This window comes from Ammospiza nelsoni, chromosome 8 (assembly GCF_027579445.1).
Source record: "Ammospiza nelsoni isolate bAmmNel1 chromosome 8, bAmmNel1.pri, whole genome shotgun sequence".
NCBI lineage: Eukaryota > Metazoa > Chordata > Aves > Passeriformes > Passerellidae > Ammospiza > Ammospiza nelsoni.
This window is the reverse complement of record NC_080640.1, coordinates 26124664-26196441: the sequence shown is the minus strand read 5'-3', so window position 1 is coordinate 26196441 and position 71778 is coordinate 26124664. Positions and strand designations below refer to the sequence as shown.

General features: G+C 43.5%; 3 protein-coding genes across 3 annotated transcripts in view; 2 read left to right on the top strand and 1 right to left on the bottom strand.

Annotated features, from left to right (window-relative positions):
* The window catches only part of LRIT1 (leucine rich repeat, Ig-like and transmembrane domains 1), a 9967-nt gene extending 9936 nt beyond the window's left edge, over nt 1–31 (top strand). The window contains exon 4 of the mRNA XM_059477479.1: nt 1–31. This exon is cut by the window's left edge and continues 955 nt beyond it. Coding sequence (XP_059333462.1) covers nt 1–31 — 31 coding nt within the window.
* A 6548-nt stretch (nt 32–6579) lies between these two features.
* On the top strand, nt 6580–10162 carry LRIT2 (leucine rich repeat, Ig-like and transmembrane domains 2). Its single transcript, XM_059477583.1, has 3 exons — nt 6580–6689; nt 7087–7868; nt 9357–10162. The coding sequence occupies exons 1-3, from the start codon at nt 6580–6582 to the stop codon at nt 10160–10162; spliced, it is 1698 nt and encodes a 565-aa protein (XP_059333566.1).
* A 4145-nt stretch (nt 10163–14307) lies between these two features.
* CDHR1 (cadherin related family member 1) lies at nt 14308–57171 on the bottom strand. Its single transcript, XM_059477402.1, has 17 exons — nt 56991–57171; nt 56125–56220; nt 47923–48068; nt 47052–47102; nt 46147–46236; nt 45576–45662; nt 43752–43868; nt 42065–42208; nt 39676–39754; nt 36744–36844; nt 34805–35008; nt 31648–31800; nt 27466–27630; nt 25357–25424; nt 22610–22838; nt 21470–21724; nt 14308–14859 (listed from the first exon to the last, which is right to left on the bottom strand). Exons 1-17 carry the CDS (start codon nt 57049–57051, stop codon nt 14308–14310), a joined length of 2598 nt encoding a protein of 865 aa, XP_059333385.1. The 5' UTR covers nt 57052–57171.
* Nucleotides 57172–71778: the final 14607 nt, after the last annotated feature.

Genomic DNA, 71778 nt, shown 5'->3' with positions numbered 1-71778 from the left:
AGAGGGACAGCCCAATGAGTACTTCTGCTGACAGTACCTAGGCTGGCTGTCAGCTCACCCAGGGGGAAGTGGGTGGCTGTTCTGTGACTCTGCTCCAGCACTGCACGCCACCCTGTCCATGCTTCTGTCTCTGACACGTTCTGGAAGAGGATGCAAGAAGACAGACAGTGCCCAAGCTTTACAGAAACATGTTGCTCACACCACTTGGGGTTGGCTGCTTTGTACACAGTCAAAAGCTTCTCTGAGAATGGCCTCATTGTCCTGGACCACCTTTTTTTAGTTTTTTTTTTCTTTTTCCTGTCAAATGAAGTGTGCACACTAAGTGTAAGGACATTAAGAAACATTTCTGAGTGTGCTGTGCTTGGTATTGTTTAGGACCTGCTCTGCAGTATGCTACGTATTTTATTCTCAGCTCTTTTGATGTTCTTTTCGTTGACAAGCCAAGGGAGTATTTAGTAATTTTAATAAAAACTTAAGAAGGTGAAGATTGAGAGTCTCACCTTTTACATCCCCCATGTTTGCATGAAACATGCAGCTTGATGCTTAATAGATCACTAAATAGAGATGTACAGCAACCCTTTCTAATATGTCCAAGATAATTACAACTCTATGCTCTGAATTCAGAGAAATGTGCAAAGGAGATAGAAATGAAGAGACAAAACCCAATCCACTCCAAAAACTGCATAATAGAGAGCATTTGCTGATTGCATTTTGGGCCTAAACTCTGTTCTAAAGATATGGAACAATAGCAAAGGTCTTTCAGTATCAGTCCTAGCTGGCATTTTATGTCTGTATTGTAATTAGTAGAATATGTTTTATACCAGGTGTGCTAGATTACAATCATACAGCAGCCTACTTTGCACATTGTGTGTGGTGGTGTAATGCTTTGCAATCATACTGGAAAACCTACATTAGACAGTATTGCAAAAATCTCCAGCTCTGTCACTGCTGCCTGTGCTCCTGGCAAAACTGATGGTGAAGGCCCACATGATCAGCCAGGTAATTTTGACCTGGTCATGGAAAGAAGTTGCTCTGTGCAGAGCAGGAGAAAGTGATGTGGTGTGGGACCACTGGCCATGCACACATCAGCCATTCCTGACTATGCTCTCAGTGGTAGCAGAGGCTCAGTGCAGTCTTTTTGGGTTTCAAACATTTTACAAATTCAAGAACCCTGAAAAAAACCTGTCTAATACCAATCTAAATGCGCTTTCATAGTCAGGGTGAACTGATCAGTCATTTAAGTTCTGCAGCTTCATTGGAATTTGAATCTGAGTGCTTATCACAAACTAATTCCCAGATGTGTAATTTTCCACTCAAGTCCCTTATGTAGTAATACTGTATGTAACATTTTTCTCTTTGTAATAAATATTATTCATGAAGAAAATTATGTACGTTCTGCCAAATGCTGAATGGGAAAGATCCAGCCAAGTTGAAATGCTAAGGGATAAATCTTGCTGAATTGTTCTGAAATGTGTTTGTAAATTTATTGGAAGGACTTCCACTCACATTCTGGATGTGTATGTACAGCATGGCTTAACAAAATTCACTGGCTGGAATGGAGCCCTGGATGGATTTTGCTAGTCCTCCTTGTACAGAACGGTTTCACTTATGTTAGTTAGATTACTTGGCCTGATGGAAAAAGCAAGTCATTTGATCTCAACATAAATACAAGCAGCAGGGATACACCACAGGAGTTTCTGATGGGACTCCCTGTATTCCTTGCATTAATGATAAGGAACTTCTCTTGTATTGGGAGAATTTGTCAATCCCTGTATAAAATAACTCATGCTACTTCTATCACTGGACTGTGCAGATTTTTAGGTTTACAAGTAAAGTTTTGTAAAATTATATATTTTAATGCAACAAATTAACTGATGAAAGATGGTACGTAATAGATATATTCCCTATTTATAACATTTAATAAAAAGTTTTTAAGTTTTGTCTCAGCCTGATTATATTAGTGAGGAAAAAAATGTAGCAGTTTTTGTGCTGAGTTGCAAAGATTGCTGTGTGTAAGCCTGGGTCCTGCCCACATATGCAGCAGGAGCACTGGGCTGTGCAGAACTCTCCCTACCATGGCCCTGGATGGGTAAGCTCCTGAAGAACCAAGGCTGTCCTGATGTTTCCCTGTGTTGAACAGAGTGCATCTACTGCCCAAGGGCTTTGCTGTAAGTCAGGAGCTGACTGGGAACCAGAAGAATTCACTTTTCAGCTGACTGGAGACATGAGCTGGGCCATTTGCTGCACCAGCCCTGGCGAGGAGCAGCCCTCCCCTGCTGGAGCCTTGGTCTGTGGGCTGGCTGTGCAGGAGGCACCAGCTGGGCCAGCACGGCCCTCTCTGCTTGTGATCCATCGAGGAATCATCCTGGGACATTCCCTGTGGATGTGCTCAGTTTTACAGACTCTACTGGATATTTTTTGTACTTTCAATAAATAGTGATCCCCAATAGAATAAATGTGATGTGCCTCATTCCTGTGCCTTCTCTCACTGTCTCATAGCTGAGGCATTGCAGTTTATCATCTCAGCTGCTGCTGGTCAAGACAAGCCTTTCTCTACTGCACTGGTGGTTTATTCACAATAGGCAATAGGTACAAACTTGCACATGCTCTGTCTTGTCTGGCATTGGTCAGAGGAGAAACCCTGTACTTGCTAAATTATGAGGGAAATGTCAAACCATGAAGGAAGCTGATGTGATTTTAATGCTCTGAGTCAGTTTTTCTGAGGTATCAGACATGTAAAGATGTACGTCACTGGATTTTCTGTGTGTCATGGCACGGCTGTTAGGCACCTACTTTCATCCTTACCTCCAGGTAAGGAGGAAAGCATTTCTTTCTTGATTGAAGTAAATTCTCAAGATGTGCTGTAAGAATCAAAGCAAACATCTGCTACTGCACTCCCTCTTAACAAGCTTGGACACGATATTGCCATGCCACTAAACCGTATTACATCAACACATTTTAAACACTTTGATGCATCCACTGTCTGAAACACCCAACTGTAGCCTTCAATACTTATGTCCTGCCCAGCAGTGATTTCTGACACTGAAAGCTCTGGCAGAGGGACTAATTGAAAAGCATCAGCCCAGATGATTTCCTACAAGAAGTAATGTCATTTCAGGATGGAGTTTGACTCCCTGGCCATAGCTGGCAGCACACAGTGGGTCATCTCTTGGCATTTGCTTTGGCAATCAGCGCAGTCTCCTAAACTCCATTTCCCACAGACACTGCCTCTGTGGAGATTTATTTTGACAGCTTGAGTTTTAGACAGCTTGTTCTGCATTTTGGCTTCAGCTAGGATGCCACATGATGTTAAAGAGCAGCTGAACTGAGTGGACATCTGCTGTCACAACAGTGACCATTACATTTACAAGCAGGCATAAACTGGGCTGAATTAAAAAGGCAGCAAAATCCCAGTCCAGTAGGGAACATAAGCATGACTGTGGCTAACACTGGGGGATTTATTTCCCTCCCCCTCTTCTCCTTCCCTTTCTCTCTACCCTAATTCTTCCAACTTTGCTAAGTGATTCACCACTGGACCCTCAGGTTAATACTGAACCTGCTGAGTACACTTGGGGTTGGGATATATTTAGATAAATGGCCTCTCAAGCAGCAAATAAATATCAGCCTGAACACAGCCAGAGCATTGGCCCATGGTACTGAATAACTCTCTTTGAAAGGCCATTTTCCAGCCCTCTAGAAGATAGGCTGGACAGGCAGGAATTCTCATGGGGGAAAAGGAAAACAACTGCAATTCTTTTTTGTTGTTTTTTTTCTGTTAAGTAATTCATTTATTTAAAATAAGGTATTTCTAACAGAGAACCCTGGATATCATTTTGCTTCCTGCATCCCAGGACACTGGGCACTGTGCACCTTCTGTGCCTGAAGATGTACATTTATTTACAGGTTTATAAACTCCAGTAGTTTATAAACCTGTAAATAAATAACACTTCACTTTTCATGAAAGATTTTTTGAAGACATGACTTAGCTGCCACATTCTGTAAGACCCTCCCCATGGGCCATGGAGGAGGGGTGGGAAGGTGGCAAGGAGGGGCTCTTCCTTTCAAGCAAAGGAAGTTTTGGGCCTTAAAAGTGGTGAATCCCTTGGCATGATTTGCTTCTGCCTCTGCTGAAAGCTTTCTGTTCCCAGGCCCTGCAGCTCACACATGGGCAAACTCCAGGATGTGCTCCTGACACCCAGGAGTTTTCTGACTAACTACATCATAAAGAGTTTGTTACTGTTTTAACCTGTTGTAAAGGGTAAAATAATATAATTCATTATAATAAAATTATATAATTATGGCATCATTATATATTATATGATATATTATATTTTGATTATAATATGGTATATGATATATAATACATAATATATGATATGATATGATATGGTATGATATTATATGATATGATATGATATAATATAATATAATATAATATAATATAATATAATATAATATAATATAATATAATATAATATAATATAATATAATATAATATAATATAATGTAAAACATAACAGGAGGGGGAGATGTTGGAATGCAACAGGCATTCCTCTGGCACAGGCCCAGAGGGAAATCCAGGCACAGGGACTGAACTGAAACCCTTGTAGAAACTGAGATATATGAAGCCACAAAGTGAAACAGAAATACAGATTTAGAGTACAGATTTTAGCTTTTATTAGAAACTTATACTAAGTGCCTTGAGTATATAAAAATACTACATATTTATATATAAAATATATACAAAAATTAATATAATATAATATAATATAATATAATATAATATAATATAATATAATATAATATAATATAATATAATATAATATAATATAATATAATATAATATAATATAAAAATTATGTACTGTTTTATTATTGTGAAATTGTATTTATTATTACTATTGTAAAGTGTAAACATATAAAACTATTATTATAATAGAAATTATAATTGTTTTATTAGGGAATATTTTCATGGCAGAGCAGAGAAAGAGAACAAAGGCACCGGTGACTGTGGCATTGCTGGGTGGTGGGGAAGGACACTCCCTCCCATGCAGCCTCAGCCCTGCTGATGGGCATCCCCTCTCTGTGGTTACATGGGATGTGCACAAGGAGTGTGTGCCTCGGTGACAGGGCTGCAGTGCTGCCACCCCCACTGCAACAGCAGCAGCTTCACCAAGGAACTCCTCAGCAGCCACCACCCTTCCCCCAGAGGGGGATTTTCAGCTGCTGCGCTACAGACCAGCAGCCTTTCCCCTTCCCAGCTCACTGACAGGTCTGAACACAGGGCAGTTGTTGAAAAATCAAATACTGCACCATGGACAAATAAGGAACATTTCAGCTAAAAAACCCAAACCATAAAAATAAATCCCCTATGCTTGTGGTTAGATGGGAGGCACTGCCAGCAATAGCAACCCCACTGGCCCATTCCTTGTGGCCTGTTCCCTGTACGCGGGGGACAGAAACAGAGTATCAGTCCCCTGAAGTTTCCCCACCAGTTCATTTTGCTGATTTGCCATGAAATAAAAGCTCCTGTTGATTTAAACACTGCAGAATCAAGCCTGTGTTTTCTTTAGGCTGAAAGCAGCACAACCCTGAGAGCCACATATAGCTCTAAGCTGCCACACTTTAAATACTTTTCTATCCTGGTCCCATAGGTTAGAGGTTAAGCAGGTTCAGGCTAATCTTGCTTTGTGCCCCAGCGTCACACACAAGGGCAGGGAGGTGCAGCCCTTTTCCTAGGCTGTAGTGAAGCCCATCCACACTAGATGGCCCCAGGAGAACGCAGAACTCCTTGGAAAGAACAACTGAAACCTGCTATTTTGGCTTAAAAGAGATCAATACATTTGGTTACTCAAAATCCCTTCTCAGAACGGCATGGTAATTCAAAATGACTGAAAGGCAGTCAGTACCTGTCTTACGAGGCAAGCCAGAGAACAGCACTGAACATTTGTATTTATACAAAAGAAATTGACTTCCTAGAGACTCTTGTCAGGGAAACCCCCCCATGGACTGGCCACAGCTACATTTCAGAGGAAAAAGGTGCCATGTTTATGCTTCCATGCTGTCAGATCCTAGTTTGGGGAGCAGGCTTCATGCTCACCATGAGCAGAACCCACCAGACAGGGTTTGGGGGAGGATGCACTGTGCAATGGGGCACTGTGGAAATTACAGCTGAAGTCTGGCCCTTACCATGGCTTTCTGCCTTGATAAAACCCATTAAAATATAGGAGACAGAGACACACCCTGTGAAACTAAAAAAAAAGAAAAAAAATGGCCTGGTTAATTACTTGCAAGGCCTTGGCAAAAGAAGTGGTTTTGGCTCCATCTTCATATTCCCAACCCAATAAATATATCTGCCAGAATCCCCTCAGCTGGAGGAGAAGTGCCAGGAGTGATCCTGGGGGTGGTTTTTAGCACTTGGACACAGACTGAGAACCACACTACCTGTCTTCCTTAGGGTTGGGTCCCCAGCAGGATTTATTTCTGCGTCAAGGAAGATTACAGCTAATAGGATTTGCTTCTTGGAGGCTGTTGGCGTGTTTGGTGCAAACCCCTGCACAGCGCTTTCTTAAAGGAGAATATGGACCCTGTCTGTCATATTTTTCTTCTTCTTCTGGCCTTCCACAAGATAAACCCATCTGTTTCATCTTGCATCACAGGATGCTCTTGTTCTCAGGACAGCTTTGGAAGGTAAGAACACTGTTACCCTGTTGTAGCACCAGTGAAGGGGCTCAGACAGCCCCAGTAGGAACTTGCTGATGATGTGAGCACCAAAACCAAGCAGATTGATGTATGGCGTGCCACCTCTAATACTTGAGTTGTGCTGTCTTGAGCGTAGAATGAGATTTCTCTTATTTCCCTGAGATATGTAGCTACAAACATAGCCATTTTTATGATTTAATTGCATCCTTTATAGCAAAATTGGTATAAACCCCAGGGATGGATGGACGGCTGGATGGATGGCTTATGCATGCCCTATACACAATACCTTATAATTATTCAAGTGCTTGTAGACCTGCATAGGAAGCTGGTTTATTGGTCTCAAATGCGGTCTGTGACCTGGAAATTTTTCTGGTTTCCTCCCTAGGAGTTTGCTCTGCATGTCTGCACTGCTGAGGCAGATCCCTGCAAACATCCCTCAGGACATCCGGAAAATTAGAATAGAAAATTCTCACCTAACAGAACTGCCCCGTGGGTCTTTTGAGAATGTCAGTGCCTTGGAGTATCTGTGGCTCAATTTTAACAACATCACAGTGATGCACATCAAGAGCTTGGAGTATCTGCCAGCTCTGAAGGAGCTGCGCTTGCAAGGGAACAAATTAAGTTCGGTGCCATGGACAGCATTTCAGGACACCCCGACTCTGAAGATCCTGGATCTGAAGCACAACCGGCTGGACGTCCTTCCAGAACACGCGCTGCGCTATCTGCCCAACCTGACCTACTTAGACCTATCCTCCAATCAGCTTACCATCATATCCAGGGATGTCTTCTACAACTGGCCCGTGTACCAGAGAAGCCAGAGCACGGAGGGGCCGCTGGAAGCGATTTCCAACGCTGTGCTGGCCCTCCATGACAACCCCTGGATCTGCGACTGCCGCCTGCGCGGGTTCGTCCAGTTCATCAAGTCTGTGGGCCCACCTATTATCCTGATGAACTCCTATTTAACTTGCTCAGGCCCAAAATTCAGGACAGGGAAGTTTTTTCATGAAGTGGAGCTTAACAGCTGCACAAAGCCCCTGACCTCAGCCCTCGACACCAACCTGACAGTCCCAGCAGGGTTAAACATCACCCTGACCTGCTTTGTGCAAGCCAGCCCTTCCCCGGCTGTCTGGTGGACCTATGCACTCAAACTTTTAAGGGCATTTAATGGTAAGCAAAGCTTTTCCTTCTTCTTAGTTTTTTTTTTTTTTTTTAATTAAAAATTTATGCTGTACTATTCTACTTACATAGGTCTGCAGGCCATCACAGTCACCACAGCAACCCAGCCCCTTTGGAGCACCACAGTTATTGTGGTGGCTGTAATCCAAAGGATCTCAATCATCCTGTGCATCTAGGCACATCTGACCAGCATAAGAAGAGTTGCTTCATGCAGGATATCAGTCAAAGATAAAAGGAGCATGGCCTCATTTTTATACAATTATCATACTTGTGGATTTTAGAAGCAGCTCTTTCTTCATGGTACATGATTGTAGGAGCTACCAATCTTATATTAATTGTACATATTTAATAAAAATGTAGCTTTCTAAATATGCATGTACATTTACTAAAGATTATTTGCATGTATATTTACTAAATATTATATGCTACATAATTTACTATGTCATATACTACAAATATATATGCACACATTCCGTATATGTGTATGTGCATGTAGATGTGTTTGCATGAGCCCACACCCATGTACACAGACTTGTATGTTCCTACATTATTCCCATGTATTCCCTCAAGAAATACTACACAAACCACAAAACTGTGCAGCCCTGTTTCCTCTCAGTGTTCATTCATGTTCTGAATGAACTGAAACAGAGGTTGTTGTTTACTTGAAGTCTCGCTTATTCACATTCTTTAGCAAAGGTGTTGTAATATGAGACCTTTTCCTCCCAATCCATCCTCCCTCATGTTTATTTTTACAAAGAGCCTTCAATAGGACAAGTTGCTATTTTCATCAGGTGAAGAAAGACATACAGGCAGCCAGCACACAGGTTCTGTGTCCCTAATAAGCCAGCTAACTAAATAGGATAGCATTAGCCCTTAATCCTGGGCTGATATTTGCTTCAATTGCAGTGCTGCAGCAGCACTTGTGTGTCTTTCCACAAGCACATGCTGATTAATTACATACAGTTTCTTCTCAACCACAGCCACACACCTCTGTTTGGGTAGATGACAGGGTTTCACACTGTTCTTAAAACAGCATTTCACTTCCAGCCCAACACTTTCTACCTTCATACACCTATTTTGGTCTGAGCCTCTTGAGACTGACAATTTAATCCTAACAGAGGACGGAGCATGTGTCCAAAATGTAGGTGTGCCCCCTCAGTGCTCTCCTGGTTTGCCCTAAGAACGCCGGTGGCAATCGGCAGCTCGGCCTCTGCCCACAGCAGCTTTTCTCTGCCCACGGCAGCTCCTCCAGCCGCTTGCACTGGGCCAGGCGTCGGGCACACCCCATCTCTCCCACACCTGGGTGTCCCAATGCGTTTATTGCCTTTCAGACAGACAACACACTTTGCTGTCACCTCTGTGGGGTTTGGCACATTCCTGTGCCCCTCTCTGTCCCTGGGCGGGCGGGTCCCGTCCCACACAGCCTTAGGGCCCAAGGGCACGGTGGCTCGCTGCTGACCCACTCACCTCTGCCCGCAGTGTCCACGGAGCCCATCAGCGAGGACACCGTCCGCTCGGAGCTGCTGATCCCGGCCGCACGGCCAGCAGACGCCGGCAATTACACCTGCACAGCCGCAAATTTCCTGGGCAACGCCTCGGTGGCCATCAACCTCCGCGTGGTGGCCCCGTGGGCGAGCACCACGCCCCGCGGCTGGGCGCCCGCGGCCCCCGCGGAGCCGGGCGCTCATGTGGAGGTGCGCATCGCCAAGCAGACGGTCTACGGCATCACCCTGGAGTGGTTCGCGGCGGCGGCGGCGGCCGCGGAGCCGGGGGAGACCTGGTACACCCTCCTTGTGGGCCGCTACGACGCCGCCCAGAAGGACACCATCTACATCGGGCCCGGGGTCAACACGTACTCGGTGACCGACCTGCTGCCCGCCACCAAGTACGAGGTGTGCGTGGCCGTGCGCAACCAGGCTCCCCGCAAGGGCCAGTGCGTGGTCTTCGTCACGGGCAGCGACGTCAGCCAGATGGAGCAGCGCGAGAAGCTCATCCACATCGTGGTCATCGTGTGCGCCATGGTGCTGGCCGTGCCGGCCGGCATGTACGCCTGCACGGCCGAGGCGCTGCCCGGCTGCCTGGCCCGCTGCCCCAGTGCCTGCCCGCGCCGCCGCCGCGGGGGCCCGGCGCAGGCCGCGGGCAGCAAGGAGAGCACGCTGGACAGCCTGCCCGCCGGCAGCGAGGACGGGCTCTGCCGCCCCGACGGCGGCGCACGGCGGCCTGCGGACCGCCCGGAGCCCGGCAAGGCCCGGCCGCCCCACAGGAACAGCGCCGACCTCTACTAGCCGGGCCCTGCCGCGCTGCGGCGCCTCCACACGCCCGCAGGCGGTGCTGGGTTTCTCCAAGGACAGCGCCGGGCCGGCTCCGTGCTGCGGGGCTCGGGCACGGCGGGCGCACCGCCGGTGCTTGCGGCAGGCTCGGGGTGCCACTGGGGTGGGGGGAACTGCGCCTCCGTAGCCTGTCCCTGCAGCACTGTCATGGAGCAACGCACACTGACACGCCAAGAGAACCAACACTAACAAAAAGAACCCCCGAAGCAATAGTAGTGCTTGTGGCCAAAGGCCAGAAGTGTCCCCTCACTCACCCACACAGGTGTGTCTTTATTTCTGTGTGCCCGCAGCTCTGTCCGGTGCCCGGTGCCAGCCTCTCCCGTGTGCCAGCTCCTGGGAACGCACAGGGGAGCTGGGCACGCCTGCCATCACAGCCCAGCAACAACTGACAGTGGGGAGGATTGGGTCAACATGAGGAAGAGATTTTATTTTAGTTGAAGAAAAAAAATATTTTGACCAGAGGTGTTGGTTTTGGGGTGGGTTTTTTTTTCTTACTCCTCCTTAAGGTTTACGCAGCCCTCAGAGATTCACAGCTTTGGTTGTACCACAAACAGGAAAAGTGCAAGTGCTTGAACCAGGCTAGTGGGACAAGTTGACAGAGGCAGAGAACAGAGTGGAGGATGGGGTTGGGAGCTGAAGATGCAAGCTAGGCACATTCCCTAAATGCAGACAGGTGCCTGCCTATCCTGCTGCTTTGAAACCAAAGCTCGCCTCTTTGCTAGAGGCAAAAAAGCCCAAAGATGCATGTAAAAGCAACTGCCTCCTGCTTGTGAAGCAGCTCACTGCTGTGATTCTCAGAGGCCTGAGGACATGTGACTTATTGTTTTTCTTTTTTTGACCTCTTGCTTTCCAGCAAACCAAAGCATGTGGCCCATAGACCCATAGCACTTGTAATATGTGTTATAGATCGTCTCAAAAAGAAGAATCTAGAGTAGACACCCCAGCTGTTGTGAGCTTCATGCTGTGGTAGCTTGGCTTTCTAATTGTATTTTGGTGTTTGGTGTGTGTTTTCCATGCTGTCTCTCCTCCCAGCACCTCCTCCTGCTGTACTGTACTGCACAGCTTTGAACAGAGCTCTGTTTTGTCATTGCTGACTCTCGTTGTCAATCTTCACAGGACTTCCTAATCTTGTCAGTCTTTTAGTGTCAAAGCAATAAACACGACCGGTTTTCAGAATACACAGAGGTCCTCTGCTTCTTCTCTGGCCTTTTACACTTACAAATTGCAAAGAAACCTGGATTCCAAGGAGCTCTGGGGTTTTGCTGCAGGGCTGGAGGAGGCCTGGCAGCTGCAGTACAAGTCACAGGGCCCTGGATTGGTGAGGAAGGGGCAGCAGCAGCTGGCCAAGCAGGAAAACCTTGTCCTGGGAAAGCCAGCCACAGACACAGCTAGTACAGAGTGAGCCATGAGCTGATGCTGGTTGGAGACCAGTGTGGGGCTGTGGGTGAGGGGGAGTAAATAACAAAGGGCTGTCAGTAATGTCACCTTCTTCCACCCCAGTCAGCAGGGAGGGACAAGAGCGCACTGTAGAGACTGGAGAGAGCTGCTGAATCACTGAGGAAACAGCCAAGGAAGGACAAAACATCCCCTGACCTGTGGATTTGTTCATAACAAATTGCAGACCCTGGGCACTGGCACAGGCTGACCCTGCTGCCCCCCTGCCCCTGGGGCCAGCTGCAGTGCTCTGTACCACAGGAGCTCGGCCAGGGCTCTCTGTGACCCTGCCCATGGCCTGTGCCAATGGCATCCTGCTTCTCACCTCCCCTCCTTCCAGCCTGCTGGTGTCCAAAACCACACAGCCCCTCTCCTGACTCACAGCCTGCAGAAGGGTCCATTTGGTCACCATAAAAGTGGCCTGGCTGCCTGTGGCTGGCTGGTAATGTAACAGGTGAGCACAAGGCATTGTTGCCAGCAGAAGCACACCAAGCACAGAAGCACCTTTTGCAGATTTAAATTTTTTTTTTATTAAAAAAAAGTTGAAATACAGAGTAACTGGGAAAGAGTCTCACAACATAGTAATAAAACATCTTTATTGCCTCTTAAATATAATCTCTAAGACTATAAGCCTGTAATTCCTGTTAAATCTAACTTAATTGAATGGTCTTTATAGGCTTTCCTCATTAGAGAATGAACACTGAATACTGGCAATAACACAAAACTGGGAAGACAGTGGAATGGGGAATAAATCAGGGGGGAACATTGCAGAACCTGCAGACACCCAGCCAGCAGAAGGCAGGTGCTTGCACAGGGCAGCAGCAGTGGGGTCAGGGGCTGCATGTCCCCTCCCTCTGGCCAGCTTATGGCCAGGGAACAAGGACGAGGTGATTGGACAGGTGAGAACTTGGCCTCACATCACAGTGCCCCAGGAGGAGGGATGAGCAAGAAAACAGTAGAGAAAAGGAGAGATGTGACAGGAGAGGCTCTGGGAGCAGCGCTCCTGCCTTGGCCCCCAGCTGGGACTCTCCTGGATCTCTTGGCTACAGCTGCTGGCTCAGCTCACGGGTGACGTGAGCCACGAGCACTATGGCCTCTAGGCAGATTGAACTGAAGTTAAAAAAATACAAGATTTTCCTTGTAAGTGCATAATTTCATATTCAACCAGCTATCTCCTAAACTGATGAAGTCCTGGTGCAAAAAGGGGAATTATTTCAGCTGCTGGAGTAAGAGGAGATCCTGAGGGCCAGGTCTGCTGGTTAACTGAAATGACAGCTGGAGAACTCTCATGAACCCCTTGAATTAACACGGAGTGCTCCCCACCTTGATGTTCCTGGTACCATGACAGCACAGCTTCTCTGCAGGGCTGGCTCTCAGAGACACAGTGCAGGGTGCTGCTCCACAGCCAGCTCGGTGAGTCCGTGCTGCCTTCTCCCCAGGGGATGGGAAACAGCCAGGCCCAGCTGAAAAAGATCTCCTCAGAAACAAACCTGAGAAGGGTCTGTGGGATAGATCCAGTGAAAAAAGTGCTCTGCTCTTGCTGCCTTTCTACTGTCACGTAACAGGAAAAGAAAAACCTGTCAGCTGCCCTGCCAGTCCCTTTCCATTAAATGTTTTTTAATTCACTCAGAAATACTGATAAGAAAAGCCTGAATATTTTATGGAAACCTCCTTTTGCACACACCAGTCCCAGCAACAAGTCAGGAGAGGTGATGAAATATATTTCTTGACACCTTCTGCTAGCAGTGTACAACACCACATGGTCTTTCCAGACACTTCCCTGACCAACATATGCAACTTTACAGCACTTGTCTCTGTCTTCCACTTATCATTTGCTTCTCAGTTTTACCTTGTCTTCCCAGTGTTTTTATTCATGTCCTTCTCCTGCTGCGCTCCTGCTCTTTTGGAGCACAGTGTCAGAAGGAGGCAGTGCCGAGTGAGGGCTGCTATTGAACTTCCATGCTCAAATCTTGCCCCTGCTGGTCCAGGGAAGGCTGAGGTGCCCCTCCAATCTCTCCCCAGCAGGCAAGTCCAGGGCAGAAGCAAAGCACAGCATCATGTCAATGTGCTCTGGCAAAACCCAGAGTAACTGCAGGAAAAGGAAGAACTTCTCCAAGCCTGCCTGCTTACCTTCTGGGAATGAAGGTACTGAGGCCAGGAGCACATCACTCCGCCAGCTGCTGCAAAGCACACTGTGCACAGCACACAGCAGTGCCACTGCTGTAGGAGACCTGCAACTGACTCCGTGCTGCTGCCACATCTTCAAAAATGGGTCTGGGATTTGAAGTGATGGGTTTTCAGACACCTCAAACCCACCTGCCAGACCAGGTCAGAAGAAGCATCCACCAGGGTCTTGGCTGCAGAGCCTCTTGTTTGAAAACCCAAGCTCTGGGTAGAGACCTCCAAACCAGGGGCAGCCTGAGTCCCTGTTCACCTGGGGAGACTGTGGCTGGCACACTCAGCACCGTGGGCAGACTCAGCTGCAGGAGGGCCCATGGGACATGGCCAAGGGAACAGCAGTCATGATGGTGCTTGCAGAAGGTGAGGGGTGGCTATCACAGCGAGAAGCTGCTCTGGTTCACAGGGTGCTGACAGACACAGGGAAGAGACAGCAAGTAAAAACATTCCCAGCCACCGTCTGCAGTCTCTGGGGCTGCTGAGAGCACCTAGATGTGGGGCTCCCCGAAAGCTGCGTTCCTCTTCTCAAACCTCATTTTGAGCTCTGACACAAGGGCGTTGTGGGTGCTGCTGTGACCTTTCTTCTTCGGTGGCTTGATGATGTGCTTGGGAGTGAGGGAGCCGGACACGGTTGGCACCCGCCACCCTGGGCCATCGCCTCGGGGAGCCAGGGCAGGGGGTGGCGGGGGCACGGGGGCTGCCGGCGGCACAGGGACAACCTGCACGTTATTGTTGCTGTTCTCATTGTGCAGGCTCTTCACATCCTCCTCAACCACAAACTTCTCTGCAGCGTTGCTGGGCCTCTTGAACTTCAGCCACTCCATCCTGACCGTCCGGGATGGCGGCACCTGTCTCTTTTTTATGATCCTCCTCACCGGCATGACTTTGTTGGACCGCTTGTTGCGCCAGAACATGGCAGTAGAGATCATGATAGTTATCAGCACCATTATGCCCATGACACCAGCTAGCACTCCTAAGGCTTTCATGGGGTTATCTTTAGTTTGCATCAAAAAGGCGGCCATAGGCCCTTTGTGAAGAGTCTGTAAAGGAGTACAAAGAAAACACATGACTTACTCCAGGGGACAGACAGTGACCCAGAAATTTCATTTGTCCAAAATATGTTACAAGTAGAGCTGATTGACGGAAGTTGTCTATAAAAAATTATGAGAGTCACACAGCCAGTCCAGTCCAGGGGTGGAGAATTTAGATGGGGCTGGAGACTGGGTAAACATTATAGTACTGTGAGGTAGATGACTTGAACACAAAAGCTTACAGAAGTACTGCCACCAAATTAGGGCAGATTCCTGCATGTCACCATAGTGTTTAACTTGCAAGAATGGAGCAAGAAAATAATTGGCTCAATTACTGAGCATGGCATTGAAAAGGATTAGGAGAAAGCTTCTGCTTATAAAACGTCAGTGAGTAGTTAGCAGATATGTGCTGCATTCTGTTTTCAAGTACTCTTTTACAGACATAACAAAACTCTTTGAGGTAGGGGACATAAGTGGAGCTAAAGAGCTTTGTTTATAGAAAGAGAAGAAATCAGCAATGACATAAGCTACATATGGCATATTAAGGACAAATGAATGGCCAGTTCACTTTCCAGCTCAGCACACTGTGCGTCTTGGAGGTCCCCGTATAATTTTGCGGATTTTGCCCTGCGGGTGGAGCTTGGATCTTTTCACACTTTTCCAGTACATGATGGTGGAGATCACCATTGTAACAGAAATGGTGGAAAGGACGCCACTCATGCATATTCCATATATTGTCCATGGACGCTTCTTGAGGCCTAAAATATAGGATTTTACCCTGGACTTGATCTGGAAATATCAAAAATAAGAGAAATGGTCAACCCTCACATGGTTATATTTGAAAGAGGCCAGTATCTATTATAAATACAGCTGGGGAACTAGGCTGAAATGTGCACAGGATAGAGAGCCTATAAAATAAAGGGAGCTAAGTGTTGAACTTAGGCACAGGAGAGGAGGCGGTTGCAATGATGTTGAACTGAATCCAGAAACAGTACCAGAAGTTAGGAAGCACATATAAACACCTGGCTGATTGGGGAATAAAGCCTAGAGGCATGGCACATAGATCACCCTTATTCAGGGTGTGGTAGCCTATCCTTGGACTGCATTTCCAAGAGAAGTTCATTGTGAATACAGGTGGTGTCTGAACAGACATAGTGCTGTGTAAGGCCAGGAGAGCCTTCAGAAATGGCACATTCACACTCAGGTGTGGTTACTGAGAGCTGGTCATAGAGTGATGTGTGGCTGCAGAAAGACAGGGCTGTCCACTGTGCCCTAGTCCCCTGTCTTTGACTACAGGAGGGAATCCACCCAAACTTTGCATGTCCAGTGAGCTGTGTTTTAGTTAGAGGTCTAAGCTCCCAGCTCTTTGTCAATGGGGAGAAAAGGACCCCTCTGGAGCAGTAGTTACCATATGCTAAAATAGGTTTCAAAGACAGTGTGTATAAGGAAAACCTTGTCAGTAGCTTGGACTTGAACCTCTGACTTGTAGATCAGATGGATTTCCCTGTGTGACTCTAATCTAGGATGCCCATCTCTTTGCCCTCCCCAGTCTGTGGGAGAAGATGACTAAGAGTATCCCAGAGTGTGCTTCAGAGTACCTCTTGTCATTAATATCACATCCATAAACTAGGGGCATGTAAATTAGCTAATAAACACCTCCTTGCCTTAATTTGTTTTTTTTTTCACAACATATCTCAAACACTTTATCAAGCCCACTCTTCTCCTACCCTGAATGTGTCCCATTGCCAACAAGAAAGTAGCAAAGAAATGCTAGTGGAACTCACAGACCATGTCACTGGGCTGGTAGGGACAAATTTTCATCATTTTGTTGTACAGAGAGTTCTTCCAGTACTTAATTAGGAGTGGACCTGAACTAGAAACTTAAAGCAAAGCAGCCCATGACTTTGGTGGAGCTTAGACTCACATCAGCTTTGCTGTTCTGCATTACATGGATTTTTTTGTACTTAAATCCCATCAGATGATAGAAATTCTACCCTGGCTTACTTAACTTCATGTGAAAGTCAGATAAATTAAGTGTCAGATAAACCCTGCTAAGTAGTATGTGACCTGAGTCCACCTGTTACGAGTTTTGTCAAGATCTATTTTATAGGAAGGCACTGATGGCTGAAGAGTATTTGACTAGGTATTTGAAAACCTTGAATAAATGAGATTAGACAGAAATACATGTTGCCCATGTACTACAGCTGCAGAGGTAAGAACAGATAAAAAATTGTATGGAGAGTTTTGACATTTGGCATTCATTCAGTTGCTTGGCCTCAGAAAATCTGGCATCTGTTCAGAGCTTCCAGTGATGAAGAGATGATTAATACCAAAACTAAACCCATTAACAGCTAGCTGGTTCAGCCTCTATTTTAGTTACTTGACCTCTACTATACAAAGCTTTGCCTGGAATTAGCCTTGGACAACAACTGTTCTGCATAAAAACATCAGACATTTTGTAAGCACACAGTGGGAGAGGTTGTTTGTCATGGCCATGACACTGGCAGGATAAATAGAAGGAATAACTTGCAATACAGGCCAGGAATGTCATAATCTGCAGGCTGCAGAGAGACTTACAGGAAGTGCACATTTAAAACATCAAGTCCTTGTGTTGATTACCAGCAGTGTGATGTAGCCAGCTCAACAAATAGTGCCACTATTTGTTGAATTGCTGAAGCTGTTGTTTTTTCCTAAAAGGCTTGCTGCATTTTGAAGGGTACTGGTTTTTCTGGTACACATAAAATAAGAGCAGATACATGATTAAATGAAAGCTGTCACATCTCTGTGAGTTGGGACATGGAAGAAACACTCCTTAACAGTCATCAAGGGAGTTAAAATACCAAAATACCACTGCTCACAGAAGATAATGCTCTGCTGTTTTTTGGGGATTTTTTGGCTGTGGCAGCTTCTCAAGAGCCTTTCCTAATGCATGGATTGCAGTGAGCAGAGCACGTGGGCCAAGTATCCAGAAGCTGGACCCAGAAGGAATGTGGTTGAGCTCTTCAATCACAAGAGCAGCTAAGGCTCACCAGCTATATTTAGGAGTCTAAGTAAGTAGGCAAACCTGTTAAGAGCCCAAGCTATTGCAGATTATTTGTAGATGTGGCACTTAAGGGACATGGTTTTGTGATGGACTTGGCAGTGCTGGAGTTGGACTCCTTCGTAACTGTTTGGTTCAATGATTGTGTTACAGGCAACTTGGGCTCTGTTGGCTTGAGCAAGTGGATCTGTACAATCTGTGCAATGAACCAGCTGCTTCTGAGGAGCCCACTTCCACACATTCAGTGTTTCTGGGGTTTTGTTCTAGCCTGGTTGCAGGGAGGGGCTGCCTGTTGGTGCCCTGGCACACTAGGTGTGCTTCCAAAACGCATTTTCCTCTGAAAGAATCCACTTTGTGTGCTTGGAGCTATGTGAGGCGCAGGCCATCCCACAGCATGTGGGGATGATCAGGAGATTTGCTTCAGAAGTGACTCCTGATCCGAGGTAGAACACCAGCTGCCCCTGCAGTGCTTATCCCAAAGCTCAGTGCTGTCACTGTATATGAAGGCTGTGTTTGCAGCACTTTGCAATACAAACACCAGCACGAAGCAAGACTTCTCAAATCAAACCAATATTCATTTCAAGTCCATGAAACTGTGGAAAGAAGAGGCTAACTGCTCTGCAAATGTGGCAAGGGCTGTTCAGTGCCAGCAGCCACAGCTCCTATGATTGCCATTAGCATGAAACAGAAGATCTCCATGTTACTTCAGAGATTTTTGTTGAACCTTTCAGTTAAGAGAATCTAAAACTGAGACTCACCAGCTATATTTAGAAGTCTAAATGAGTGGTCAAAGCTATTAAGAACTACAGAGTATGCCATCTAAATATGGACTTCAGGCTCTGCCTGTGAGGAGGTGTAAATAAACGCCCCCTCTACATTTGCAGAACCTCAGTGGAGTCATCAAGAGGCCAAGGGATGCCCCCATCAGGCCAACTTTCAGGAACAGGAGTGGGAATCAGCCTTCTCTGAAAATATCAGGGAGGAATCAATTTATGAGTGAGACATATGGATGGAAAAAGACTGGCTTTTCCAGCATATGTTTTTTCATTCTGTGAAAGAGCATTTTTCATTTATTGTGAAAGGACAGGATATTAAGAGATGCCCCTCAATGCCAATTTCCATAAAATCAGACTCAGTTAAATTAAAAGGCCTTTGGATTCTTTTAGCACTCTATTATTCCAAGAGAAGGTCCTTTTGATGTGCAATACTGCTGAACTTAGCCACAAGGCATCCATCTCGAAGGGCACAGACTTCTGCTAATTGCAATGGTAAACGTTAATCAGAAAATATGCCTGTTTAATTACTTACTGCGATTAACACTGCAGGAATCCTCTAGAGGATGCATTCAAAAATATCCTCCTTATCCAAAATCAGTAATACATAAATGCCCACCAAACAGTGAAATAAGAGCCTTTATACAGCTGGATGAAATGCACATTTGTAACAGCTTCAGAGAAAGAGAGAGAGAGAGTGTGTGTTTGCAACATGCCTACACCAAGAGATTGTTTTCTTCACAAAATGTTAGCAGTGACTGTCTGTCCCTGGGACACAGGTGGTGACCAGGGCTTTTGGACACTGGCACTGCATCTCATGTACCTGCAAACTGAAATCTGTTTCTGCAAAAAAGATGGGATGCTATGGGATAAAAAATCCCCCAATCCAACCAACCCAAATCATTACAAGCCATGGAAGAAGTAATAGAGACATGTACAAAAGGTCATGGAGGATGTGACACTAGATTAGTAGCCCAGATCCTGCTGAAGAAACCTACTCAAAGAAAGAAGATGCTGTTGCTATCTCAGACTCTCTGTTGGGACTTGGCATCAAGAAGAGCATGGGAAAAAGGAAAAGAACTGTATGTGAGTAAATCTATGTCATCACATGCTCTCTGCTTCCCCTTCAGACTTTATGAGGAGGGCTCTCCCTCACCTTGTGCCAAATATATACCCCTGGAGGGGGAGAAAAGGGAGCAGACAGGGGACTTCATACAGGACACCATCTTCCATCAGATACTGCTATTGCTTCAAGCACTAGAAGAAAATTCAGGAAACTCCTTATCCCAAAGTATCAGCTACTTTTGTTTTCCTTCTAGGTGTCCTTCTTAAACTGGTTCAGGGACATGATGTCCTCCAGCAGGGAGGTGTGGGACACCCTCCCTCCACTCACACCCACCAGCCCACATGCTGACAGAGAGGTTTCCAGCTCACCCGGGAGGGAGGGGAGGCTGGTGGCCACCAGCAGGGACATGTCTGAGGCCTGGGCCTGGGTCCACCTGCTGCCATGCACTCCTGAAACATGCAGCATGTGAGGAGCCTGGAAGCAAGGCAGGGAGGGCAACTACTCCCACTCTTGGCTGTGGGCAGCAGTTCTTGTTTGTTGCATAAAACCCACCAAAACTTCATTTCCATGAGAAATCCAAGTGTTACGCAGGGCATTTCCTTTGTATCTGTAAGAACAGCTAAATCTCTAGACTCACCACAGACACCCTGGAGTCCCCCAGCTCCACATGGCAGAGCCTTGCAGCAGCAAGCCCAGCTCACACTCACAGGGCTGGCTGGCCCCAAAGGCAGCCCCATGTAGGCACTGCCCTGCTGGGGCACACTCAAGTCCCCTGGCAGTCCAGCAGGCTCTGAACTGTGTACAAAAACTATCATATGAATGTGCCTCAGAGTACCAGGGGAATGAGAGGAGATGGAGTAAACAGAGAAAGATTATAACAGACCTAAAAGCAGTGGGAGCATTGTGACCAAACAAAGAGAAGGCCAGCTGCTCTCTGCAAGATGAGATTTGCATCTTTGCCCTGTTTATGTGTGTGGTCCAGAGACTGTCAGGTTAATGATGTGTTTCTCATCTGCTTTAAAGCCCATTTCCTCCCTGCTGGCACCTACTTAAAGGCATGGCAAGGCAGTTACAATAAATAAGAATTGTGCAAGCGTGTGCTGCACACCATAAATCGCTGCTTGTTCTTCAGCTGACTTAAAAGCTGGACTAAGGAAAATCTCAACCTACATGTGCAAGACTGTTTTAGAGTCTTGTTTCATCTGCTAATAATATTGCAATTATTGAACTCCCATCCAAAGTTCTATGTACTTTAAAGCATTTCTGTAAAGTTTTTTCTCACTTTTCCTATGTCACTTAAGTTGATTTCTCTGATTTAGTTCACTCTGCCCCCAGCTTTTTTCCACTCATTTTTTGTAAAGGAAAAAGGGTTTTTTCCTTCTCCTGGATGAAAATAAAAAAGCAGAACTTTGGCAGTTGGGATTTACCTTTACTCTCAGAAGTCTATAGACCTTAATTCATATCTAACAATCTCTAACATAAAACTCATCTCCCAGTTATATTATGCTCCTACCTTTGTACCTTTGCAAGGTACAAAGGTAGGAGCATAATATAAATTACATGATATCAAAATATCTTTCACAATTGTGGCTGTAGAATCCAACGTCACCACAAGGCTATAGAAACACTCTGCAAAACAGAGCTGGCAAGCAAGTCTCAGAAATGGAGCAAGCAATGTCTACCCTTTGGTGCCTTTCAGGGATTGTCTCCCAGAAGGATTTTTCTGAAACATTTGCTTACCTCTTCTGTGATATCAATCTTCAGAACTGCTGTGGTACTGAAGGATGGGGAGCCTCTGTCTTTGGCCTGGACCACCAATGACCATATGCAGTCTTTATTGTTTGTGATGTTGTGGATGATGTCCAGAGATCGGATATAGGACTTCAGCTTGATCTCCCCGGTGCTTTGGTCTATGTCAAACACATTGGCTGGATCTGCTTGCATGATGGAATAATCCACAATGTTGTTGGGTTCTTCTGCATCTTGGTCTATGGCCTGATAGGGGAAGTGTGAAAAACAAAGGTGTTATTGTTTGTATCTTTGCCTGAGGACAAACACCTTCTGAGCATTCACTTCTGAGAGCATCTGTGCCATGACTGGGCTGCTTTCATTTCATCTTGGAAATGAAGGCTACATTTTCTAGTGAAAAACAGCAGGACTAGGCTCCTTTCTTTATAAAATACTTCTATCTGAGATGAAATAAAATCAGAGGAAAAAACTGAACTGTACCTATCTGTAGAATGCAAATGGTCCTCAGCTGGGAGCTTCTCACACAGTGTGGGGGACAAATGTGAAGTGATAAAGAACAATGGGATTGGCTCCATGCCATAAACTATAGCTGCCTTAATTTTTGTGCTGTGGTATTTATTCTACAAACATTCTGTGTCGTGTGATCAGGCATCATGATGTGCATTTAAATGTGTGTAAATAGGATGTTCAGCCTGGGAATTGTTATTGCATTTTTTCACCTTCTGTTCCGCACTGGATTATTGGATAAGGTTCTTCAAAATGAAGGGAACTAAGTTGTGTGGTTGAACACAAAGGGGTGTCAGAAAGGTTATGTGTTCAAAACCCTTTAATTCACTTATCTTGTTTGGGCTTCTTGTGATCACTGTATAATCCAGGACTGTACCCAGCTGATTGTTCAAATACTGTAACAGGACTTTATATTCTGCCTATAGAATTTATTTCTCCTTCTCAGCAGTCAGTAAATACTATAATTCTACACTTTAATCCATTTGTTACATCCAAATGGATGTGCAAAATAAAGCTGCAAGAAAAGACAACTTTCAGACATTCATCATGACCCCTGAGAATAAAGAGCAGAGCCAGGGCTTTTCTAAAGCACTCAGCTTTGTGACACAGGGTGCCATCTCTCACCTCTATCTTCACTGGTGACCCAATGATCATTGTCTTCTCCTGGATGTTTTCATTGAACTCTGGAGAGTGGTCATTGACATCTAGCACGGTGATAAACACTTCAGCCAAGCTGTATTTCCCATCTGTGTCCTCTGCTTTCACATAGAAATTATACTTCGAGTTCACTTCAGCATCTAGCACAGCCCAGGGCTGGGTGTAAATTATACCTGTTGATGGGTGGATTAGGAACCTGGAAAAGAAGCAGGAGAAGACTTTTGGTCACTTAATGTATGTTTAGATCCCACCTTTGCTCCAGGCTGTAAAGACTGAAATGCTGTGCCCAGACACTGGCATTCTTCACCTAATTCCTCTCTGGGTGATGTTTCCAAATCTTTCACTCTACCTGGTGTTTGTCTAGTTCCTTTAGGCTTGAAAACCAGAGAACTGTCAGTGTCTCCTGGTTTTCTTTCTCTTGTGCCATTTTAGCTGCATTTTCCATTAAAAGTCTTTGTCCTCAGTAAATGCTCAGTGTGATGGCCTTCTCCCAGAGTGATTTTCTTGCATTAAAAGGAAAAACATTAAGCCTATTTTTTTACTTTTTTTTTCAGTTTAAAAGTACAGTGTACTTTTAAACTGAAAGTTTATAAGTACACTGTAATAGATTATGTCCTGCATAAATTAAGACTGATTTATGTCACCTAAATATATAAAAGAAGTGTGATGCATATCATATTTAAGGTCTTCACTTCTCAGAACGGGTAGGAAAAAAATCTGCTCTTATATCTCCCAAACCACAGAGCAAATTATCTTTTCCAAAAATAACCATTTTTCCATAGACTGACACTAGGATGGAGTGGGTGTTCAGATTTATCTGTTGCAAGTTCAGTTTTACACATTTGTAATTACAGAGACACTGTCAAAAGTGTCAGCCCAAAGTTTGGATTTATAGAGGAGATACCAAAAAAGTGTCTTTTTAAAATGGACTGCCACTGTAGGCTCCAAGCTTTCAACAGATGAAAGTTTTTATATTTCCTTTGATCAATGTACAGGGTAGCAAAATATTTTCTGTATTCCAGCTCTGAATGCCATTGAGAGTGATGATAAAAGGGGCATTTAGCAATCTAGAATTTTCAATTGTTCTCACAACCCTGTTAAATACAAATATAAGTTTTGATGAAATCCAAGACCTGTAGGTGGGAATAGCTGTGTAGGAGAAAGTGCCTGTGCTGCCTCCTCAGCACTCAGCCCGGCCTAACCATGCAGACAGCACTCTCATCATTCCCATTTTAGTGGAAGAATAAAAGCGCTCCCACTGGCAGCTTGGATTACCAAAGTAGGATTGCCATCAGATGGGTTTCATCTTCAACAGTTAACACTATTTCTCTTACTCCAGTACAACTCCTCTTTCTGCCCACACAACTGCACACCCACTGATGTAATATCCAACACAGAAACATTGTGCCTCTGGCTGAAATTCTCCTATCTGCATCAAACTGTGTGTTCAGCACTTCTAGAGGTGCCAGGGCTAGAAAATCAATCCAGCCTTGCAGAGTGATGCCATTCTGGCAGGAGAAAAAGAAACAAAAATACTTAAGAAGGAAAAGAAAAGTTCACATCATAATTTCTTCATTCAACAGCATAAGAACACTGAATCTGAGCAGCTTCATAATGCCAATCAGAATAAAGTTGTGCTTACATTTTTTTCCCCCTAAATCCTTTGTCAACAACCTTCTCAAGCGTCTTTCCACCAGCTGCTGCATTCTAAACCTAAGAGGTCTGCCTTCATGACATGACCTTTTCTTGCTTCTCTCTGTGCAGTTAGCAGCTAGCTTAAAGACTTAGTGAAGAGCTCAAAATAATCCATCGTGGAAATGCTCCCAAATGTGTATCCTTCTGGCTACAGAAGAGGCTCACCCTTAACATCTTGGATTTTGGACTTTGATTGTGCCTCTTAAATGGTTTTCACCTCAACAAGAAGAATTCAGCTTTAGCTCCAGGTGGATAATGTACAGAGGAAAAAAGATTCTTGAGATGAGTGCCTGAAAAGCTCGGGCTTTTCATTAATTTCCAGCATCCTGCCCTGCAGAATGCAGGCTCCAGCAGGAATATCTGTGACAGCCATGTCACTGATCCCAGCCACGTCTGAGGGCTGGGATGGACATGGTGTGAAGGAACCAGTGTTTCAAGATGTTCTACCCCCAGCACTGTCCCCAAAGACAGGGAGAGGGAGGGAGGCATTATTACCAAATCAAGTAAGCATCAAATTCCTTTTTTCCTCATGCAGGACTATTATATTTAAATATATGAAAGGCTTTTAACAGCCAGTGCAGCTGACCTCCAAAGCTGAAGTGTATATCCTTGAATATCTTGTCTTCCTTGATTTATCTTGACAAGAGCTATTTGTAAAGCCATATGGAAAGGGAAGGGGAAAAAACCTAAGAAATTATTTTTCTGTAGAACTGACTTTTCACAACTAGACCAAAAATCTCTCTCTCTCTTACAAGTATTTTTCAAATGGTGATTGAACAAATCCTGTGTATTGATACTTTAGCTGCTTTGTATCTCTGGGGGTTTGTGGGTAGAATTCCTTAGGTCGATGAAGTAGATGTTTAATGATCTCAGCAGCAGTTCACAGAACTCACAAAGAACATGGTATAAATGTCCTTGGAAATGAGCAGACCAAGAATGACCTTGCTAGCTTTCTTTTAAAATTCTTTCAGAACGCTACTTAGAGGTTATGTAGTTTTATTTATTTACTTGTTACTTACAGATCTGCTCCTGTTCCATAGATAGAGTACTTGATTTCTCCCCAAAGCCCTGAATCTGGATCTGTAGCCTTAAGAAAAGAAAAAAAGAGAGAGTTTTACTTTACTAAAATGGAAAAAGAACTGTTTCATTTTTATTTTAACAGGCCCAAATGCTTTTGACTCTCCTTGCCATCACATTTTTAGTGGGAAACCTCATGAGCAAATAACCACCTAGAAAGTGCACAACCTAAGACCAGGAAATGTCCCTATCAGCCCCAGGAATGCTGTCCCTGTGCCCGGGGGCTCTGGCACAGAGAGTGACGCTAGATGGCCCCATCCATCCACAGTTACCTCCTCCTCCTTTGATAGAGATGGAGATAATCTCAGTGACATGAACACACTGCCAGCTCTCAGACCTTCCTAATTATCAGTTAAACATTAATGAATATTCCCTAGACAAAATTATTTACTTCTTATATTGTATTTTTAATCTTCTGCTTGTTTAATTAAGTCAATTTATAGTAATGAATAACAAATGTTTCGATCTATACATTGTATTTCAGCTTTGTTTATATTTTAATCACTCGTGTGCCTGTGTGACTTTTAATAATGCATATACTGCTACCAGATGATGTCTTTGTTTCATACTCTTGTTGGCTTCCTTTCTTAGCTCAGGCTTAGGAAAACTATTGATTTGGTAGCAGCTATTTCCATAAGCTCCTGCTCCTCTGATAGCTCTGAGGAGGTCTTACACCATTGTATCTGGCCATCAAAATTCATGGTGGTGCTGGTTGATTCATTCATCTCCCTGTTTAAATATCTGAGAACTGGAACAATGTCTTTGATTCCTGCATGATTAACATAACACACCTGCAGCCCTACTGGTAGATGTAGTTTTGTTCTTTGGCATGAGCTTGTCAGATTCTCTAACCCCATGATTTTGACCACAGCCTAGTTTAGTACTGTTTGACTTCACTTAAAACATCTGCATACCTGGGACTTCTTCCAGAATTGCCATTCTGAGTACTTGAAACATCCAAGTACTGAGTTGACAGCACATGACTAAATTGTACATGGGCTCCTTCAGCTACACATTCCTGTGCACTTTGGCTCAGAAGTTTTATTGCTTCTGCAAACATTTTTTAAATCTCTTCTTTTTTTGCTATCCGCATCCTAGATTTTTTTTATTCCTTTTACCTCAAAGATAGTTATGTTTAAGAGTCTTTAACAGATTTCTTATTAGTTTCATGCAATAACCTTTTCTCTATTGTTTATGTTTCAGTTCTTTGATTCTTCCATTGCTAAAATTTGCCTTCAGCACTTTATTATTCTGGTTATTTAATCATCTTTCTTACATGTTGCCAGCTTCTGCTGGAGATCTCTGGCAACCTGCCTGCACCATCCTTACCTGTGTGGCCTCTGCAAGGTGACTTGCAGCCCCCACCAAGGCCCAGGTGGCCAGGAGCTTTCTTGGCTTTGTGACATGAGGGCATTTTCCAGTCTCAGCAGTTGCATTAGAGAGAAGCAGTTGGAAATGCTCCTCCAGCACTCAGGGCCCATGTAACAACCCTGACTTTCTTTGTATGAAAATGCAAGATACTGGAAAATCTATAGGCATATTTTTCCCCACTGTGAGAAGATGCATACATAAGGATCTTTTTTTCTCAGTACTGAGCACTTTCATTTTATATTCTTGCCCTCATTAACTGTTTCATGATTCCTTTAGCAGCCAGGTTCCTCCCAAGAGGAGGAACTAAGCAGCCATTTTGTTTTCTTTTTACTCATACTTAAGCAAGCAAATCCAGTAAATCCAATTCCACTTGGCCATAACTGAATCTTCCCACTGGACACTGATTTGGCTGAAGCTTTCTTAATACTCAAAGGCCATGGGATTTGTCTTAAAAGCAGATGGCCCTTGTTCTAAATAATATTTGCCTAAAACTTTATTTTTATTTTTTCCCAAAGTGCTTTTTGTTCAGGTTGATTCTGGAAAATAATTGGAGTTTGGTCCAGAAGTCAAATGTTGAGTAAGATTTGCTATTTGCCCTGTCCACTATTTTTAAGGTACTTAAACTGTTTCCACAGACACCCAGAAAAGAGAACATTTCTTAAGAGGTGAATGAAACTTACTGTAACAGCAACTACATTGGAGCCCCCTGGGGAGTTCTCAGGGATCCTGGCAATGTAGTAGTCAGAGGAGAACTTGGGGACATTGTCATTGGTGTCCAGCAAGCGAATCACCACGTCGGCCGTCGAGCTGAATTTCTCTGGTGTGTTCACCTCTATTGCGAGAAGCTAAGAAGAGAAAAACCAGAAATCACCACAAAGCAGCTATTAGTTCTCTTAAAAGAGCTTCCTCCACCATCTGTGGCACCATCAGTGCATTTTAGCCTGGTTGGAGCTCAGAACCAGGGAGATGATGAGCCAGGTCTGCGTGCAGCCTCAGCTTATTTGTATGTGCTTGCTTGAGATGGGCAGTCAAGAGGCCTTCAAACCTGTGTATTCATATTAGACTTCATGTGACAGATGTGATTAGTCATAACTAACCAACACACATCCAAAAACCAGAACAGAAGCTGACAAACAATCATCCCCGGGCAGCTCCTAGAGTTTTGGGAAACGGAACCACTGAATTATTTTGAATAAGCACGTAAACTTAATTGTGATCTTTTGTAGAGGAAGTTCTTCATCAAGAAAGAAGTCAGGAACAATAAACTGCACCAAACAGGGAAAAAAGATGAGAGAACCAGTTGTTTTGAAGCAGCATTACTCCCACCCCAAATGCTGGATGGTCAGGCATGTAGAGCAGAGTCCCATTTCCCAAAGATTGTGAGGACTTTACTACTGACTTCACGGCACTTCTACCCTCATTGCCTCATGCTAATTAGGACTTTATCAGATAAAATGAGGGCTTTTGTATTGCCTCACTGTCTCTGAGGAGAACAGAGCTGTCTGATATCAGACATTCTTATAACTGCTCATCTGAAAAGAGGGACAATCACATAGAGTTAACTGAACATTTACTGTATCTGTCTGCTCCTAACTGAGCAAAATCTGCTGGATTTGGGAAGCATCAGTAGGATGCCTCAGCTGGCAGAGCAGCAAGCTCAGGTGGTCTGTGGTCTGTGGTGGTTCTGTAGGCTAGAAAGAGCAGTTTCAACAATGGGTACTGAGAGACATTGGGACCTTCCCAGGGTCTGTCCCAGTGTCTGCATCACACAGGATCAGCACTAGGCCATCAGTCCTGAGCTCTGAGGGGGCTGAGCCCAAATGGGTAACACCAAAAACAATGGTTTGGTTTTCAAGCTTGGGCAGAGACATAGTTAACACAAGCAGGAGGGCTCTAAGAAGACAGCACACCACTAATAGACTACTGAGCAGGACGTGAACTAAGAGGCTCAGCTGAGAAATCTGGCTGCAGAGGTTTTAATTGCTAGGAGACGTGTCCCTCCCAAGGAGGGAGTGCCTAAGGGAGCTTTGGCAGGAGCAGCAGGGCTGGCACAGCATCCCCTGCTCCCCTGGGAGCTCATCCTTCTTGTGCAGGGCCCGTGGGGAGGGTGAGTGATGCTCACCAGCAGTGGCACCCTGACTGCCTGGGGGACACCCTGGGCTCAAGGATCTGCTCTGCCAGATTGGGACAACTGTATCACCTCCAGGTGAAAGCAGAGGGTGGGGAGCTGTTCAAGCAGACAGGGAAAAGGCTGTCTCAGTGTCATCTCATAGAGCTGTGCCTGCTGTGTGGACATTTATAATGTTTGGAAATAAAGATAAGAAATGAATCTCAAGGGATTGCTGGCAATTACTGCTGCTCCAAAAGGAGAGCCTGGTCACTCCATTGCTGTGACCTCTCAAACTTTTGTGTTTGGGAGTCTCAGGTGGTGTTGCAGCAAAAGAAATTTTTGAAAGGACAGCCATGCAGACATCAGCAAAAATCTCCTCATGAGAAATCTCAGCTCCAAAAGCAGTACAGAGGTAAAATCTTAGTGCTGATTGTGCACATGGAGCTATTACTAAATTCTAACATCTTTGCTGCTGCAATCAGCCCATCTTAGTACGCCTTATGAAAGCTCAGTATTTTTACTTTGTTTTCTACACTCATTTTTTATTCCCTCTCCTTTAAGCAGCCATGGTCCTGCTATGTCAACATGCTGACAACATCTTCCTTCAGGGAGGAAATTGTGTCAGTTCACTTGCCTGCAGTGTCTTATGCAGACCTGTACTGTTTGTTTCACACACAGAGAAAAAAATAGTGTAAAACTATTACTTCACAGGACTACATATCAACAATTCATACTTAGGTGCCAGAAGAGCAAACTGACATGCAATTTTAAGAGTGGTAGGTGAATTTTTAAAATAGAGTTTGATTTTGGCAGCTGAAGATAACTGCAGCCTCCCCTGGTCCCAGTCTGTAGATGTGAGTGTCTGGATGCTCCTGCCAGGGCAGGATGGGCTCTAAGCTGAAGCAGATGGAGGCAGGAGGTTTGCCCCCAGAGCATGGCAGCCCATAACAATAACAATTGGGACAGCAATATCTGGCCCCTGTGGCAGAGGGACTGCAGAGAGGTGTGAGTTACCACTGCTGCCATACTTTGGGAAACCCATTTGAGCTCTTAGCTGAAAATGAAGGAACTCCTGACTACCACCTACATTTAAGAGCCAGCACTAAATGGAAGATAGGTTTCTCTAGCAGCCTTTGCTTCAGAAAGTTTTTCAGTGCATCTCCCAGACAAATTAGCTTTAATTATTCTCTGGCATTTTACTCTTCAAAAATGAACTAGAGGAGAGGGATCATTGCTTACAGAAAAAAACCCAAAACCCTGAAGATAATCTCTCAAAGCTGTTGTGAGATACACATTAAATAGAAATATATTTAATCCAATATTCTAACCAGAATGAATACACTGACAACTAAAACTGGGTAGGAAGTGATTTGAACTTTGCAGGAAAGTGAAGCCAGCAATGAGGTCTTTATAAAGTATTTACTGCCATACATTGCTACCATATCATCCATCTGCACCTTCTCCATTTGGAATCCAGAAAAAGGCTGCAATTTTTAAGCCAAGTCTTATAGTCTCCAGCAGAAATAATTTTGGAAAGTCTTTCTCCAGTAGAAATATTTTTTTAAAAAAAGAATAACTGCTTAAGCTATAAAAATATATATCCTTTTTCCTGGTAATTAATTCTTTTGGTGTTCATGGCAGTCACATTAACTACTTTGATTTCTATTGGCATTCATGAGGAGACCATGTGTAACTCCTTTACTGGTCTTTTGGTAGTTTAACCTGAATAAATGTGTGCTTGTTATAATTAGTTTCAGTAGCACTTTATGGCCCTTTCAGAATCTTCCACTTTAATGCAGTAATGATGCCTCATATTTTTGTGGCATCTATAACCTATAAAGCTCAAAATGGCTTAGGAACATTACAAGAAGAGGCCTGAAACTTGCTGAGGACACAAAGCAAACCACACAACAAGGGGGAGAACAAAATTCTGGAATTTTGGCTTTTGGATTTTGCAAAAAATGCCCCTCTATGTATGTTACAAAACTAGCATATGTTAATTCTCAGCTAGATTGTTTTGTCAGTTTTTTAAAATTATTACAGGGATTATCTATGCAGTTCTTTGCAGTCAGAACTGAAACATCTACACTCTATTTCAGAGGCTGCTGACAGAAAACCAGACTACTTAATTATCTTGTTGATGAGCCAAAGGATCCATCAGGGAAGGTGATAATGCAAGGTTCCAGCTTTTGGATTAAACTGGTTCTTGCAGGGCTGGTTTAGAACGTGGGTGAGCCTCAGGTCATCCTGCAAATGGCCATACAGATAGATAGACTCTGACAAAGGCAGTGAGCAATTTTGGGGAATTATCTGCCAGTCAGCTGGGGTCTTCAGGCTGCCAACATCCAAAAGCATGATCATGAATCAGATTACTTAGCACTAAGTAGGTAAAGTTCTTGCTGCAGAGAAATTAGGATTTCATCCTGTGAATGTATCATTGTGAGTGCAGAAATAACACCCTAAGGGTTCAGTCTAGAATGATTCAGAGCTACCAACATGTACAGTTTCCAGAGAGACATAAAAATTAACATTTTGCACTGACTAGACTAAATCAGTCCACAGATGCATCCATTAAACCTTGTGAAGGTGGTGAACCAGAGGCAGAAATGAGTTTCCCTTACATGGACTATCATGTATCTGATAATTCATCAGACAGCTCTGGGTGGATTAAGAAGCCAAATCACATCAGATACAAAAGCCATCATACTCATACTGTATACACTGAAAAAGAGGACCTGGAAAGCAGAAGTACCTTGAAGGTTAACACCTTGAAGCTTTCATAGTCAATGGCAGCAGAATTTTCCACTATTATTGTAACCTGAGCCTCATTCAGGACAGTCTGAGGAACCACTCGGAAGATGCCACCAGGTCCAACAAGCCGGAGGTTGAATTTAGCATTGGCTCCCTGTTGATAAATGCAGATATGACATTGATTGTTTTCAGTAATGTCACGTTTCTTACAGCCTGGATTGCTCTGTTTCTTCAAACTACATGAAATGAGAACAAGTCTTACTGCTGAGAGCCCTCTGCTCTCCATCCCCTGGGCAGGACATCACTAAGAAGCTTAGTTGTATAATCCCTCCAGCCCTAGTCACAAGACAGACGCAGCTTTTCTTAAAATAGATTGACAAGCTCGGTTATTCTTTCAGTCATAATGGAAAAACCCGGCAGCAGGCCTGGCTAAGAGAGGAGTCTTGTGGCAAGCAGCCTTGGGTTTTGTGCCACACACTGGGAGCCAGACAGAGATGACACCACCTGCATATTGGCAAGGAAGTCCTGCCAAGGAAAGACAACTGAACTGCTCCAGTAAGGACAACCTCACAAACCCAGCCTCACAGCATGGTTTGGGTTGGAAGGGACATTTGACATCACCACATTTCAGCCCCCTTGCCACAGGCACAGACACCTCCCACTAGATCAGGGTGCTCAGAGCCCCATCCAGCCTGACCTTGAACACTTCCCATGTCCAGCATGTGTCCTAATAACTCACATGCTGTGTGAGTTGTTCTTCATGCATTCTGCATGATGAAGATGCAGAATCACAAAGGCAATTTTCAAACAGAAGTGGAGTATCACATTTTGAACTGACTGGATTAAGCTAGCCCAGAAGTGCAAACACCAAATCTTTTTGAAGTTGATGCACTTGTGGGGAGAGAGGAGCTCCACTTGTGCAGGACAAAATCTGACACACACTTGACAGCTCCAGGTGAAGTGAGAAGGAAAATCCCTTTACACAGATAAACCTTCTAGCCAGAGAGAACATGGGAAGCAGCAGTATCTAAAAGGTTATCAACACTTGTATACAAGCTGGGAAGAGTGAGCTGGCCAGGCTAATTCTTTTAAACTAAAATGGAGTATGTAAGAAAAAAGATGAAAGGGGGATCCTCATATTTCTGCCTTACAGAGAAGATGTGAAAATGAGCTGAGCCTACCTCACCAAACTCTCTGGGTTCACCAATTTCTCAGTGTCATGTTTACACTGTGACCAACAGCCAGATTCACTGTCTGCCTGGTGCCATGCTCTGCCTGTAGCATGAATCTTGAGATGATGAATTTCTAATAACTTTCAAACAGGACAATTTTATTTTCAGCTGTATCCCTGGCGAGCTTGTTATGAGCAGTTCTTGAGCAGCCCTAGCTCATGTCAAGAGAAAAGTATTCAGCAGTAGTCCCTTAAGGGAAACAGAGTGTCCTTGGATCCAAACTCAGTGGTCTGTGTTGTTTGGTCACACAAACCCACTCCCCAACTACAGAGATGATAATGGACTCTCTTTTGCTGGGTGGTAAAGCCAAACACACAAAGCCACAGCTGTTGGGCTATGGAAAACAGTGCTGATGAGAAGAGTGGACAGTCTGACAATACAGAGTCAGACAAAGTCATACAAAGTGTGTGGCACATGGGACTGTACATGACTAGAATTGTGGCATGGGACAGGGAGAGAACTGCCTCCCTCCAGCAGCTGAGGGATTTCTGCCACTGATGTCCACAGAACCCAGATCTGCTCAGAGTCAGCCATGCTGCTGCATGTCTGCAAGCAGACAGCCATGGGACACAGGAATGACTGAGGGAACAGCAGCACTGAGTCCTAAGCCATGCTGAAAAGGTCTGGGAGAGAAATTTCTGTATCATTTTCTTGCAAATAAGCATGGCATTTCCATCAATCTATAGGCCTAAACCAGACCTTAACCACAGCTTCCTCCCCCTCCTCACTTTTTTCATCCACTCCCCCAAAACAAAGAGTCTCTAGCAGCTGTGACAGAGACAGACACATGTTTAATTTTCTTCTCTACAGAATCATCTTGGATAGAAGGGAAAAAATTGCATTCTCTGCCTTAGAAGAAAAGCAACCCATCCCCCCCTAGAGTGATGCCTTATGCTACACTAGGAAGATTCTTGAGAAATCTATACAGTGTATTTATCAGTGTTTTCTGCTTATTTTATAGCCTAACTTGCAGCCTGAATATTTTGTCAGCCTAGATATATATTTTGTCTCTAAAGAGAGGAGATGGGTTTTGTTTCTCCCCTCTGCAGCACCATCCCCCATGACAATAGCAGGATAGACACAGCAGTGCTTTGAAAGCAGTCATTTATCTGCTCGCTGCAGAGCAGCAGGAGGGAGGGGGAAGAAGCCAGTGGGTTTGATAAAGTACAATACCATCAAACCAGCACAATACTGAGCACAGTTACAGAAGAGAGTTCTTTCCAATAGTAATACAATTGTCAGATGCATTAAGCTTTCTTCTTGTCACCACCTAACCTGAGGCTAACTCAGATGGATGTCATTCATACAGTATTTAGCTTAGGGGTCCCTATAGCAACCACTGCCCTAGCACCTACAGGTATCACAGGTCTGTTAGACAGCAGGCTGAGATGGATGGAATCTTGTTTCCTTTTCCTTGATCTGGTAAGAGTTAGTTTGGCTTGGGCATAATTTTTAAGAGTACCTAAAAATATCATTCCAGTGGGAATGATTAATCAAAGCATGCACTGCAGACCCTGAATGCAACATAAGGGCTAGAAGAAGATGCAAACAGTAATTGCACCTGAAGTTACTAAATGGCTTGGAACCTCCAAGAAAATCTTCAAAGGGAGTATGTTCTCAGACAATACACTGGCGACAAATGAACACAACCCGCAGTTAGGGAAGTTCATAAGGATTGTTCAACTCCAGTTGCCACAAGACCTGGGCTGCAGGTTTAGGACCACCCTTCCCATTGGCAGGACAGACTAACTGAACTGCTGGGTCCAGTCTCTGTGGGGTACTGGACTCTACCGCTACTTTGTCTGTCCTAGGCTTTTAGGGAATGCAGGTGAAACAGTTGAGTTTCTAAAATGACATTTCTCCATCTGAGAGCTCTTTCTAGTCTTTAGGAAAATAGGGCAGGAAAACAGCATAGTTTCCATTTACCTGATCTGAGTCATTGACTGTGATCTTCAGTCCCCGTAAGATTTCACCCTCTGGGGGATGCTCGTACATGGTCAGCTCAAACCTGTTCTGGGGCCCATTTTCTCCATAGAAGGTTGGTGGGTGGTTGTTGAGGTCCACCACCCGTATGGTCACCATGGCAAAGGTGTGCTCGGAGATGTCACCTTCCTGACTGACTTCTGATGCCTGCAGCAGGCAAGAGGAAGAAAAGAATGATGAAGCAGTTTTCTCCTCCTTCAGATTCATGTTCAGGTATTATTCCACATGTGCAAAGCACTCTAACTTGTAAGAAGAGTCATAGGCTTACATTTCTCTAAAACCTCAGTCCATTTCACACTGAAGTTTATGATGATTAGAAGATTATGGTAATAAACCCATCCCAGTAGAGCCTCAGTTGATTCTCCCTCTAATTTTGTCATCTTAGTAACTCACTCTGGGTGAAAACAGTTCTCTAAAAGCAATCCAATAGAGGCAAGGTAATTGCTTGCCTAAAGTGTTGATAGAATAGAAAAGGAAGACAATGTTTAAATTTGCCGTGGTGCCGCAGGCAGTTCATTGTCTCATTGCTGCAAGGACTGCAGCCTTTAATACTGTGAGAAAAACTGTACTTGTGGCATTTGGGTAAATATTTGAAAAAGTGCATGGTTTTTTTTGAGATTTAGTCTCCAATTCAAAATTCTGCTGTGGTGTTTAGATGAGCTTAATTTAAGATGGATAGAGTTTAGGCAGACAGGCAAACCTAGGTATTTTTCTGAACCATGAGATCAAATCCGTCTGGGTTTCAACAACTGCAACATGTGGCCTGATTCACTAGATTGAACCTGAGACATTTCTTCTGCCAGGACAGATACTGGCTGATATTTTTGTCCCAACAGCTCTATCTAACATGCCTTTTTGCTCAAAGGGCTCAAAACCAAAGGCACTTTCTCCAAAGACACTAGTCTGGCAACTGAGGTGCCTGTCACTGTATATGCTGGGTAATATAACACCTTTTTGGTTCCTCTAGCAGCTTTTGCAGCCTGCATCAGCTCTGGGTCACCACACACACAATGAGGAGATCAGAAAAGCTTGCACCCTTTGAACCCTTGAGGCTTGAACCCTTTCTGCATCTGGGGAATGGTAGCAGGATGCAGTGAAGCAGAGTTGATAGAGGAAGAAATGGTGCCTGAGTTTAACTGAGCCCATGAGAATCCATGTTCTCCCAGACAGATGTAGCTGTGCCTGCCCTGCTCGAGCCCAGGAGCAAGCAAGTGCCCTTGGTTCTGGCAGTGTGGAATTCCTCAAAGCTCCCTTTAAGCCAGTATTGTCCTTATCACAACAGTAATGTGCAGTTCCAACATGCTGGAGAAAACTGATACAGTCTTCACAATTTAATTCTGCACTTTTAAACACTTTTTCTTTAGAAACTGCTTAAAATAACACAGCCTGTGACATGAGTAGTGGCTCATTGAGGTGTTAGCTCATCAAGGTGTGAGCATGTGTTTGTGTGTGGCTGAAGAGTGCCTCAGGAGTGGATGCTGACACAACACTGCATGATATGTCCCACTCCTATTACTAATCATGGATTTCACTGTTACCTATCGCATAACATGGAAGTTTCAAGACATTAATTCCCAGTTTAGCCATAAAATCTGGAAACATAGAGTATCTACAGATTGTAAAGGACGTTGATTCTCTAGCCTCAGGAATGAAATTACGACAAGATGATTTCATTTGAAAGAAATAATTTGAGATACTAAATATCCCAACAATAATATCCTAACATCAGCAATTAGTGCTGCTTTATACTATCTGGCACTCTGCTCAAATATGGGATAACTTCTGAAACAGGTAAAATCAGCTATAAATGGAACAATTTTGGGCAATCATGCCTACTAATGGCATTTTAGACCAATAGTCTTAAAGTGGCCACAGTACCTACCTTAACTTTTAGTTCATACACTTCTTTCTTGAGCTGATTTGGGCTTTTTATCACAGAAATGGCTCCAGTTGTGTTGCTGATTTCAAATGAACCTTCACTTCCTGCAATGAAACCAAGATGCTCTGGTTACATGCCACACTTTCTTTGAACAACACGGGCAAATCAACTGTACCCTTCACTTAGCACATCTTTGTCCATATGTCTATCCATATGTATCAGTAGATCTGAAGCCACTCTTCAAAAATGAAGCATTTCTCAGACTGGTCTGAGATGAAATCACAGGTGAGAGCCTAAAAGGGCTTCCTCCTCTAGGAACAGCTCAGTGGAGTTCTTCCCTTATGGGCAATTGTCAGCATGTTCCTGTTCCCATCCTGCTTGGGGTCCCCTCAAGCCTCAGTATCCAGGCATGCAAATTTGGTATTAATTTTATTATGCTGCCTTCTTTATATGCTGGTTTAGACAAAAATAGACATTTGTCATTGTAATTAGTAAATGTTTAATTAAGTCTCTGAGAAACAAGAACATTTCTCTCACTAATATCAGCTAAGGTGAGAAGTCTGACAATCTGTCAAAAAGAAGTACGGTCACTTCCCTCAGACAGCATCTCTGGAGAAGTGTCGTCTGGTCTTAAACATTGAGTTGTCAAAAAAACCTTTCAGCCTGTTGCAAGGCTGCCCTGAATAAAAATGTTTTTTTGGAGTATCTGGGATAAACCCCAAGGTTTCTGAACTGAGGCAGAGTCTGACAGAGGCAGGACAGGGCTACAGGCTGACTTTGCTACTGCTAAAGAACTTGCATTGATCTGGAGAGAACAGCAGTTCCAGGCAGCAGTTTATTGAGATTGCTGGATTTGTGCTGAAGCAAATGCCAGCTTGCAGAGGGGCAGCAGTGTCTCACCAGGATGTCAGGAACCATCTCACATCACAGCCAAGGGCAGGCTGGTGCCTAGCAAGGGCAGCCGTGATGCTGCCTCATGTACAGTGTTGGCCACATCCTGTGCTTTGTGGCAGTCTACCATTGAAAGGAAAAGAGAGGAAATCTCTTTAAATGTAGGAGATCAAGCCTTCAGAAATAAAGGATGATGACCCCAAAGCCCAGTATTTTTCTTAAACTCATTTCCAATGCTGATTTTTAAACCATCCAATAGTATCCTCTTCTGCTAATAGCTACAATAACTGCAACTTCATTAAAGCACTCTACACACAACATTGAACACATATTGACTCACAATACCCAATTATTAAGACACATAGGCCTGCAAAATACTTTCTGATTGAGAAGAAGCTTAAGTCAATAGTGGTTTCAAACCACCATACTTCATGTTATTGTCTAGTTATCCCAGGGAGACTGGTAACCTGGAGTACATGTAGCAGTATTGGTGTTCCTCCAGATGTTCAGAAGATTGGAGCATTTCCTATCATTATTCCACACTCCAGGGATAAGAGAGGCTTATTAAGAACAAACAATTTCCTGTTTGCTGTTAGTGTTTTCTTGTCCTTTAATATCCCAGCCTGCAGTTATTGGAATAATGGCTTGTCAAAATTAATGCCAGAGTCTGAGGTGCAGGAGTAGAAACCTGTTGCAATCTTCTGTTCTCTGTTTTTCAACTTTCTATGCACTAAAAGCATATTCCCTTCCCCCTTTTCCCTTTCACAAAAACAAAGCCCTTTGTTAATGGGCATGAGAAAAGCCTGCTCCCCATTAAGTATTATTTTGTTCTTCTTATCTGTTATCCCCTTCCATCTTCCTTTCCCACTCTTTCCTGAACACTTACCATTTATTTTTATCCCAGAGAACCCTTTTGGTCCTTCTCTGTTTTCTTTGGCAATCCAATATCTTTTCTCATTAATCTTACTTCCCTTTGACATTTTCCCTGGTTCTTCTGCCTTCACTTGTTCTCCTTATTTAATTTCTCCCTTGTTTAGCATATTTTCATTCCACTTGTTCTTGCTCCTCATTTTGCACCTTTCTTTTTACCTTTTCTCATTTTCTATCCATTGTCTTCTGCAATTCTCTTTTCCTTGATATTTCTACTTTTCTTTTACCTGTTTATTTCCTCACATTAAGAAGGAACCTCAGCATGGGTCTCATACCACACCAGTACAAAAACTCAGCTGTATCTCTCTGTTCTGGTTGCTTAGATCACAACACAATGAAGCACTTGCTCCATAGCTCTTCAACTACACCTCAGATTTGTCTTAGGAAGTTTTGGGATCTTTCACACCTGTGAGTTGGGGTGCCCAGTTGCTACAGAAGCCTTGTTTTGGAAGGGAGAGTGTATGAAACTCAAAATCCCCAAAGCTGTAGCCTGGAGTTTAGTTGCTCTAAGCTGTTGTCTTCACCACCTAATGAATCACCAATTCACTAAGTTTCACATTCATGCTATTAAAAGATGTGTGACAGACAATCTCAGAATAGCTCATGGAAAGCATTAATCTTCTGATAACATCTGTTTTTTCCACTTCAGTGTACAGCCAATGTCTCTTCATTGGTAAATATAATTTCTTCCAAGAAATTGGAGGTTTGACTGTTTAGCCACTTTTATCACTGTATTAATAAAAATATCCCTCCAAATGCCATGTCTGGGTCTCCCAATGAATTATCTCACCTCCCAGATTAAGTGATAGAGATGCTCAGAAGAGTGAATGCATCTCCCTTTACACTTTCTGAAATGACAAGCAGCCTACTGATGCCTAACAAATCAGCAACATTAACAGTTCCAAGCACAGTTCTGTGAAGAAGATACTAAAATTCACTGAATTGAATCTTGGCTGTTCTCTGCTAGACAGGGCCCTGAAGTTTTTGAGGTATTTGACATTATTTCATGAGATTTTGTCTCAGGTTTATTAAACTCTAGCATATTCTGTTCTAATTTAATGCCAGATGGAGTTTTGAGTGCCCTTCAAATTTCATCTAAGACAAGCCTACTCACCATTCACGATGCAGTAATGAATACTGTTAGGCTTTCCTCTGTCTCCATCAAGAGCAACAACAGTGAGGACCTCAGAGCCCTGGGGAGAAATGGGAAATCACAGTCTGTGTGCTGAGATCAGAGCAGTGAAATTGCAACTGCACATTAATAAACTGAACTGCTGTAAGTGTTTCTGCAGTGAAGTGCTGGGGGCAGCGTGGGCACTTGTGCTTGTGCCGCATGGGGAGCACAAAAAGGGCCAGTGCCCACTGCTCTGGGTGTGAAATGGCTGCAGACCCTGTGTGGCCAGGGGTGCCTCAGCCCTGGGGGCTGGCTGGTCACGGGAATGGTTGGAAGCTGTGGCCAGGGACACCTGCCTGGAGCCACAGATGTGGAGAGAGGATTTGGAGCAGCCGATCTGGAACCCAAATTTTAGTTGGGGGCACTACCAAGATTCCCTCTGGCTGCTTCTGTGTAGGCTTCTGTGTCCCATGGCCACACAGTGTGCAGAGACACAGGCAGCTGCCAAGGAGTCTTTGAGTCACTTTGGTCCTTCCTAATTAAGTTCAGACAGGCAGTAGCAGCAAAGAGAGATCACAGAGCAACTTGGCCCACAGAACATCTAGGGCATAAAATTGTGACGAAAATGATGGTGATTTAACTGCCCTTAAACCTTCACTGTCTGCCTTTCTGCACAAGTAACGTGGCCGTGGGCCATACGTACAGAATTTGTGTACTGAGGACCATTTGCTCATGTGACTGCTCCTATCAGCTCAGAGGGGTGATGAGTGTCACATTAAAATGCTCACCCAAGTGGCAATGAGCTGTACAATTCAGGCCTCTGAACTAAAGTGCTCCTGTTTGAGGCTGCAGAACCAGGGAACATTGAAGTAACTGTCAGTGAATCACAAATGGCAACAAGGAACATTTTCATGACAACCCTTGAGTGAATTTTTCAAACAAGAGCAAGCTCTGTTAAAGCAACTGGAAATACAGAACTGTGTTTATTATCATTTATGCTGGAAGCAGCAATAAAATCTGCCTACTGGGCAAAAGGCAGTGCAGTCCCTTTGAAGGTGACAGAGTACTTGTAAATCCTGACAACTCCGCCAAGGAGAAAAGAAGCAAGTTTACAAAATTAACACCAAATGCACAAACACCACTACAATCAGCTATTGCCTCTTTCTCTGTGGAGCTCATTCTAATGGTAAAACCCACACAGGGAAGGTCTGAACCATGCTTCCATCATTATATCATAATGGTGTAAGTTATGAGCTCAAGCTGGATGTAATTAACATTTATTGATTCTCATTTCCATAGCAAACACTAACTCCTGTGTGCACCTGATAGTTATTTCAAGATCTATATGTAACTATGCAGAATAAATCAATATACATAACATCATTCATTTTAAACACCTGCAAAGTACATGAGCATTACTTCTGTGCCCTGCTGAAATGCAACAGCCTCTGCAGTGACCTGCAGTATATAGTCATGCACGGGCTGCAGTGCACATTTCTGGACAGAAAGGTAAGGCACAATCTTCCCTGCAACTCAAGGGAAGGTCAGATGAACAGAGTGCAATCACACTGCTAAACTGATCAATAGCCTAATGTTGGGTAATTTCATGGGTAGATACCATTTCTTGCTCTATATATGAAGAAAATTTTAATTAAAACTTATGGATCAGGGTGAAAGCTGATCCATACACAATCATGTCACTGCTTAGATATAGAGAAAATTCATTAGTTTGCTGCTTCAAGAAGATGTGGCTGAAAATGACTGATAATCTGGTTTAGACCTAGGAGGCCTTCCTGGCCCATCCTGCCTAACCACCCATCACTGAGCAGAAAGCGTCCTGCATTTTGGGGATGTCAAGGTTGCTTCTCCCCAGGGGATATCCATGGCACAACAGGGAGTCTGGAGTATGTGGGCATAAATTCTGTCTGCACCTTGTACAACCAACTGTTGGTAGCAGACTGATCTGAGCTAGAAAATAAAAGCACTGTGAGCCCACAGAGCAAACAGACACACAAAGGCTTTTAAGCATGATGTGTTCACGTGAGGTCACTGGCAGCCTGCTTAAGCCTTCAGCCAAGTGCCTCTGGAGGTCTGAGCTACACAAGAGCTCTTAGTCACTGTCTGGGTTTAGACCAATGTAAATGGGCATAATCCTTTTTGACTTCAATGAAAAAACCAGCCTTGCATGGCAAATTGGCAGTAGACACGAGGAAGAACAAGTGTGAGATTTGGTCAGCTCAGTTCACCTAGTAATCAAATCAGAGTTTAGGTGCTATTCGCAGTAAAGTCTATGCTAGAAACCTTAGGGCCATCTTGAGTAAGATGGGAAAGGCTGTACTTGTTCTCCCATGTATGAAACCAGAACTTACTGCATGAAACCAGAACTTACTGCAAGCGTGTCCTCATAGACATATCCATAGTAGGGGGTCCCAATGAACATAGGGGGGGTGTCCTGAACATCCTCCACGTTGATAGTAACTGTTGTTGTGGCTGAAAAGACTTTGTTGTCTCCCCTGAGCTTCCCACCACCATCCTAGAAAAGAAGTCATTGTCAGATGCCTCTGCTGAAGCATGCCTGCAAATCAGCATGGATCTCATGAGCCTTCAGAAGCACAGTTCCAGGAATCCTTTCCCTCTCTGAACATATAGATTTAATCTGTGCTGCCCTATTCCCTTCTCTTTTCCATTTGTCCTGCTCTCCCCTCTGATTAGGAAGACAGCTTGCAGTGCCTCATAAGTAATTTCTTATATTAAAAGTGATTGAGGCAATATATGCAGTCATAAATGATCTTTAGAGAAGGGATAGGGAATTCAAGGGCTTTTCATGAAAAAAGAACATTAGAAACTGATGCAAAAGTTAGTGACCAAGGTCTACAACTTTTCATCCCTTGTCATGAACACAAAACAGTACACAGTAGCAAGGTAGTGCATCTCTGGAGGGAAATAAACAGTGTACATGCTCAAAGTCTCCCAGGAACTCCAAAGTGATAAAGTGCAAGCACAGAGGAGCTGTGCAGCCCAAACCTGTGAGACAGCCACACTGTGTAAGCAGTCTCTGGGGACTTGGTACAACCAGCTCTGCACCACTGGTACAGCAGAGCCAATTAGGAAGACAACTTGCTATTTCAGAGGCTTTTAACACCCTCAGTCTCAGAGCACCAGCTGTAGGTCAGCAGTCATGCTGGTGTGTAAGAGTGTGAATTGTTCAACATATCTGCAGTACCAATTCTAAAAATTCCAATTTTTTTTAAAAGATACACTGATTTTTTTCTTCCTTACTGCCCCAAAGGTAGAATTTAAGCCAAATTTTGTTTTTCTTCCTCAAATGAACCTTGGCTAAAAATACATTAAAAGGCCCATATATTTAAAAAAAAATATGAGCAGCTCCAAGTCCCCATAAGTTACAGCAAAACTGCCCTCTTTCCACCCATGTGAGTCTGTCTGTGTGACAGGTCCCCACAGGATTGTGAGAGACTTCAGAATCTATAAACTTTTAATGCCTGTTAGCATGTGCAGTCACAGGCATAGTACTGCTGGGAAATACAGTGGCAAGAGGGGATGTGCAGCAATATTTGCAGGATTTAAATAAGCTCCTGCCACGAGGCAGCAGGGAAGTGAAAAAAGAAACATTCACAGATATTTCCAGAAAAGAAATCCATCACTTGTGCTGTGCTGGGTCTAGCTGTGGGTAGTGGCTGTGGCCCATCTGCCTGCCAGGGTCTGTCCTTGTGGTGGTAGGGCTGTGCCCAGGGTAGCATGAGGAGCCCTGAGCTCACAGGCTGATGCTTCTTGAAACCAGGGCTGGATACTTTAACCCTTCACTTCTAGGTGAGTCCCATGACACAGGGGACATGAATGAAATGTGGGAAACCCCCTCCCAAATCCTCCAGATGTTGTTCAGTAGCAGACACCAGCTACCTTTCATCCCTCACCTTTCCACGTTACCCCCCATGCCTCCAGATGTGACAGCAGGAGTAACTCTGCTGCCTCCATGTTTCAGCAGCACTTGCATTCAAACTAATTGGTCCCACTCAAACACAACCCCACCTCCTCTAGTGTCACATAAAAGCCTTTACCTTGGCTACAACCACCACAAAGTGTGTTCTTGATTTCTCATAGTCCAGGGTGACCCCAGGTTTGATGCGCAGGACGCCGCTGTGACGGTCTATCGTGAACTTGTTAGCATGGATGTTCTAGAGGGAAAGAAAAGGAGAAACAGCCAGAGATTACACATGTGAAGGTAGGATTGCCACAGGGATTCATCTTTTATTTCATCTGCTAAGGGAGGAGACTAGAATAATGATATGGTGTGGGTGAATAATGCATTTGATGAATTTCACCTCTGTGTGTTTATGAACAATTCATGAACCAACCACAAGTCTCTCATTATTCAGGATAAATGAGTTCCTTGTAATGTAGATTTTTTAAATCTTTTAGTATTTCATTGTGAAAACTTACACTTTTGGTTAACTCAGTTAATTGCATGGAAAGGGGTGGGGAGACTTAACAGAAAAAAGATGAAGGGAAAAGGAACAAAAAAAGAAATGGTGTCACCCCTTAGTGTTTCAAAGTTCTACTGGTTTCAAAAATAAGCAGGAAATTTGCATGTATAGATTATTGTCAAACACAGTGGTGGTCTGGTGATTTTTGTGATGTACAAACAAAATCTAAAGGACATCTGATTTTAAGAGAGACCTAAAAAAATGCCTCCCTCCATTCTTCTGAACTGGAGATAGCTGTACAAGCACCTCTGTTCCTGTATCCAGACACAATGGCCACTGTCAGATAATCCTGGCCATTTCAGCAGACATAACCATCTGCCTTTATCATACCTATGGAGAGTTTTTTTTCTGTGCAACTTGACAATTCTCAGAGACTGTGCCCTAAGACATGGCAAGATTTTTTCAACAAATACACATATTTATTATCCTTTTTGCCACACAAATATATTATAAACTAGATATAGAATTTTGGAATTGCTGTCCCTTGGTTCATAGACTATCAGCTCCCTGGAAATAGCCCTGTGCAAAATTGAATCCTATACACGGATCATAATTTGTGAAATCAAAGCTGAATTTCAACAAGGCACTCAAGGTGTTCTTTCATAGTATGCCCAAGCTCTTAACAGGATTAGCTTTAGTGCTATGTAAATATCCTCTAACTTGTCTTCATATTCTTATCCAAAATTAAATATTGCAACACATTTGCTTTGTTTTTTGTTTGTTTTTTTCATGTTTCCTCTTGAATAAAGGGAACTGCAGATAACCTGGATGAAACTGCCTCTAGGAAGAAGGAATTTGAAAGACATAATGCAAAAAATTGCCCTTGTGGAATAGAGAAGATCTGTAATACAGAAGTTCAGCTCTAAATCTGGAGCCCTTTCAGTTCTTCACCAGTGGGCAGCAGCTGAAAGGTTGGTTTCAGGCAGTCACTGCTTTGTCAGGGAGAAGATTTAGTACCTCTCATTTCACACTGTGATCTTGGTATCAATTATGCAGCAGCCTGCTACACTAAAGGGCACATTTATGTTTCCAGTGTGTTTTGCTTCCTAAAGAAAGCTATTTCATGCTTTAGAAATCCCATAAGCATACACGATTACTGGCTAATCTTGCTCTCCCTGTCACTCCAAAGGAAGGGCCAGTAGGAGCCCTGCCATGAGGGCTGGCAAGCACAGGAGTGTCAGTGGCAACTCCAGCTCCCCTTGCTGCCTGCTGGATCACCCTTGGCTGCTTGCAATCAGACAAAAACCCTTCTGCCAATGCTTATTTCCTTGTGCATGGTACAACATTGATCCTAGAGGCACTAGTAGTGCACTCAACCCCCAAAATCTTTTTAAAATCTGCTTTCTGAAATCTCAGTAAATGAGAGACAAATTTGTGAAGGTACAGACAATACTTTACCTGCAAGAAGTAGGTGATGCTTCCTCCAGAACCTGTGTCTTTGTCTATTGCCTCAATCTTAAAGATGCTGCTGCTGGAGGGAGTGTTCTGTGACCAGAAAGAGTTAGCAGAGTCACACAGAAACAGAAAACCAGGTGAGGTAAAAGAAATGAAACATGAGCATGCAGGGAGGCAGAAAGAGTGATGGTAGAAAGAATGTAAAAGCACTGAAGGAACCAAAGAGCAGAAGGGAAAGAGGGAAGAGATTAAAACTGGAAAAAAAGAATAAATACTTTGTGAAATAAAAATAACAGAACATTTTAACTAAGACTGGGTGTATCCCATTCCCACTGTATTCAATTCTAAAAGACTCACATTGACTCACATCTTGGAACTTACCCCCAAAATAGCACACCTTAAGTACCTACAGACTTATTCCCCAAGTTTGCAGTGAATATTAAATATCTACCCAAACCCTAAACAAAAAGAATGCAATCTGTTCTGCACAATTTGTTATTTTACTGAAAACATATTAGACCCTGTTTACATCATCTAAAAGTATATTTCCAGTATGCAAAGGAACTTCACCAACCTCTGGAACTTGGACTATGTAAGGTGTATTGATGAACTCTGGGCTCTCGTCATTGGCATCCATTACAAGGATCCTGACTTTTTCAGAAACCTGGAGTAGAATATGAAGAGCATATTATGATTTCCATGATTTATGAATCCCATTATTTCCCTTTTAAAGAGATTTCCAGGGCAGTTGTGCCTGTAGGAGGCTGGAACATCCCAAACATTTCTTGTAATAATCTCAATTAATTTCTTTGGGATGAGGAAAAGCTCTAGATTTATCCAGTCTTGTAGATAAGAAGAGGGTCTCACTTTTATGGAACCTCTAGTGATGAAGCCCACATCCTCCTACTGGCAGACTGCCATCCTGACCCTGAGAGCATCAGTCCATAAATTGAAAATGCCAAGAAAATCTTTGGAAATAGGACTGGAGGCTCAGTGCCTAGATAAGTCCTTAATGATTAGACATGCACGAAGCTTTATCTAGCAGCAGACCCCACCACCTTAGCCTAAGCAAATCTTCTTAACATCATGCTAGAGAAACACTGTGGGGGTGGGGACAGGCAGCTCTTAGGCACCCCACACTAGTTCCTATAATGTCACACATTTCTCCAAAAAGCCTCCAGATCTTAGGCACAAATCCCACTGTGCTGGCAGTGAAACTTCATGGGAAGCTGCTGTAATTCTGCAGGCTGCTAAGTCAGTATTTCAGCTCACACTTCATTGTAATTATCCTCAAATAGCTGAGCAAGGAGATGGAGTGAGACTTGAGTAACTGAGTTCAGAGGCTCTCGGAACAGGGGGTAAGGCTCTAATGAGATTATGTTTTCTGATCAAATGAGATGGTCCCTTTAAGGTAATTTAATAGGAGTAGGTATGTGAGGACAGACAGTTTAACAAGCTACAGCATAATTAAATACTCACTGTACTCAGGCCATCTGAAATACTGACAATAACTTCAATCTCATCTTCCTTCTGTAAATGAAGAAAATTCATTTGTAAGAGAGATGATGTTTGTCCTGATTGGAAAAGGGACTGCAGATTTAAACCTGTCTAGGCAGGCAGACGAAAGAAACAACTTAAATCACAGAGCAACCCCAGCAGAGGCCAGGAAGGCTCCTCAGAAGCTCCAGCTCCCTGAACCTCCTCTGGCTACTGTCAGGAGATGGTTGCTCTGGTAATCCCTGTTGCTTCCTAAAGCGCTCATAATAATCAGTCACCTTTCTCAAGAAATGTTCCCTAAAATGGCACTTGGGTTAAAATTGTTCTGTATTAGTGTACAGATTTTTAAAGGGTTTAGCAAATATTGTGCAAGCTTCACAATGAGGAGATATGAAGTGTTCAATGCCTTATTCCCAGAATAGGGCTGGCTCTAGGCATCTTTAACCAACATAGTTACATTGGCTAAAGGGCTGTGATGTACTAGAGGAGTGTCCTGAAACACTGCTTACACAAATCTCTACTTCTTCCCAATGACAGGAGAGTCCCCAGTCTGAGGATTTGATGACTGTAGCTGCCCCTAAGCTCCTGATGGGGTGTGAGTGGGGGAAGATATGAAATAAACAATATACTTCTCTTTTGAAAAAAGCTAGACAGATAGCAGCTGAAAAATTTGATAGCAATGTCAGTGGCACAAGTCGACTGGCATGCAACATGATGGGTGAAGTATAATGTCTTAGAATTGCAAAGTACATGCTTCAGGGGCTAATAAACTGGCTTTGTCCCTCAAAGCCTCAGATCAAATTAAACTGAAAGAAATCCCACAAACACCTGGAGTGGTGCCATTTGATTGTACCTCTCTGTCAAGCTCTTCAATCAAAGTAACATTTCCAAGATTCTTGTCAACAGCAAAGTAACGCCTTGATCCAGCTTCATAGGTCAGGCCATATGTCACAGGATCTCCTTCTGGGTCAGTTCCATTCAGAGTGTACACATGCGTGCCTGAAAAATTGAGATTCAACAGCATTTCCCTGTGGTTATTTCAATCAGTGAGTGTTTCACTGGTCTGTTCCTTAGGAACCTGGCTACCCCACAGCAGGAAAAGGTTTTGTCAGTCAAGCCCACTTACTGGGAAGTATGGAAAAGCAGACAGTTCAATAGTGCTGATGGCAACTTTTTAGCCAGCTGGTTAAATTGAGTTCATCAGTGCTGCTTTCTGTCACTTTAGGCCCTTTCCTGGTCAATACTGTTCATACCCAAGGGTGACATAGGTGACAAGCTCTTTGCCAGCTCTCAGCCCAGGTGAGCCAGAAGTGGTGCTGTTGTACAAGTGGGTGACAATCTCAGCAGCACCAAAAGGCCCTCACAGACCTCTTCTTTGTAGGAACAACAGAACTGCAAACTAGCATGCAGAGAATCTGGCAATCTCCCTTCAGGGAGAGCTCCCTCAGGATTAGATCTGAGCTCTGGAACTTGGGAGGTGCAAGGACATTTCATACTTTCCCACTTTCAGGATTTAATTGATGCAAAAGTCTTCTTTGCTGTTTCACTCCCACTCATTAGCTCTCTCTCATTAAATTCTTTACTTGACACACCCATTCATGCTCATATCAATGATTACATTTTTCAAACTTATCAAAGTATTTCCTTCAGAAGCTGGAGAAATATAGTTATTTCTATTTTTATACATTGAGAAGTTGGTGCCAGTTTTTCCACCAAACTGACTTGTGTATTATAAATGATAATTCCTGGGAGAGTTATAACACCCATATTTTCAAAGCATGGTGAGAGTGTTTATTAGTATTATTTTTTAAACTTACATATCTGTCATTCTTCTATCCTTTACACCTTCATCTAAATAACTTCAAGCAGTTTACAAACACCAGTTAACTGAGCCTGAAATATAAACCACTGTTGTTTTTTCTTCCTATCTGCTGTGCCTTGGCTAAGTTACCTGAGATATTCAGGTTGGAGAGGTTAAGCACAGAAACTGCTTTACATCTAACAAAGCCCTCTGCACTTGAAATACTGCAGCAAGTGACTCACTGGTTACTAGTGAGTTTTGCTCATGCATGCAACCCAAATACAGGATGCAAGGAACCTTGCTAAGAAAGTCAGCATAAAGTTAAAGAAGAACACTAAGGCTCAGTTTTGAACTACTCTGGCCCTGAGTTTGACAGATGTTTAATTCAGTACTCAAAAATGATAATTTTTTCTCCTCTCCTCTCTTCATAGATCTGTACCAGATCTATTGAGAAGTACCATAGATTTACCAGATCTGTAAATTTGTGCTTAGCTCTAGAGTCTGCCCACACCACTGAGAGGTCAGCTTCTCAAAGGTTTCCTCAGTTTTGCAAGGCAACCTTTTGAACCTCATTTGCTTCTTTCTTGGCATTCAAACTGTGAAGCTGCTCAGGGGCCTTAGTGGCCATGGGACATCCAGCCATCAGTGGTGATATTGGCAAAGCATGGCTGTCTTCTTGTCATAGCAAGAGATTATACTAACCCACATGGAATCTGTGCTCACTTAGGAGTAAATTCTCATGTGATAATTATCAGAGCAACATTTGGGCACCTTTGTACAGAAAAATGTTACATTGCAAAAACCAGTGCACCCACAAGAGCACTGACAAAAGATTCTGTTATGAGCTGGTTCAGTCAGACAATAAATAACCAAGACTTGCAAAACAGTTCACAAAACTACAAAACACTTTTCCACATTTTTCTTGTACTTTTCCTACAAAACAGAATGGAAAATAACAAAACATCTGTAACTGTGATCACTGAAAATTATTAGGGAAAGACAATGAGTGGTATGATGAGACACTTCTGACTGTAACAACTCTCTAAACACAAATGAAAGGAGAGGAACTAACTGGGACTGATATAAAATAGCATCCTGAAAGGACACCTGCTTCCTGATACAACTATCTATATAAGACAGAGAAATTTGAAAACTGGAGGGTTCTGCAGCACCAGCACTGACTTATTTTTTCTTGTTTCTTAAAAGCTGTCTTAATATCACAGCTGGGTCCAATTGGAGATTTAAGGTGTCAATTACCATCATCTCACTGATATCCTTACAGAGTGCTTTTCTGCAGCCTTTTTTTTTTTGGTTATTATTTGTCTCTATTTCTCAGTTGTTTTCTGCCCTTCTTGCTACCTTTTCCTGTCCCTTGCACTTGACACAGTGCAGGCTGTCCTGCCTGTTTCTAGCTTGTGTGGATGTCCGCAGCAGCTGCTGAGCTCTGTGTGCCATGGAGAAGCAGGATGGACACCACATCTGGGCTCTCTTGGAGCTGAGAGCAACCACCAGGCACACCAGGCACCAGGTCTCTGCTGTGGCTGCCCTGAAATGCCAGCACCAGCAGTACACGAATGCAAACCACTCCTCAGGGGCACAGGGCTGGAGAACAACAGACTGAAAGTTTATGTGAACCCATTTAAACCTAGGCAGGTTCTTTAAATCTCACAGTTTCCTTTCCTACTTTTCTTAGAATTTTCTTATAAGGAAGACAGGAACTTTCTTGCTGCTAAATGAGTAGAAACATTGATATTGGTACAGACTGAGGTTACTGAGCTTTCTGAGCAAGTAATGATGGACTTCATTGATCTTTACACTGGAGTCTTTGCTTTTTAGCTAAAGCTGATACTTCATTTTTCATAACACAAAATCCTTGCATGCCTTTTAAATTAGATTGTGGATCAAAATTTATTTTCTAACTCATTATAATTCCTTATTTTTTCCAAATTGTAATTTCACTGCACAGTACCCTCCATATCATTAACACCCCCAGGAACACTTCTCACCACAGTGTTAATGCCAATTAAAAGTCTGTTCTCAGTGTGCTGCCTCTACTTGCTGAAAAGGAAATAAATGAAGAAGACAAATAAAATCTTACCAGAGGATGCCAAGTAAATACCATCTCTCTGTCATAAAAATATGGGAATAGAAGAATCTTTACTTGAGGATATGGCAAATGCCACAGTTAGAAGAGCTGGATACTTTGAGTACCCAGGGGATGATGCAGCAGGCTCGGACAGGGGAGTCCTGGGGTGCAATTGCTGCTTCCTGCTGTGGCTTCCTCCATGAGCCATGCCAGGCTTTTCCACTCTGTTTTTCCTATTCCAGATTAAAAGTTATTTGCTCTCTGCCCTGCCACTTGGGCTGAATGGCTGTCTCATGACTCCATTGCTCCATTTTAATTTCATTTTTGACTCAAATTTAATCACAGTTTCTGCCCTGGGCTCTGGAACTGGTTTTGGTTTCTCACTGAAGACGCACTCTCCCTCTCTGCTGTGCAACACCCAGCAGTCAGATCCCTTCCCTGTCAGTTAAACAAACCAAACATATTTTGGATTCATGCTCAGTCCTGCCACTGTCCTTTGCCAGCACAGCTGACACCTGTTAGGAAGATGCTGAGAGGGACATGCATGGCCATGCTCCCAGGACAGCACACCCCTGTTCCTAATGTCACAGCAAACAACACCTTGCCTGGGGTCACAGGTCTGCTCTCCCCCGTCTCACTTCTCCAGCAGAAGAGAAGATGGACAGTTAAAGGTACAGAGGGCTGTTTTCACACCAAGTTCACCCCAAGCACAGGCTCCTGGAGGCCATGGACACACACTATGCCTACCCCAAAGCCCCTTCCCCATTCACCACCTGCTGCTGCTCCTTTTGGGACTCCTGCTCCCTCCCTGCAGCCTGGTGCAGCAGCCAGCTGCCAAAGCAGAGACATGGCAGCATCAGCAGCAGCCAAAACACACCCTGCAGCTGCCAGTGCCTGTCCTGGAGAGATGGGATATGGCAGCAAGGGGTCAGCATGGGGCCTGGACCATCACCCCATGGACAGCAGCAATATGTCCCTGCAGCACCCATGGCAACCAACTCCAAGGAGAAACCATCTGAGTGCAATTTTCTGATGTATCTGCAGTTGCTGTCAGAAAAATCTAAACAAAATGGAAGGCTGTAACACCTGTGAGTGCTCAGAGCATCTCTGTGCAGTGCTCAGCTCTGCAGGGGGCTTTGCTCTGTGCATGCTGGCACTGCTGCAGGGGTGCAGAAGGCAGGCTGTGCTTACACTGCTGTTCTGGCAGCTCACAGCTTGCCTAGGGGTGAGCAGGGTGACAGAAACAAGGGAAGAATGATAGGGACCACAGGGGACAAGAAGGCTCTCCTCAGTCAGCTGTGAATGATGGGAAGAAAGGAAGAAAACAGCATGTAGGAACAGGGCAAGCTTGAAGGATGGAGGGATCTGAAGGGATCAGTCACCCCATGGTGAGCAGGTGGCAGCTGTAGCTTTAATCAAAGAACTGCCACTGCAAACTGGCTTTTAACAGGAGCAGTGCCTTTTGGGGGGCAAGGGAAAAAACAGAAAGGGAAATGCAAGAAGATCATGCAGAGATCTACAGAGCACTGATGATGGTTGGGCTCTGAGAGATAATGAACTTAGGCCTTCTGAGTATGCTTCAATCCCCTGCTCTGCAGCTGTTCCCAGCCCCACTCTGTCCCCACCATGAGGCTTACAGGGATTATGAGGTAAGATGAAACAAACAACCTGAAATAGCATCCCATTCCTGCCCTAAGACCTTGATTAGGAGCACATGCACATTTTGTATGTACACATGCAAAGAGCTAATTACCCACCTGCCCCACCAAACCACAAACATCAACTGCTATTTCAGTTCATAACTCCTCCTATTCTTCTTAAATCTGGCACTGAAAGGGGCTGCTGCTGTTCTGGCCTCTCTTACCCTGAGGGCTCTCAAGCCCTGCAGCAGTAAATAGGATCTGGGAATCTGCAGGTACTTTCAAGCATTCATGCAGAAATAGTACTTGCTGTTTTTATGATAGCTTGGTACACAAGTTACAACCATGTGTAAATAATCAAAACTGGACAAAGGAAAAGAAGGTAAAGTTAAGGATGAGACAAGAATGATAATGAATTTGATGTGTTCACACACAGCTTCAGAGCTGCAATGTCTCTTTCTACAGCCACACAGACTCCATCATGTCCTTTCAGTGTCCCCAAATGTTCCATGTCCCTTGCCTACAGATGCCTGGGAATAAAACTAACACATACTACTTTGCCAACCACTTGCAATCTCAGCAGGGTCAAAGACTGTAAAATTTCTGGAGGTTTATTAAAGCTGCTGTCTGTGGCACTGCACAGATCAGACACCAGCTGCTGCCAAGAAAAGCATCCTGTCCATGACTCCAAGCTTTATGTAAGGACAGGGAAGATCTAATAGCAACCTGTCAATTTTTGCAGCACATAAATCTGAGTGAAGCCATCCAGAATCAAACATATGGAAGTTTTAGTTCCCCTGTTTTGTCACTGATCATCCTGCTCAACCTGAGAGATGACTGTGGGAGTGTGGATGCTTGGGACTGCACATGGACATGGTAGACCAGATGCCTTCTCCTGCTTCTGGAGGAGATCATAGCTGATGATGAAGAACAATATTCTCCTCTGCAGTGCCAAAGAAAAGGGCCAGCCTGGTAGCCATTTAGCAGGGAGCTCTGGCACAAAGACCTGGCTGTGGTCTGATGTGAGCTCTGGTCCTCTTGCCCTGTACTAAGCTGAAAGCACACCCAGCACTGCAGTGTCAGTGCTGTTTGTGCCCTTCCCTGCGACTGTCTCTGCCAAAGGCTCCCTGAGGAGTGGCTATGCTGACATGGGCAGCAGCAGTTTGCATTAAGCAAATCCCAAGCAACCATGTTCCAATGGAACTTCTGAAAGTGCTTTCAGATAAGAGGACCTTGCAGTACTTAGAGCTGTTTGTCAAGGTGTTCTGGGAATTAGCCCAAAGAAGCACTGGAAGCTGTGTGACAAAGCAATCACATTTGGTCTTCCCAAAAGTAAGGTCTTATCTCTCTTTCCCAAGGGTTCCTACAGGTCTTTTGGAGCTTTCAGAGAGAAGCTGTTTCTCTCCTGTCTTTTAAAGCACATTTACACATCAAATTAGAAGTACAAGCCAGCCAATTTAAACACATGTAAGCACATTCTGGATGAAGCTAGCAGGCAGGAAGCGCAGCAGCTCTCAAGAAAGAACAGCCTGAGCTTTATCACTGCTGCAAGAAAAGCACAAACTCTCCAGAGACCTCCGTGTTCCTAGTCTGGTTGCTAATGTTACAAAAGCACATACAGAAGCCCATCACAAATATCTCATTATTCTTACTCAGGCTAATTAGGAGAGCACTAACACAGGCTCTGATCCCTCACACTGCTGTTTTGCTGTTTGTTGAGGCACACTGTCCTTTTTTTGGCTGCTGGAGCACCAGATCAGATGCAGTGGAAATTACTGTTGTACTTCACTGCTGCAGGGAGTGCTGTCATCTGAGAGACCACGTGGTGCTGCAGTCCTGACAGGCGGGACATTTTTGCTCATTGTGTGGCTCTGTGCCATCTTTATCTCCTCATCCCCACGCAGGTGCCTGGAGGCTCCCAGTGGTGGCAGGCAGAGGCTGGCACCACACCAGGGAGTGGGGCTTGGATGGCAAATGAGTTGTGCTGCCTGAGGTTTCAGTGGCAGAGCTGGCAAGCACCACCCCAAACAAACTGAGTTGGGGTCCCATTTTGTGGCTGTCTGGGATTACGGCCTTATCAACACTTGGACAAGTGATTCCAATCTAACTCCAGCTATCAGCAGAACTGTAGGGATTGCCCTGGCTGAACTAAGTGTGGTTTCCATGAGAATCCAGGCAGAAGTACAGCAAACATTGCAGCTCCTTGGTCTGCCTCTGGCTTTTCCAAGTGCCACTACATTAATACAGTACTGGTGGCCTTCAAGCTGGGGTTTCCACTTAAGCTTGACCAAGCTCATAGCAAATTCCTGCTGCATCATAAGCAAGCTCCTTTTAAGTTCATTGTCAAGATGTGTCACTTCTACACTATGTGCTGCCTTCTCCCCTTCTTCTTCTCAAGCTGAGCAGGTAAAGGAGAATTTGCTGCTTCCAAATATCCCCCTCCTCACCCTATAGCAGGCCCAGTGTGGGTCTTGGATGACATTAACACCCCTGAGTCAGAAATGGAGACTTTGAGCAAACCCAGGCAGCTGCTTTTAGCACAGAGTGACCTTGGTGTGCTTTAAGAAGGCGTGGGTGGCAGTGTCAGGCTGGCAGAGCAGGCTGTGCCCTCTGATGCCTCCCTCATCCTGGCCTTCCCCAGCTGCCTGAGCCCTGGTTTGGCTGCACCCCTGAGCAGCCATATCTCTCCTCTCTGCATGAGGCACGAGTAAAGGGGTGCTTCGGTACCCAGTTTGCATTAACTAAATATTTTTCTGATTCAGCCTGTGAAAGCTACAGATGAACAGAAGAAAATCCTAAATAAAATCTCAGTGCAAAGTTTGAAGTAAAGGTGATGTTTATCACTTAATATATATTTTTATGTAATTGCTTAGGTCTTAGGAGATTATTTTTCCCCCACAGAAAATATTGATTATAAGTTACGTTTTGTTCTTATTTAACTTTTCATAGTCCAACTACAGTTAAAAGAAGCATAAATAGACCTGCCTCAGAGTGCTGAAATCTGTACACTGCATCAATTTTTGAATTTTCAATAAAACAAAACAAAACCTTTTTAAAAAACATCAGTTATTTAGACAAAACAATTTTCACTTCAAGTGGAAGCATTTTCTACCATTTGTACATAAATATTAAAAATGTGTTTAGAAAAAAATCATGCCCCTTCATTTTTCAATGTACAACTTGCTTTTATCAAGGCTGATAGCCTAATTTCTAGTAATTTTTTCGTCTCATAAGCATTTACAGAATTGGTAAGAAGCCTCCCACCAAGAATTTATTTCTGACCCCAAAGGTCTGAGCTCTGAAGCTGTGAATAGATTGGCAGAAAAAAAAAGAGGGAGCTAGAATTCATGTTTTAAATTACAGCTACAATTCAAACATGTCATTTTAAATTGAGGCCAATTAAAAGCTTGAGAAAAAAACATGTAAGATCACAGCAAATAACAACAACCTACATGAAAATATATATGTTAATCATAAGAGCAAGCATTTCCACTTTCACAGTTTAAACATACAAATTTTAATACTGACCAACAGGTGTGTCCTCCGAAAGGCTGAGAAGTGCCATGTTCCCATTTGTGCTTCTGGCTCCATTATCAAAGAAATAGGGGGCATAATTTGCCTGAACTGCAATTAAAACAAAACAGAAGCCAAACAAAAGCATTTTGTAGGTGACAGTTATTTGGCTGTCTCAGTTACCTGACTCTCAGTAAACAGGAGCTGTTCAGGGAATACTAGGAGTGCATAACACACCCAGTTGCTGCAATGGACTTTCAGCACTGTATCTGTAGAGATATTTTTAATAAAATTACTTCTACGTGCCACTGTGCCAGTATTTACACAGAAGGAAATAGAGAGAGTATATAAAAAACCTCCCAACCAACAGAAACAAATAGAAGGATCTCTCTTAAAAAAACTCAACCAGTTCCAGACAGCTTCAATGAAAAATGAACTTTTCCAGCTTGCAATGATGGAACATCTCTCCTCTACTCCACACATACAAGCCTGAAACTTTCCCAGTGCCTTAGTACCTTACCCAGTATTCTTACCCAGTGTTCTAAGCACATCCTGCCTTAAAATTATGCCTACTACATGAGCAATTAGCCATAATTAAATACTTACTTGCTGCCAGACAACAGCAAAGTTTAAAAAAAAAACAAAACAAAAAACAACAAATTAGTTGTCATTCTATTGACTGACTGTTAAGAGATTCAAAATAGCCCATTTGAAACAAAACTGCAAGTATATAAACACAGAGGGTAACATTTGCACAAGGACCAGTTGCCATGGAAAATATTTCAGAACAACATTACCACATCAGTAAGGATAACTACAGCATTTAAGGTTATGCTTGTTTTCTCTATATTTTTACTTAACAAAGTGATTATTGTACTCACCCAGGCAAACATGCACCAAACTGAGAAATAAGGAGGGGGTGAAATGCCTTACATGCTTCATCCCACTGAAGAAAGAGCCAACTATCTTCTGTGTTATAAGGGCTTGGTTTTTGTTGGTTTTATTTATTTTTTTTTTTTATCTCTCTGAAACATCCAGGAAAGTGCCCTTCAGGTTGATGTAGCAGAGAAATGTGGAAGAGGCAGTAACAGATGCTAAGATGTTAAGCGGATGACACGTCTTAATTTCTGAGGAATTTAAAGAAGCTCCTTCCTACCACCTAATTAGACCAATTACTTTGCAGGGAGCTGTGGGACTCATCTCTGAGACAACATTTGGAGGAATCAGTGTAACTCTCATGTTTTGCTTTCAGTACTGTATTTGTGCTGCACAAACACACAAGTCAGGGAGAAGGTAAAGTAGAAATTTGTTTTCTTTCCGAACTCTAATTCTCTAAGACAGTTATCTGTTTTTAAGAGTTAAAAGAAGTTTATTTTCATTTCAGCTCTGGTAATCTTGAGAAACTACAAAAGAAGAAAATCTAGTATTAGCAAAAACAGTAGAAATTATTGTTACAGTTTAAAAGAAAGCACTTATGATAGCAAAAAAATACACAACATTGCATATTAAAAATGCAGAATGTTCTTTATATGAGTTGGCCTGATCATTTAATTCTTAAACAGCATGAATTGCTGAAAGCATCTTTTACTTTCAGCAGAAAATTTCAACACACTAGGAAGTGTGTTTAACCATCAACACATTGAAAAAGTTAACAGAATAACTTTTTAAATTGCTTGATTTGACACATATAAGATGTTTTCATTAATTAAAAAAAATATATGCCAATACACTATATGGTTAAAAATCAGCCACACTGAGGATGCTCACAGATAAACCTGCTGGAGCTCCATCAGGGACAGTATGTGACTCAGTGACCCTTGTGGTTCCTTCAGCTCAGATGATTCTGTGACTGTGATCCTGCAGCACCTGGCTGCCAAGCACTGAGATGTTTACATTGGAGCTGAGCTGTTTAAACCTGACCTGCAGCAAAGCACTTGCTCTTTAAGGATGTGTTAATGGAGTTTTCTGGGTTAATTAAGAGTCAGAATGAAGGATGTGTCCAAGGAATTGATCACAGTTCCCCATCCCAGTGCTTTAAAGAATGGCAGAGGCTGCACATGCTGGGTGCCTGCATGGCACAGGTGAGGTGGGCACATGCAGTGCAAACACTGCAAGCAGGTGCAGATGCAGGAAGCAGCTTCACACAGGGCAGCAGAGGAAGCTTTGGCTCCCTCAGTCACACACATGTTTCATCATTGTTGGCTAAGCTGCAGAAGGGAGCAGGGGATTGCTCCCCAGACATGACCCCACCGGCAGAGCCTCCCCTCCCAGCCCTGGCCTGAAGATGGGCAGAGCTCCAGGGACATCTTTCATCACTCAGCCAGGGGAGGGACAGGCTGGACAGCTCCAAGATATTTTTCCTACAGAAGTAGCTGACAGGTGGATCCTATTTATAGTGTACCTTACCCTGACAAATGCTGGAGGGGGCCAAGGGAGAGGTCTCTGCTGTGCTGCTCCCATGCTGTGGACAGGGCTTGTGGGCACCTGCAGAGCCCCTGGGATCCACAGTGCTGCTGGCAGGACACCTCTGCCTGCAGAACAGGTCAGCTGCAAGGCTTTCCAAAGGAGAAAAGCAAAACTCTTGGGCCGATATTAACAAAACTCATCACCCATAATGGAATTTACCAGAAAATGGTACAGGGAGCAAAAGAAGGCTGCAAATGGATGAGACAAATTAATGAAGACTGGGTTCACTGATGACTAACAAATGTGATGACACAGATGCAAACCCTGGCCCAGTTCAGCACTACATTATCACCTGCCAGAAGCTCAGAAGTTTAACCAGGGAAAGGCTCTTTGACATCTTGATCTCTTTCTGACCATCTCCTATGGGATCAGGCCTTTGTTCTGGCTCTGTATGATTATATTTGTAGAGAACTATTTACAAAAGCTCCATGTTGAACCAATCTGTGACTGCAGCAGTGGCCTGTAAAGCTCGGAGAAACCTGCAGCAGGCAACTATGAAAAACAAATGTATTTTTAGTGCATTTAAATTCAGGATATGGTGATCCAAAGCTGAAAACTGTGTGGGAGCAGATACACATATAGAAGATGGATATAAATTTAGTCCCTGTTGTAGATTTAATCATCCCACCTCTGTCAAAAATAGTATTAAACCACTGACAAAATCACAGAAATAGATCTGCATGGCGCCCAAAAAAACCCTATAAATAGCACCTAAATGTCTTCTCATCTGCCTCCTCAACCCAGAACTAACAACATGTTTTTTTTCTACAGAGAATTCTCCTAGAACAAGTGATGGAGAGCTCTTGTCAAAGTTAATAGCTGTCTGTTCCCCTGGTTTCATCCCCTGGGGATCTGAATCTCTAGGGCCTGCATCTCCAAGGAAGCAAAATGCCTCCCTCCTGAATTTCAATGAGTTTGAGCTCTTAATCCCCTTACAGTTTGGAAACCTAGCTAATGTGTGTCTATGCACAGTCAGAGCCATACCTAACACAGCAACATTCAATAGAGATGTTTTTTTCTGTCAGAAAACATACTTTGATCAAAACCAACACAGCTCATGGATCCAGGCTTATTTTGATGAATTTTCTCCTTTGGAAGAAAAGGGGCAGGAAGGGGTTTCAGGAAAGCAGTACCTTCTGTCTCAACATTTTTGGAAATGGTAGGATACCTCTTTCTATGTAGAAGAAACTTGCTATTTTGTACATCTTTAGCATATCAAGTAGCAAGAAACATAGAAGAAAAATGAAATATACCCACCTGATCTGGACCAACTGGTTTCCCAGGGTTTTGTTTACTATTCAGTACAAAAAACATCCAGAAAATATTCCAGTATCTTCAGAACAGAAGTTTGGGTGACTGATTAGCAATATCTGCTGGAGCTTGTTAGACAACCTGAATTTTTGTACAATAGAGGTTTAAATGTTGAAGGATGCTACAGTAATGCAGTGGATATTTTTCAGACTTCCCTGCCTCTGAGCACAGCTGGGGTGTACTGGGGTGTACACCTGCATGGTTGTAGAGCTGCTCGATTGTGCACTGAGAAGCCCCTGGGATGCCCTGAGCCATGGATGCGTTTTTCCCCCAACACAAAGCTACTTCCCAACATGAAACCAGATCATTTCTGGGCACAGGGGCCAGACACAACATCAGCCACATGCAAGGCCAGCTCCTACCCTGTTAACTCTCATCTCTTTGAGCATCTTGGAAAATCCTGGGCCCCACTATGTTCACTTTTTTTAGCCCTAAACCTTAAGCCTAAGACTAGTAATACTCCCTAATTAAACATGGATGACAAGAAAGGAGCTTTCACCACCACCAAGAGCTGCACTTTTTCTGTTTACACAGCCCTGAATGGGGGAATTGTGGGTCCCACAAAGACAGCTGCTCTTGAGCCCAGGCCAAAGCACAGCCTAAAATGTTGGCCAGACTAGAACTGGCAGCAGATGCCAACATAAAACAGCGCCTAAACTTCCCCAAGAGCACAGCCCCTCCCACAGCACAGCACTGCCACCAGGAGCATTGCCTGGTCACAGCTGAGGGAGGGAGTGCCCTGCTGTGCCACTGAATCCCAGCTGGCACCGCTGCCACCTGTGCTGGCAGCCTGAGCAGAGGGCTCTGACTGAGCTGGCACGGAGGGAAATTGGGAAATTACTCTTTCCACATTGTGGGTGGCCCTTCCACCTCAGGGCAATCACATTAGAGCTGCCCACCTAGGGAATGCCTGCTTGGCATATAAATGGGAGGCTTTCATGAGTTGCATTTTGATCAACTTTTGGATGCTCATGGGCATTTGCAATTTAAAAATCGTGAGAAAAAGAAAATGAAAGAAATAACAGATATTATTTTCCACTGTCCTCTGTTGCCTTTTTAGCTACTATGTACTGTCTTCATATTTCGTGTCTCCATTTTTCTGTGTTCTATGCTCTGGACATTACATAAGTAATAAAGTTCACACTCATATAACAATAGTTTAAGCTACTTTTTTTGTATGCTTGTCCTTGAATTTGGGGTCTGTATGTCATTAGGCATTACCCTGGAGGGGAGAACTCAGCATTTTTGTGTGCACATTTGGTCATGTACATTCAACATAGAAAGGGCTGCACCCTTTATATAAATCACAGCATGTGCAGAATGACACCAAATCACACTGTGGCCTTCTCTTCGTAAATCACAAGCTAAAAGGAGCTGTGGGACTTACCACTGATACCTGGAGGCATTATGTACAGCACAGCTCTCTCAGAATTCCTCATACAATTCTGCAAAGGAGAGAAGTGAAGCCTCAGTCAAATTTTCTCAAAACTCTCTCTGTTCTCACATTTTTGAAAGTGATTGGGAAGTTCTTTTTCAGCTTGAAAACAAAGGAAGGGGCCATGACATAAACCATAGGTAAGACAGACACCCAAACAGCCCTGGCCCCAGCTGGGCTGTCCCTTGCACACCAAAGGGTCAGTTCAGTAGCAAGTCCCACAGCATGGTGTGAGCAAGAATTGTCTCAGCTGATCTCCAAACACCTGAGGAGCAGCAGGACATGCAGAGGTGAGGTAAATGTAATGATCACACTTGCTGCCTGGGTGTTTGCTGCCTGGCTGGCACCTGGGAAGGGTCGGAGCACTCTAAACTGAGCTCCCACCACAAACCAAACAAAACACTCTTGCCTGCCCAAACAACATTATTCCTCCTCCTAAAAATCTCCCTGCAAAGGACTGAGAGGTGACTTGTACTGGGGCATATCATCACTCTCCACCAACTTCCATTAATACAGAATACAGATGGTGCTGAAAATCCAGGAACAGCTATTGATTACATTTCAGATGACTGGTTTTGGTAGTGAAGCATTTTACACAACCCAGATTTTACATTTTCATAGCACAGCACCATACCTTCTGTCTGATTGCTGGGAGAAGCTGTAGGAACTGGGGAATCTGCAAGAACCTGGGCCAGTTTGTTGGCTGGAGAGAAAAGACTAAAGTCCCTCAGACACTTTCAAGTTCCATCTCTACATTTTGAATTACCAGCTGTGAGAGAGAAACAGACTTGCAATAGGTCAAACATTTCTCAGTAGGAACTACAAAAGAGAATCAGTTCTATGTTTTAGTGATTAAATCTAATCAGAGACATGTGCTTGAACCTTTGGCCATTATCACTAAGCTTTGATCCTCTCCAGTTGCCAGAACAAATATGCCACTTCCTAAATGAGAGTTTATGCATCTCTCCACAGCCCACTCTCATCACTTAGGATAAGCAAATTTGTTAAAATGACATGGAAGTTTTAGCAGTCGTGACACATTAAAATGCAAACAAATAAACACCTCTTTCTTCCTCTCACTTTTATTTTCTTGCTATTAATTGAATGGATTTAACATTCTAAAAGGAAAATGAGCTCATTGTTACAGTTCTGACACATGGGAGTTTTCATATCTAGCACAGTCAGTCTGTAAATAATCAGCTCAAGGTCATTAAATTCACATAAAAGTAATCAAAAGATACTGATGTGATCATGACTAACCTTGGTTAAATTTAGAAACCTCTCTTAGTTCAGTAATTCCAGGCTGAAAGTGACACTGTACTGTTGGTTTAAGGAATTTAATGAACAACATGAGTTGTAACTCGGCAGTCTACAGATCCTTTTTTATATTGCAGCTCCACTAAGCAACTATGCTAAACCCCAGCAGAGTGCAGGAGAAAGGTGAAACCTGGGTAGTACCAAAGAATGGTTTGTGTTGGAAGGAACCTTTAAAGCTCATCTAGTCCAAAGCCCTGCAATGAGCAAGGACATCTTCAACTAGATCAGGTTGCTCCTGAATGTTTCCAGGGACAGGGCATCTACAGCTTCTCAGGGCAGCCTGTGCCAGCATTTCACCACCCACATCAGGAAAAACCAGCATGAAAAAGACTTTGTAACTCAACTGATTGAGGAAGATACACCGACAGAGCAGAAGAAGGAAAACATTCCCAATTTATGGAAAGAAAAACCAAGATTTAGAGAGGTGACTACAAGTATTATATCAACCTGAGCCCCTTGGATTTGAACCCCACCTATTTTAGATAACAAGAACAGGAACACTCAGCTATGATGTTCTCATGTCCCAAGGAATTAAGAAATTACAATGTCAGGAAAACAGAGGGAGAACAAACACCAACTATCTACCAGTTTTAGCATTTCCACAGTGGCCTTAAAACAGACAGCAAAGTGCTTTGCCAGCAAAGTGTGGTGGGCATATTTTCCACATAGGTAAAGAGATGCTGCTTTCATCCCATCAGAAAAAAATGCTAGCCTACACACCAAAAATCTCAGAGCGTTTCCCTGCATGATTTATCATGAGTTACTGTCATTCACTGTGGGTGGCAGCAGAGGTTTGGGGAATTCCTGGGAAAAAGAAGTAACTTCATCTCAGATACAGCTTCTCCTGGCTTTAGTCTGCCAAAAAGTGTTTTATAGCATTTGCAAAAAAGGTGCTGCAGGTAACTGAGAAAAGGGTAACATTTTCTGCAGCTGCTAAGTAATTAAAGTTTCTGCTATCCATTTTGCTAGCTTAGAGGCTTTTAAAGACCACTGCAAAATCCATTTACAATTCAGTGACTTTGCTTCTTTGGAGCTACGAATCACTCTCCTCATTTTCTTTTGACAGGGATGGAAAATGAACAAATAGTCCTTAGAATATCCAGGTATATTTAGATAGCCTACCTTCACTCCAGCAGCATGATCTGTGATGGATGTGGTGCTGAGGAGCATGACACAGATCCGTGTGAAAGATGCCATTTAGCAGCAGACAGGCAGTCCAAGTTATTTATGAAAGAACTAGTATTGTTCATTGTTTTGTCTCTAAAAATTATACATATAACTCAGAGTTGGGATGTGAATAATGAATAAATCAAGATTTTATTGTTTACTCAGTGTGGCTGAGAAAAATAACGAGACTTGTTTGGGCAGAGCAAAGAAGCACTCGTGTTCTCCCCATAAATCTCCTGGCTGGTGTGCATGCCCTGGGCATCCCTGTGTGGATGTCCTGCTTACCAGACTGTAACAGGACTTGTTGAAGCAGGGGATGTATGAAAATGAAACATGCTTCTTTCACTGCCATGTGTGACCAGATTCAGCTGTTCAGTGCAGGAATGGTACAAATGCAATGACTGCAGGTGAACCAAAGCCCTCACTAGAGATCAGCTTTGAGCCACATCAGCACTTTGGCCACAGGGGTGAAATGCAGTCCCTGCATTTTACTCAGGTAAATAAATGTATGACACTGTGACTGCAGGTGGCTCTTCCTGTGATCTCTCTTGGAAATGCAGAGGTGTACATTAAACCATTCTCAAAAGAAAATCCCACAAGTCAGCAACTCTCACACTGGACTAAGTGACCAGGTACTTGCCTTGTTAGGGTATGGAGATCCCACTGGCCAGGGCATCCACCAGCCTTTGCCTTGGATTGCTGGGTCCAGAGGAAACCTGAGCATCCAGGCAGCCTTATACCAAAGCAGTGCTTGCCCTTAACCTAAAAAACAAGATGTGTGTCAACAAATTTTCTATTACAAGAATATTAAATACTCAGCTTTAAAGTAATTTACTTCCAAAGCACATGGGACTATTGCTCTATTCTCACTTACATTTTCCATCAACAATCTACTCTTTGCCTGGAGAAATCTCTACAATCAAATCAACCAAATCTCTACCGTTCTCAAATCAAATAGTTTAACCTGGTGAGAGCCCAAAGATTGTCTCCTCATTCCTACTAGTTCCACCTATGACCACTGTGCTCTCACCATCTCCTCCCACAATTTCTAGTACTTTATCTCAAAATGCTGTAATTAATTGCCTTTTTTTAAAACAATCTATCAATAAGATAAATCAAGAGACTACATAGCAAAAATCTCAACAATAGATGTTAAGTTGAAGAATGAATAAAATATCTGTGAAAAGACTTTCACATCTGCTAGCTAAGATTACACAGTCCAAAGAATGCTGAAATACAAATTAAATGACAGAAAAATCCCTTCTCATACTGTGGCTTTAAGATGATTACATGGGGCCTTGAAAAAGAGATGTTCAAATCCTGCAAGTGTCCCTGGTACAAAATTAGTGTCTGAAAGCACAAAAGGCAATGCAGCCCCATTTTACAACATATTTTTTGAAAATATACACTCCAGTCAGTCTCATGGACAGACTGGAATTTAATGGAGACAAATTAATGTAGTTCAGCACCTGTGGAAATTCAGACCACAGAATTTCTTTGAGATCCCACATAGACAAAGAAAGGGTGAGGGATCATTGTGCCAAGAGGCAAAATATTAATTTTCTATCAATGAGAACTGACAAGGAGGAACACTTGACATGTTTAGGAACAAAAGAAAGCATGGAAAGAATGTTGAGGAAGGAAATAGTAATTCTGTTCAAAAGACAGGAAAAAGTGCAAAGTACATTTTATAATAGAATTATGAAGAGTAGATTGACTTTACTGCTCAGACTCAAGAATCTGTTTTAAAAACTGCTGAGTCCTGACTTTAATGGAAATTTAAGAGAAGTTCCTTTCAAAGATATCAAAGGTGGAGCTTATGAGGTTAAGGTCAAGACACAGAGTGCTTTCTCTCTTTTCATCAACCGCGCTCCTGAAGATGTGTGCAGAATAGAGTAGCAGTATTGGTACATATTTAACTAAGTAAAAGGAAAATGCTGAATTGTTTAACCTTGGTACACTCAAACAACATCAAGATAAGAGCTTAGTGACAATTGCCATCATTTATGGTTTCCCAAGGAACGGAAGTTAACAACTGGAAAGCCACAGAGTCAAAAAGACTGCTTTAAAGAGGGACTTGAAGACACTGCTGCATTATCTCAGCTCATACAGAGTCTTGTTTTTAACCACCTCACTGTTTCTCTGATAGCATTCATAAACAGATGGACTTCTTCGCACTTTTTTTTTTTCCTGATGAAAACATCTTCCTATACAGGCATATTGATCCCTTGGGGAGAAATCTGTGATGGAAATAGGTTTTAACATTGCTCAGTGAACAGCCCACACAACTGGCACTGACTGGGACACACAGGGTTCTGGGACAATGCAAACAGGAAGTTTTGTGTGGAGGACCTACCTAGCAAAGACAGCATTTTCCAGTGCACCTCAGTTTTGGGAGACAATTTGAAGCATGTGCTACTGAGATTTGCTTTTCGGAGACCAGGCAAGCCCCAAAGGATGCCTGAGGAATATGTCTTTTGGCCCCATGAGGTTGGCATCAGTGTTGAAGACCAAACATGACAAAACCCAGCAGGAAAGCACTCTTCTTCACTGATCTAAGCAGCACCTTGCTTGTCAGGAGCTTAAGGGGAAACCCTGTTGCAGTTTGGCTTTTGCACTCAGAGTTCCTTTAGCCAGGATGCAACCATTGCTGTGACCACCACCCATCGCAAATGGAGTGCGCAGCAAAGCAGTTAAATGATTCTGTGTCACAGCAGATGTTGCAGTTGAGATGGCCACGACACAGAGAGCAACACCACACCATTTCGGAAAGCTTCAACCCATACACAGTAACACCATACCACTTCAAAAGGCTTCAAGCATTGCCTTTCTTGCTTTTTAGCCCAACCTTTTACACCTTCATGTTGATGCACTGCACCTGTGTGCCCTCTGTTCCCTGTGTGATTGGTCAGTGCCCCAGGCACTCCATGGCTCATTGCTGTCAATGCTGCTCACCTGCCCCTCACAGCTGACCCCACTGGGCTCCCACAGCCCCACTTCAATCACCACAAACTGTGTGCCCACATGTACAGGTGCCTGGTGGGCAGTTAACAAACAAGCTTTTTGTGTGGTGGAACCTTTGAAGGCTGGGGCTCCGATGCCTCCTAGACCAGGTGCAGATCATCAGCCCTGAGTGCCTGTGCTGTATGAGCAGCTGGGAGCAATCAGCTCTTAGAGGAACATCCCAGATACAGCCTGAGTGTCTGGCAGAAACTTGGCCTGGTGTGAGCACTTCTTGGGAGAACTGTGATATGGGAAACATATGACAAATCAGAATTTTAGAAGCATATAATATGGGTGGAGGAAAACAGAAATATATATAGCCTATTTAACAAATTTGCAAAAGTACAGAACACAGTTTGTTACAGAAATGTAACCTGCTAGGTAGAGACAACTTGTAACAGAACACATAAGAATTTAGTTGCTAGGTAAAGGCCATAAAGATAAGAAAACTTGCTAAAGCAAGACTCAGGTATTGTTGAAATCCATAAAGCAGAACCTTTTGCTTAAGGAGCCAACAAGAACCAGGGTCCTGGTTTTGGCCAGGACAAACTGACATGAGAGAAAGCCAAACCTCCGCTGCTCCTGCCCAGAAGAAAGGGTCAAGCAGTGAACATTGAGGAAGAAGATGTTACTTCATCAAAGATGCCCCCCCAAAACAACCAAAGACTCTGGGCAGGGAGGTGTGAGCTTGGGGGATTCAATGTGTATTTAAACCCAAAATCTGTCTGACCAGGTACACCTGTCTTTGGTGGAAATATCCCCCATGCATGCCAACACACCTGCAACATTATTCCTGCTGGAATAAAACATACCTGCTTTACAATTTTAATTGTAAAGTCCTTATTCCACAAATCAGCTGAGGTTGTTGTGGCTGTGAGGCTGCAGAAGCCAGAGCAATCACGTTCACGTGAGGATTGCTCACAGGCACACAGTGACCTGATTTCTCTGATAACGTGTTCAGAGCTGACCAGATGGCATTGTAAGGTGCTTATCCTATAGGAAATCTGTCCTTAGCTACCTTGTGGAGCATCAGCCTGGAAACGTGGGCTTAAATCCCTCACACTTAAAGACATTCCCAGTCAGTACATCTGAAACACATGAACAGATGTTGGCACAAAGGTTGAATGACAACGTGAACAAATCCATATCCTGAACTTTTCTAGCAGAGATCCACTACTGAGACACTGAAAACAGGAATAATTCCTGGGAATTCCTTCTGTTCAGAAAGCCCTGCTCTAAGATGAGAAGACAAAGCATAATGGAACAGTTTTGTGTTCAAAAGCATAGATTATCCAATGGCTGCTGTCTTGGATAAAGAATGCTACTGGGAACCACAGGCATACATGGATTGGAACCAGCATCCTTGCTCCTGCCATTAGGGACCTCTCCTTGCTCCCCAACAGCAATTGAAAAAATGAGTCCTGCAGAGCAATTAGCTGCTTATCTCTAATGAAGACTGTATAAGTGGGTTTTCCCCTCAATCTGCAAGAGGGACAAAAGAGATCAGCTTTGGATAAATTCTCCTCAGAAAAAGCTTTGGTAAAAAGTGCACATGCATCTGACCTGCCTCCACAATGTGACAACATTTTCTTAAAACTAGTTAGCGATAACTTTGGACAAAACAGAATTGGGCAACAGATCCTCAGACTTGATCCAATGAATACCGAAGCCACCATGAGTCTTCTACTCAGTTTTGGCAAGAGTCAGCCATGTATCCACACAGGAAATATCCGTCTGCTTTTATATTCCAACTGAGTTTATTGTTTGAGATGAGACTGTTCATGGAGGAGTGCAGTTTTCCTTGGCAAATAGGATCACAAGAATTAGCCCCTGTAGTCCACACTTTAGATAAGCAGAACTTCTCTAGAGACAAAATCCTGAATTCCTTGAGGATACCTGGGCTCTTGCATAGTTGTGAGCACCTTTTGGGATAACATTTTGTATAAAAAAACATATTTTTATTTCTCCTACTACCTACTTAGAAAAAGAGATCCCAGAACTTTTCTCTAAACCAACAGTCCCTGTCAGGAGAGATCATTTCTTCTGTGCTCCTGACAATTGACAGTCATAGTGCCAAATAAAACAGACTGATTTGGTGTTAGCTGGTGGTATTAAGCTGTAAACAAAGTGAGGAGACACATGGCTCACTTAATTGACAAGGTCAGACCAGGATTCAACATCTGTTCTGTCAGGCACTTCAGAAACATCTTTATTGCAACTTAAGGGCTGTGCAATTTTCTTGCTTGACAGCCGATTGCACAAAAAAACACAAGACACAAAAAATGCATTTGTCAGCTTGGACAAGATAAATTTACTTTATATAAGCATACAGCTTGTGTATTTTGAAAAGCCACTGAGCAAATATGTTTCTCTTTGGTAATGCCAGACAAATAGATGTAGAAGTGAAAGGAAAATAAAGAGGAAGAACAGATGCCTGTAAGTGAAACCATGATCAGATGGTAGCTCTGTTGTACCACATGGGGAAATGGCCTGGTACATAAGAGTCAAACTCTGCTGAGGAATTACTTTCAAGAGGACAAACAACATTCTGATACCTCTATGAAGCAACAAAGCATTTGGGCAGCAGTCACAATCCATGCTGAAATTATTTGGAGGTTCTGCCCAGCCAAGGCTAGGACTTCAGACAAGCAACATCTTTAGCTGGAATAGCCCCCAACCAGGGACTGAGGCCAGTCTGGGAAACTTAGTGAGTAAAAATACTAAAGTACATTAAATTACATGCTGGGATCTCTCCAGAGATTCAGAGTTGTCACAGCACATGCTGCAGTCAAGACAGCCACCATAAAATTTCAGAAGGCTTTAGGCATTCACCCATATACAGGAACGCCTTACCACAGCAGAAGGCCTCAGGTGTCTGCCCATACAGAGTAACACCACTCCACTTCAGAAAGCTGCAAGCATCTGCCCTTCCTGTTCTTCAGCCCAACCTTTTATCCCCTCATGCTGATGCACTGCACCTGTGTGCCCTCTGCTCCCTTTGGTGGTTGGTCAGTGCCCCTGGGCACTCCATGGCTCATTGCTGCCAGTGCTGCTCACCTGCTGCTCACAGCTGTGCCCATTGGGGATGAGGCTCAGCCCAGCCCCACACCACAAACTGTGTGCCTACATAGAGTATTTCTGTAAGAATTCTGTTAATGGTCTCTGGGGCTTCTGATTTTCTTATCAGAGGGCTTGGAGGAGGGTTGGAGAGTTTGGAGCATGCTGTTTGGAGGGTGTAAGGCAAAAAGGAAAATCTTAGAGCATTTTTCAGATGTAAAAGAAAAGGGCTTAAACTGATATTAGAGAACAGAATCTTCAAACCTGTTAGTGAAGCTCTATACAGAGCTGTAAACACCTGGCCATATTTTACAGAGAAAAATCCTGCTGCAAACAATACCAAAAATGGCTTTTACATTTAGTTGTCATTTACATTCTACAGATTCTTTCTGCAAGCTCCACAAAACAATAGAGATAAAATATGTTGGCCCCCTCATCAGCAACCAAACAATGAAACACAGTTCCTTCACCAACCTCCTGATTCAAAGGTCTTGCAAGGAAGACTGGCAGTTCCTTTATCCTTGATATAAAAAATGCTATGCATGGTCAGGCATTCAAAAATAGGAAGCTGAGTGTCAGATTTACCTACCCTGAAAACCAATAGGAAAATAAAGTAATAGCAAGCACACAGAAGAGCCAGAAATAGGTTCAATTGCTCAGTACAATAGAAACATTCTCAGTAAGAGCAGACCCTGAGCAAGTGCCCATAAACCTGACCTTTTGGAATTGCATTTGCCTGTGTGAGTTACAACAGACCTCTGACTGTTCCCATTCAACTCCCCCAAATTGTGAAGGGCACTGAAACCATTTCTATCATACTGACAATTATGTTAAGAGAAAGAGTAGTACTATGAGTACTGACAGAAAAATTACTATTTGCAATCTGCAATTTACCCAGCAGCAAAGGTTTCTACTCCTCCTCATATTCACTAGAAGGAGAACTGAATTTATGAACAAGCAAGTAATCCAGTTTTAACGCCTCTCCCCCAGGCAGAGAAATAGCAGCAATGCAGAGGACAGTTAGAAAAGGACAGAAGATACATGGCTAAAGTATCAGCAAGTGCTTCAGTTTCTCTGTTATTCAGCCCTTTGGTATTATTCTTAGCATTTATTTCATGCTCCAGAAAGCTTTGTTTATTGAGGTGATCACACAACTCCGCTGTCTTGAAAGAACAGCTGCCTTCTGGCTTCAGCGGAACAGATGAAATCTGATTAGGTTTAATATCTTTCCAGTATGCTCTTTAATAACCACCTGATGACACTCTTAAGGAAGTTAAAACCAGGCCACTTTGATTTTAAAGTCAGATTTAGCCCCCTCAGAAGACATTGAAAAGCTTACTTGAATCTGGCCCATCACCACTATTTTAATAATATGCTTATCTAGTTTCTCAGCCCTTTGTAAATGATGAGATTTTTATAATTTGTAGAAATTTACTTCCAAGTGGATTACTAGCACTTGGAAGGAGGGTCTTCAAGACAGTGAAGCACTGTTGGTTGTGCATGTAGGCAGATGCTTTTCACCCTCCTCTGTCTGCTTATTTTAGCTGTGGAAGTGGTCCAGAAAACACTCCATGGCCTCGCGGAGGACAAGGCTTGCACGGTTTCCTTGCTTCCACTGGAGTACCTTTAAAACCTATAGCTGTAAAACAAACATGAAAAACAGAGACATTTGAGAGATTTGTTTAATTAGGAGTGTGGAGAATGGCACAAAACTTTAATATCTGAAATTCAGCCATGTTTGTGTGGGCAGGCTTAGATTAGCAGTGATCTGAAAATAAACTGGGATGTGATGGCAATTTTTTTTTTCTTTTCATTAGGTTGCTGGAGGTCACTGACTCCCAGTAGCCTATTTTCCCTTTAGTGAGGGTGCTCAATCACTGCAAGTTTACTGCTGCTGGAAGTTTCCATAGTTA

Coding starts and splice junctions, on each gene's coding strand:
- LRIT2 (XM_059477583.1), top strand. CDS start 6,580: ATGGACCCTGTCTGTCATATTTTTCTTCTTCTTCTGGCCTTCCACAAG. Junction 6,690..7,086: donor TCTCAGGACAGCTTTGGAAG/GTAAGAACACTG, acceptor TTTCCTCCCTAG/GAGTTTGCTCTGCATGTCTG. Junction 7,869..9,356: donor ACTTTTAAGGGCATTTAATG/GTAAGCAAAGCT, acceptor CTCTGCCCGCAG/TGTCCACGGAGCCCATCAGC.
- CDHR1 (XM_059477402.1), bottom strand. CDS start 57,051: ATGAAGCATGTAAGGCATTTCACCCCCTCCTTATTTCTCAGTTTGGTG. Junction 47,103..47,922: donor TTGAAGAGCTTGACAGAGAG/GTACAATCAAAT, acceptor CTTCATTTACAG/AAGGAAGATGAGATTGAAGT. Junction 45,663..46,146: donor ACATAGTCCAAGTTCCAGAG/GTTGGTGAAGTT, acceptor TTCTGGTCACAG/AACACTCCCTCCAGCAGCAG.